The 60948-nt window shown below is 54.2% G+C and overlaps 3 protein-coding genes across 3 annotated transcripts; 2 read left to right on the forward strand and 1 right to left on the reverse strand.

Annotated features, from left to right (window-relative positions):
- The first annotated feature begins 10991 nt into the window (after positions 1-10991).
- LOC134154565 (adenylate cyclase type 10-like) lies at positions 10992-33120 on the forward strand. The gene is made up of 32 exons (XM_062601239.1): positions 10992-11145; positions 11665-11769; positions 12167-12205; positions 12733-12876; positions 13381-13586; positions 14037-14133; positions 14466-14554; positions 15069-15260; positions 15504-15625; positions 15873-15949; positions 16269-16458; positions 17261-17313; positions 17772-17925; positions 18703-18895; positions 19225-19311; positions 19744-20027; positions 20613-20749; positions 22471-22596; positions 23556-23810; positions 24528-24872; positions 25357-25408; positions 26378-26600; positions 26995-27102; positions 27472-27650; positions 28194-28350; positions 28832-29036; positions 29115-29211; positions 29441-29556; positions 30464-30581; positions 31524-31719; positions 32228-32416; positions 32956-33120. Exons 1-32 carry the CDS (start codon positions 10992-10994, stop codon positions 33118-33120), a joined length of 4854 nt encoding a protein of 1617 aa, XP_062457223.1.
- A 9239-nt stretch (positions 33121-42359) lies between these two features.
- LOC134154566 (olfactory receptor 14C36-like) lies at positions 42360-43310 on the reverse strand. Its single transcript, XM_062601241.1, has one exon. The coding sequence runs from the start codon at positions 43293-43295 to the stop codon at positions 42360-42362; it is 936 nt and encodes a 311-aa protein (XP_062457225.1). The 5' UTR covers positions 43296-43310.
- Positions 43311-53946: 10636 nt separating this feature from the next.
- LOC134154612 (olfactory receptor 14A16-like) lies at positions 53947-54906 on the forward strand. The gene has a single exon (XM_062601286.1). The coding sequence runs from the start codon at positions 53947-53949 to the stop codon at positions 54904-54906; it is 960 nt and encodes a 319-aa protein (XP_062457270.1).
- Positions 54907-60948: the final 6042 nt, after the last annotated feature.

The raw sequence follows: 60948 nt of genomic DNA on the forward strand, positions 1-60948 counted from the left end.
GCCTTTGATTCCCCCCAGTGAGTCCTTGTGCTCTTCAAATGAACCTTCTTTCACCTAGGCTACCAAATCCCACCCCTCCAGTCCCCCAAAGCCCTTGGTTTGGCTTCCCCCAATCCTCTGTGCTCAGCTCACCCCCGTCACCCTTCCTGCCCTCTCCAAGTCCCTCTGTTTGAATCCCACTGCCCTCCCTACAATGTCCCACAATCCTGTCCCTTCAGCATCCCCAATACCATGCTCTGGGGGCCTCAATCCCTTCCCCTTAGGCCCCCACCACTCCAGACCCTGCATTTAGGTCCCTCCAGATCACATCTCCTTGACACCATCCACTTGATAGCCACCTTCCTTGTTTTCCAGGTGCCAGATCCCCTCCCGTTGGGTCCAGAAATCTCACCCCCATCCCTATTCCTGTTTTTGGCCTGGGTAGGGCACAGGTGTGCAAGGGGCAGAGGGACAAGGAAGCCCATCCCTGCCCCCAATTGACCAGGGGGAGCCTTGGGGCAGGGAGTAATGGGGAAGCCACCGCAGCCCAGTCCAGACTGACACATGCTTCTTCTTGCCTAGGAGGTGGGAGATGCTGGTCAGCTTGTAGATGGAGATGTTGCTGTGCCAGTAAGTAACAGGGTGCACTTGCGGTGCAGCTAGCCTGGGGAGCTGGAGGGGGTCTGGTCCCCCCTGTCTACAGCTGGGACCTGGGGACATGCTGGTGTCCTGCACAGACTAATTGTCTCTTTCCTGCTCAGGTTGACCTTGTGCGAGAGGAGAGGGCTCTGGTAGGTACCACAGCTCCTGCAGGCCCAAGATCCTTCCCCTCCCCTCCTCTGCTAGGCTACTCCCGTGCACCCAGTGTGCCTCAGTGGACCACACTGCAGCCCAGTGTGGCCATTGGAGCCCTGTGCACATGCACGTAGTACAGTGTTTTCCCCGGAGACCCCATTCCCCAGGGCTCCCAGGGCCTTCCCTGCCTCCCAGGACAACCCAGTTCACCCCAATGTGTCCCTAACACTCCCTTTCTCCACAGCATCTGAAGCTGCCCTTGCACCAGAGACACCAAGCTGCAGCCCACTTGGCCTAGGTGAGCAGCACTGGGGCATCCCCAGCCCTCCAAGGGATCCATGACCTGGGGGAATCCCAGAGCCCTCTGGGGTGGGGAGAACCTGGCCCAGGGTGGGAGGACAGATCTGTCCCAGGGGAGAGCTGCACAGAGCCACCCCCCACACACACACGCCCCTTCCCCTTTGCTCAGTGGGGCCACACAGGCCAGCAGGGCAACAGTATGGCCTGGGTGCTGTTCATCCTCTGGGTGCTGTACGGACCCCCAGGGTCACTGTATGGATGGGGCAGGGCTCTGTGGTCTATACAGACCTCCAGGACTGCCACGTGGACCAGCAGCAGCTCTAGGTTTTCAATAGACCAAGGATATCCCAGCCCTGCCCTGGGGCCACTGGGGGCTCCAACCCCCTTCTCCTTCTCCCAAGCATTTCAGAGGGACCTGGTGGGGAGATGACCTCTCCCTTCTCCCAGCAGAATTTGGATTAACAATCTGTGCCCTGTCCTTGAAGTCTGGCATTGTGGATGACCCTCTGCCCTGTCCCCCTCCAGCGGCATGAGGAGATGGTCATCCCTGGATGCCTCACGTGATCCTCAGGAGACCGGGACCATTTTCCCCCAATGATCAATAAATGCAGTCAACAAAACTAGCCTCTGTGTGTGTGGGGGGGTGGGGAAGGGTATTTATGAGGGCAGGTGCCTCCAGGTCCCTTCTCCTCAGACAGTGACTGCACAACTGGGCTCTGCCTGGCAGCATCTCCTAGACTTGCAGCTCCCTACCAGGGCTTTGGAGAGGCAGAAGGCAGTAGGCTATTGTGGGGCCTTGGTGAGTGCCCTGTCCCAAAGGGCTCAGTCTGGGGCTGGGGCAGTAGGTTGAGGAGGCCAGGCAGCTCGGGCACTGGGGTGCTGTGCCCAGCTCAGGGAGTGAGGGTGGTTTCCTGCCCCAGAGACTCAGGACCCCTGGGTTCATGGGTGCTTTTGGAGCCCCACACTGGGGCCAGGCAGCTGCTCTCCCTGAGCCCCTGCCCTGACGGGTGTGCACACACTGGGGTGCCCGTGCACAACCACAGAATCCCAAAATGGTCAATGTTGCATTGGACCTCTGGAGATCATCCAGTCCAAGCCCCCTCCTCAAACAGGGTCACCTAGACCATGATAGACAGCATAACATACAGGCAGGTTGTGAATATCTCCAGAGAGGGGGACTCCCCAACCTCTCTGGGCGACCTCTTCTGTCACTCTTCCAGGAAAGAAATTCCTCCCCACATTCACAAGGAATTTCCAGTGTTTCAGTTTGTGCGCTTTGCCTCTTCTCCTGTCACTTGGAATCATTGAAAAGAGTTCTGCCCCGTCCCCTTGACACCCTCCCTTCATGTACTTGTACACATTGGTAAGGTCCCCCCTCAGTCTTCTCTTCCCCAGGTTGAAGAGGCCCAGCTCTGGCAGCCGTTCCTCAGAGGGCAGATGCTCCAGTCCTCTGATCATCTATCTAACCCTGCGCTGGACTCTCTCCAGTAGCTCCACGTCTCTCTTGTACTGAGGAGTCCAGAACTGGACACAGTACTTGAGATGAGGCCTCAGCAGGGCTGAATAAAGGGGCAGGATCACCTCCCTCGACCTGCTGGCAACACTCTTCCTAATTTACCCCAGGAGACCATTGGCCTTCCTGGCCACAAGGGCACATTGCTGGCTCATGGTCAACTTGTCATCCACCAGCACTCTCAGGTCCTTCTCTGCACAGCTGCTCTCCAGAAGGTCAGCCCCCCACCTTGTACTGGTCATGGGATTATTTCCCCCTAGGTGCAGGAATCTGCACTTGCCCTTGTTGAACCTCAGGACGTTCCCCTCCGCACAACTCTCCAGCCTGTCCAGGTCTCTCTGAATGGCAGCACAGTCCTCAGGTGTCTCAGCCACTCCTCCCAGCTTGGTATCATCAGCAAACTTGCTGAGGAGGCACTCTGTCCCCTCATCCAGGTGACTGATGAATGAGTTGAACAACACTTGCCGCAGTACTGAACCTGGGAAACTCATGAATTCATGCTCACTACTCCTAACCTCCTTCTCCTCTTCCACATGCTCGGAGATGATATCCCAAATGAGCTATTCCATCACCTTTACAGAAATAGAGCTGAGGCCGACTGGCCTATAGTTGACTGGGTCCTCCTTCTTGTCCTTTTTGATGACTGGAGTGACATTGGCTTTCTTCCAGTCCTCAGGCACCTCTCCAGTTCTCCACGGCCTTTCAAAGGTGATGGAGAGCGGCCACGCAATAATATCCATCAGCCCCCTCAGTACTTGTCATTGTATCCCATCAGGCTCCATGGATCTGTGGATGTTAAGTCCGCCTAAATGATCTCTAATCCAATCCTCCTGAACCAAGGGAAAGTCTCATCTCCAGGCTCCCAGATTCTTGAGGGCTTCCTTGCACATCCCTGCACACTCTGAGAACATGCCTATATTCCTGCCAAATGGCCTGTCTCCTTTTCCATTTTTTCTGTAATTTCTTCTTCTGTCGGACTTCTGCCAGGAGCTCCTTGCCCATCCATGCAGGTCTCCTACCCCCTTTGCTGGACCTCTTTCTCCTTGGGATGCACCACTCTTGAGCTTGGAGGAAGTGATGCTTGAATACCAGCCAGTTCTTCTGGAAACCCCTTCCTCCTAGGGCCTTAACCCATGGGATTCCTCCAAGTAGGTCTCTGAAGAGCCCAAAGTCCACTCTCCTGAAGACCAGGGGTGCAATCCTGCTTATTGCCTTCCTTCCTCCATGTAGAATCCTGAACTCCACCATCTCGTGGTCACTGCAGACAAGGCTGACCCCAACCTTCACATCTCCAACCAGTCCTTCTTTGTTGGTTAGCACAAGGTCCAGCAGGACACCCCTCCTCGGTGGCTCCTCCACCACCTGTGTCAAGACGTTATCATCAGTGCTCTGCAGGGGCCTCCTGCACTGTCTGTGCCTAGCTGTCCTGTCTTTCCAGCAGGTTTCCAGTTATCTTTGCTCTCCTCAGCCACAACATTGTGGTTGTGTATCCTGCCAACTGCGTCAATTGTAAGAGCAAGATGGAGGCAATGCCTGGACCCCCAGCAGGGACACAAACACAAACACGAGGCACACTGTGGTCAATACTGAGCATTTATTACCTCTGTGTCTAAATGCGGATTTCCCAGCAGCTTCCTGATCGAGTCAATAAAGGTGTGGGGGAATCCAAAGGAACTCTCAGCATCGGTCCATGCTGAGGAACGCTGCGGGGGGCACTAGAAGGGGTTTTTATGTCCTATACACATGCACTGTACACGTACAGAGCTCACAGTGAATTCTGATTCAAAGTCCAGGTGTAGTGCCACACTGGCACAGGCCCAGCTGGATGATCACGACTAGGGGTCAACCTGCCTTGTTGATGCTCCTTTCCCACAGAACCAGCTAGATACCTTCCATCACCTGTCTTCTTGACATTCTTCTGCATTTTCCCATACACCATGCCTCGGAAAGACTGCTGAGGCAGTTCCTCTTCTGCCTGGGATGCCTCCAGAGACACAGACAACAGAGACAAGTGACAGCAATGGCAGTGCTTTCACTCTCTGAGAAGCAGTGGACAGTAAGCATCTTCCAACTCCAGATCTCCTCTAAGCTCCATCAGATGAGCTGTCCCAAAGAGGCCAAGGCAAGCAGGCTTGCAGGGTTTGTTGCCGTACGCACGCTGCACTGCTGGGCACCACTGCCCTGTGCATGCCTCGTGTGGGAAAGGACAGGGACACCGCCCACCACTCTCAGCAGCCATTCCTCTGGCAGTGGAGACTGTGCCCAGGCATTTCCTGTTGGGAAGGCAACAGGCTGAATTTCACACCTGATGCAGCCCTTGTGCAGCCACAGGATGGTGGAGGAATTTGTGTTGGAAGAGTTCTCTGGAGGTCGTCTGACCCAATTCCTGCTCCGAGCAGGCTCAGATTCAAAGCTGGCTGTAACCTTGGTCCTTCACACACTGCAGTCATTCCTCTGGCAGGAGGAGAAGGCTGTTGAAGTCTTTTCCAAAAGCTCCCCATACACAGCTTGTTCAGTGCCAGATGCAGCACCCAGTCAACACAGGAAATGGCATATGAAGATATGCTGTCAGCATGGTTGTACAACGTAAGTGTCATCACTCTCACTCAATCCATTGAGCACTCAGTGGTCCCCTGCTGGGCCCAGGAAAGATTTATTTCCCCCCAGCTCTAACATGTCTATTGGATTTTTGTTGTTGTTTTATCCCATTCTCTGAAGACCTTCATGTTCCTGCAGGTTGCAAGAGGAAAGGGGTCAGGCAGCGCTGGTGTTCCCTGGTGGGCTTGAGCCCCCTTCCAGAGCTAGCTGGGAGTTACAGTTTGTTCACATGCACAGAGGACAGCTGTCTGCCAGCTGGGCAGGGGCAGAGATGAAAGGAATTTTCCCCCAGAACAGACTGACAGCAGTCTCTGGGAGGCAGGAGTCTTCTTCCTCTGTAGCACTGAGCACGGCCCATTCCCAAGGCTCCTCTGGGCCATCTCAGTCTAGGGACTGCTGCTCTTGCAGCACCAAGACACCAGCTGTGCTCTGCAGCTCAGTGTCTCTCCGTCCTGGGGCACCTTGGTAGCAGGAGCTCAGGCACTTCCATCTCTTCCACGTTCTTGGCATGTGCTGGCTTTCACAAAAAAAATGTAGTGTGAGAGGTTGAAGGCTTGAGGCTCCATCAGGAGCTGCCATTTGTCAGCTGTCCCTGCACTCATGCAATAGAAGTGCAGGGTTGTTCCCTTCTCCTAGCTGTGCTTTTTGTGTCATGCGGGTGCTGGCTGTGGCCCAAGTGCTTGGCCCTGCAGCTGTGCTGTCAGGAACTGCCGATACCCTCCTGGCTGTGGGGCTTATCATGCTCACAGAGGGTGGCCAACAAGGGTGGCCACCCTCTGCAGCAGGGTCACACAAGGGACAGGACTAGACATGGCAGCAGGCAGGAAGCACACCAGGAGTCCCAAAACACACAGAGTCCAACTCTCCTGCCCCTCCATTCCCTTCCAACCCTCCAAGGCCTTGCAGCAGGCGATGCCCCTGAACAGCCAGGCACAGCCCTGCGCCTGCCCACTTCCCACCTCCAGGAAGCAGAGGGCAAGTGCTCTCCCAGGGGCTCACCACGCCAGCTCTCATCTCCTTCTTTTACCTCACATGCCCTCACAAGCGCAGACCCCCAGCAGGTCCCTGCTGCTGGCCTCAGGGCTTCTGAGTCATCAGTTTCCTCAAGATAACTTCCCCAGCCATTTGGCACTGTTGCCACATTAGGTACTTGGATAAAAGAGACCGCCCAGTCAACATCCATGACTGTCTGCCTGCTGCTGGGCTCTCAGGGACCCAGAAGGAGATGACCTCCCAGTTACCACCACAGACATGTCTCTATCACTGGTCAATAACCCTCTGAGACGGCAGGAACCTCACGATAACTTCCCCCTCCATGAGACAAATGCTGACCTCTCAGCTGCTCTGGCACAAGTGAGCTCCAAAGCACATGGCCCAGCCATGGACCTGCTGGTGCCCCATCAGCCACTCAGCTGCAAGTCACCTCACAGTCCCCTCTCCAGGCACAACTCTGCTGTGATCCAATCAGTTCAGCAGTCACAAGTGACCTCACCATCACCAGCCAAGCCTTGTTCCTTCAGCTGGCCTATCAGGTACTCAAGCAGAAGTGACCTCATCATCAAGAGTGGAGCCACGTGCCCCCAGCTGGCCTGGCAGCTACTGCCAAAGAACTGATTTGATACTAGTTATTTTCTGTCATAGCTCTGGCAGAGAGCTGTGACCTCCCTGCTCACACCCTGGTTACACAGGTATTGCTGCCTGCAGCTCCCCCTGCCTCCTCTGTAGCTCAATCAGCTCCTTAACAGCCTCCCTGACTCCCCTCCTGGCCTCACAATGCTCACAGCACAGCAAAACACCCTTTGGATACGAGTTACTACCCCAAGAGAGGACTACCTTCGGCCTATGCTTTGAGAGCTGCACAGGGGCTGCAGGACACGCCACCGCCACCACACTGGCCAGAGCCAGATCCCAAAGGCAGACCCACTCCCAGGGAAACCTGGCCATGGATTGCTCCCCACCCTCCACAAGAGGAGGGAGCTGGCCCCACAGGAGCCCTGGGGCTCAGGGCATCTCCAGCCACAGGACCCAGGAATCCTGGCTGCCGCCTTGTCCCCTAAGACAGATCAGACCCTCAGGCAAGGCTCTTGTGGCATCCACACCCTGTCCAGCTACTCCCACAACTCAGGAGCAAGAGCCATTTTTGCAGTTAACCATCTCTGAGCAAAACCTGGGCCAGCAGTTCCTGATGCCCTTATCCTTTGTGGAGAATCACAGGAGCATTGGGAAGAAGGAAAAATGGTCTCGGCTGATGGGCTGGGTCCTCCACCTTGCTTGCCCCCTTGCCCTTGGCTCATCTGCCCAGCTGGAGAAAAAGGTCGCCCTTCCTGTCTCATCACCCCAAAATCCTCTCCAATACATCCTTGCTCCTCTGACTGTCAACAAGAGGCCCAATGTACATCTTCTTCCCCCTCCTTAACCCTGGATCAGCTCCAACGGACAGCAGTGGGGAGCACATGAGCAGTGCTCATGTGGGAAGTAAGGACACGGCTGTGTCACTGGGGAGACCTCCCTGTGATTTGGCATATCCTGCTGTGACCCCTGCTTGTGTCATTTGGGGGGGCTCAATAGGTCACTGCCATGTAGATGGCATAGCCAGGGAGAGAGCTGAGACATTTCCCCTCATGTCCTCTGGATCAGTCCCTGCTCCTCATGCCAGTCATGTTCCAAAAATTTCCAATACATCCATCAGAACGTCTCCAAATGATGCCAAAGGCTCTGAAATCTCTCAGATGGGGCACTGGAGAGGTCACTTCTGTGGCCCTGCACTGACAGGTGTCTGCACTGGGGAGACCTGTGCAGTTCCCTGGGCCTTGGGGATTGGTTTGGGGTCTGGCCTTTTTCAAGGACAAGATCAAAGGCATGTGTTTCTGCTGTGGGTCGCTCTTTTTGTAGAAGTAGAATGCGGGATAATATGGGGTAGGATATCGTCTTCCTCCATTAGGCACCAAAGCAGGCTCTTTGGTTTTAGAAGTCCTCAGCAAGGTTTCCGGGTCTGAGGCACTTAAGAGAGAGATGATAGGCCAGACAAGAGCAAACATGTCCTTAACACACGTCCTCTGAAGGGCTTTCTTCAGAACCCTGGGCAGCAAACCAGGGGACATTTTCCCATTTCCCATGAATGTTGGCCAGGTTTCCTTCTGACTGAGCCTGTGGAAAGGTATTTCTCATGTTGGACCTCAGTAGGTCCGTGGGCTTTTCAGTATCACCTGAAGGCCGTGCTTCTCCCCTGCATGCAGTCCCTGGCACCCCGGATCCCCCCCAGCATCCTGGCTCTTTCAGGGGGGCTGTACAGTCGCAGCTCCCTGCATCTCCCACTTTTTTGACCCTGGGCTTCTCAGGACATGCCCCCACGCTGCAGTGCTGCTGCCCAGGCTCCATGCAGAGCCCGTAAGGCTGTGCAATGCCTCAGGACCTGTATTTTGGCATTGTGTCTCTATCTACCATTCTCATCTATCCAAAATGTTTCTAGTAGGGCTCTGTCCCTTGTGTAACTTTTACCTCTTCAGAGGCAGCTTGGACTTAGCATACTGTTGATTATTTTTTAATGAAATTGTATTGTGCTTTATTTTATTATATTTTTGCAATTAAATGAAAAAAACAATCTGTGTCTATATGTGGCTAGTTGTCTAAGGAAAGCAGGTGGGAATTGAGGCATATGAGTTGTATTCAGCTGCTGCTTTCCATGGAAGAAGGTTAGCTTTTAAGACAAGTGATGTAAGACTCAGATAGCTGATGAGAGCAATGGCAGGTTTGGGGAGATGGAGAGGAAGCTTGCCCATTCAGTGCCTGACCTCTGGCATACTGCTTTTCCTACATGCCCTGACTTCAGTAGGAGACACTCTAGATCAAACACAGAATTGGGAAGCTGAAGAATGATAATCATAAAAAAAAAACTTTAAAAGCATAAAGATCTTGTATATTATTGAAATCTCCATCTTTCAGCTACGCTCCTGAAACTTACTCGGTTAACCATGCAAGACTTGAAGAAAATTATAGGGAGAGATGAGGATCATCAGGATTTTTGCATTTTATTGAGCCCCAGGGTATATTTGGTACTCAGTCCTACCTGCTGTTGAGCGCTGTTTCTCTCCTCCATCTTGACTGTTCAGCACTCATTGGTGCCTCAAAACATGACCCCCCTCACTTATAGCATGAGGAACAGGGAGCTCCAGAAGGCACTGAGGAAACTTATTCGGCTGGTACTAGTTCAGCAGCAATGAGCTGCCCATCTCTCCTCACAAATGATTTCCTGTTTTTCTCAAGCAGCTCTTGTGCTTTGGGAGTTCTGTCTGTGATAGTCATGTTTGTGCACAAATATTTGAATTGATGACGCTTCTCCAGAAGCACAAATCCCCTCTGTGTGACCCAGAGGCCTTCTGTAAATCTGCCTATCACCATGTCAGAGCTGGCCTCCCAGGTAGCGTCTCTGTAATAAAAGGGGATCTCCTTACTACTGTGCCTGAAGGCTGGGCTCTTCTTCCCAACTGGAGCCAAGAATGTGCTCAGGGAATTTCACATGAAAAGGTCCTGTTGCCATACCTGGGATTCCAACGAACTAAGGGGCATCAGCTTGTCAAGTGATGTGTGTGGGAAGAGGGCTGGAAGCAGAAGCCCTGTTGTCCCAAAATCTGGGTTCTGGTACCCGGTGTGCAAGCAACCAATAGACACACAGGGTTGAGATATTTGTTTATTTCATTTCTGCACAGAGATGGGGGCTAGGTGGTAAATCCACAAAGCTAGCACACCTTCTCCCCCTCTCATTCTTCATTTATACACACTTTTCAGGGAGTGAAAAAAGATTTTTATACAAATCTTTCTATTGGTTACAGTTTCATTACCTCAGGTTATCGCTCTGCGCTTGCGCTTTCACAATCTTGTTAATTAGCATAGGAAGCGAAGAAGAGGCAGTAACATCATTCTCATGTCATTTCCATCTCATTCTTTATTTAGTGATGTGAAATTTAATAGGTTAATAAGCCTTAATGAACCTACGGTCACTTCTGGGGTATTCTGCTGTTTTTGTCTTACCTACCCTTAAGTTTATTTACAAAAGAGAAACCAGGAAAAACAGAGCAGAAAACAAGCAAGTCGGAGCCGCCAGCTGTAATTTGCCTGGCTAGAGGCCAGCACCCAGCTGTGCATGCCGTGTTCAGCCTCTGCGGGACTGTGCCCTGTGGGCAAGGGCACCGCCTGCGAGGGTGTCAGCCTCAGCCCCGGCTCACCTTCCCGTAGGGAGCAGTGAGCCTTGGGCTGCCTGTGAGCTGGGGTGCCCAGCGTGAGGGGGTGTCCCTGCGCCGTGGAAGCTTTACACAGCTCTCTCCCGCAGAGCAGGGGGCTGGAGCTGCCTCCTGCCGCGTCCTTCAGCTTTTTCTCCCCCTCTCTGATGTGCCCGTCCACTGTGCTGCTGGTGCAGCCCTGTCCATCTCCTCCTGGCCTCCGCCAGGAGCCCTGTGCCTGGAGGTTTGCTCTGTCCCCCACCCCCTGGAAAAGACCCACTTGCTCTTTACAACAGAACAACCTAGGACGTGCCCCGCTGCGTGCTGCAGTTGCTAGGGCAGCGATGACGTGCAGAAGCTGTCCCTGTTAGCTGGCTCGCTTGTCTGATGACAGCACAGAGGCAATCGGTGACGTGTGGCCGATGTCACTGCCGGCTGATTGTGACCTGCCCCTTGGTGGCAGGGGGCCAGCAGCCCCTCCCAAGGCCCCGGGTTATTGCGCAACCCTGCGTGGTGCTGTGCTAGCCTGCTCCCTGTTGGGCACGGTCGTCTTCTCCTGAGGTACCCTGTGTACCCCAAGGGCGCTGACGATGTCTTGTGCCTGGGTGAGAAGGTCCAAGCACTGCTCAGAACTCGGGGAAGTAGCTGCTTACGTCCCCGACCTCATTTTATCTGAGGACTTGAGGCACGAAGCCCGTTGCGTTCAGAATTTTCATGGAGTACTGCTCTTTGCGGACGTCTCAGGTGGGTCCAAGGCTTGTGAAGGGTGGGGGTTGAGAAGAAGTCAGAGACACGAGGCATTGGGGCTTTCTGGGCCTTTGGGAGCCCCGGTGCCACCTCTGGTGTAGAATGCATCAGAGGAGGCCTCTTTGCTGCTGCCATCTTCCACTTTGGGGGAAGTAGAGCTCAGAGGTGGCTGACGTCAGGAGGAACAAGGGGCTCCAAAAGAGGGGAGGCCTGGAAGAGGCCGGGATTTGGCTAGTTGGGCTCAGCAGAGGTACCCAGTGCTAGGCACTCCTCCACGGGCTGCAAGAGCGCATGGGCCAGGGGCCCCTGCTCCAGGCTGTGTGGTGTGGGAGAAGGCACGCTGCCGGGAGCAGTGGCCAATGCGAGAGTGGTGGTTTCTCTTGGGTGGTGCAGGCTTGTTGTCACAAGCCAGGTCAGGGCACGATGTAATGCGCACGCTCTCTGAGGTGGGAGCGTGAAGCTGGTGGCCAGGTAGGCACCTGCTGATTCCTCTGTGCCTGTTTGTGCCTCTTTGAGGTTTCACTGCTCTGACAGAGAAGTTTAGCCAGAGCGTCAGCCTCGAGCGGGGTGCGGACGAGCTAACGCAAACGCTCAATGACTACATGGGCGACATTGTGGAGGGTAAGTGCCGTTCTGCAGGACTGTCTGGGACGGTGCCATGAGGCTGCTCTTTGGGAGAGCAGAGAGGTGCGCTAGGCAGCCTCCTTGCGCGTGCTGGGGGTTTCTGTGGGCGCCGAGGGCCACCGAGAGCAGGTGGGCTCTTGTGATGGGGGACACTGGTGCTGAGAAATGGGTGTGTTATCTTCACTAGCTCCTTTGGGCAGTGCCCAGTACCGTAGGCACCAGTGCTGTGGTGCCTGTGAGCAGTGTAGAGGCGGGGCTGGAGCTGTGCTTTCCTGAATGGTACCCCACCAGGCACCACTGCCCTTGTGCTGCTCGGGCAGCAGAGTGGCTGCTTCCGTGGCTTGCTTGAAGAAGGTGCAGAGGCAACTCTTCTCTTGCTTTCTTTCGCCTGCAGAGCTGCTGGGCTTTGGAGGAGACATCTTGAAGTTTGCAGGTATGTCTTTCTAAATGAAACTTCTCTCTGTCTGCTGCCACTGCAGAGGCGTGCTAGGGGAGAGGACAGAGTGAGCTGTGAGCTGGCAAAGCCCAGAGGGGAGGCTCTGTTGGCACGCAGGTGCTCCTGGGGAGCTGCCACCGCGGTGCCCAAGTGGGAAGCTGCAGTGGGACAGGGCTGGTGTGGAGGTGTTGGGGAGGCAGCCTGGGAGCTTGGGGGTTGAGGCAGCATGGTAGGAAGGAGGGGATGAGAGAGGCCTCTCACCTCTGCCCTGAGTGGGATCGGCTGCGGGGTGCCAGTGTTCCTGTAGCCACACTGTGCACCTTCATCCTCTGTGGCTGCTGTTGTAGCTGGCCTGGGGGAGGGGAAGGCATCCCTGTGCCAGAGAGCTGTAGTTGAGGAGGAGGCCTTCCGACGAGTGCATCTTCCTCAGCACGCCTGCCGGTTCCTGCTGTCCGTACAGGGGGTGCAGCTCAGGGAGCGTCAGGTCTCACGAGAGCCTTCCCCCGTTCCCCTGCTTTCTGCAGGGGATGCTGTACTGGTGCTGTGGAGAGTGAGGGAAACACAGCTGAGAGACACCATCAGCCTGGTGCTGCAGTGCTGCCGGCAAATCCAGGAGAAGTACAGCGTCCGTGACACAGACGTGGGTCTGAAGCTCCGACTGAAGATAGGTACGGGGTGTGCTGGATTAGCTCTGCCGTGTGTGGCTCCATGGCCCTGTGCAGCGCCACAGGGTGCTTTTCCGCCTGGGGGAGAGGTGGTGATCCCTCGTGGGGCCAGTGGAAACCTTCTGCCTGGAAGGCTGTTGTGTGCTCTCAGGCAGCCGCTTATAAGCTGCCTGCACGCACCCTGAGCAGACGGCCAGCAAAGGTGCTGGTGTGCTGGGCCTCTGGGGTGCTGTGGCTGTGAAGACTTTGTCAGTGTCAGCTTCACGTGCCTCTTTCTAGGCACCCGTTTCAGGCCCCTCTGTTGGCAGGCCCCACTTTGTACCCCCTCCCCCATCGACACTCCAGCTGGACTCCGTAATGAAGGATGGGTGCCTCCAGCTGAAGCAGCTGAGAAGAGGAGCCTGTCTCCAGGGTTGAGCTTGAAACGGAGCCTGTGGAGAGTTGCCGCTGCGGGCGGCTGCGGAGGTGCAAGTGCTCTGCGCCTCAGTCGTGCTTGTCTCTCCCCAGGGATCTCTGCAGGGCACATGTCGCTGCTGACTGTGGGAGACCGCAAGGAGCAGCACTTCCTCATCCTTGGCAAGGCCGTGGGTGAAGTCTGGCAGGCGCAAAACCTTGCAAGTGCAAGTGATATTATCCTGTCAGCCAGCTGCTGGGAGCTCTGTAACCAGAGCCAGGTGAAGAGCAAGAGAGTGAAAGGCAAAGGAGCTGTGAAGGTGGGTGAGATGGCCTCTAGAGCTGTTTGGAGCACCTGGAGCTGGGGGTGAGGGAGGAAGGTGTGCGAAGGCTGAGGAGATGGGCGTTGTGGGGGTCGTAGCTGTAAAGCGGAGGTGGAGAGCTGTAGCTGTTGCCCTTCCAGCTGAGGGTTAGCTGTGGATTGTGCTTGCTGGGTTTGCGGTGGGGTCAGGAGGGAGTGTCAGGGTTTGGCCCTGCTGGGGTTGTGGCGGTGTTCTGCAGACGTCGGGGGTGCGTGGCTGATGGCTGTGCGGCTTGTGTGCTGCTGATGCCAGCGTTTGTCCCAGTGCAAATCCAGCAAGGTGGCTTTGCTACACGGGGATCTCCTCCTCTTCTCTGGGAAGCGAGGGCGGGATGGAGGGAGGATAGGACGCGTGCCCTGGGACTCCTGGGGAGGCCGATGGCAGTGCTTCTGCTGCGTGTGCCTCCAGGTTACAGGCATGCAGCGGATGTCTGTGTCGGAGCGCGAAGACCTTTTCTCCAAGTTCACGCGAGCCCAGCTGAACTGCCGTTCTCCGGAAATGCCAGGTGAGTGCCCTGGCTTTGCCTTGTTCTGTGCCTGCCCAGAAAGATGGGGACTGGCTTGCGGAGGGGCTGCTGGGGCCTGGCCTCTGCCCTCTCCCCCTTGCAGTTAGTTAGTGGTTGTGCTTGGGGCGCAGCTGCGCTGCAGCAGAGGCACTGGCTGCTTCCTGCTGCTTCCAGGGGACTGCTGTGGCTGAGCACCTGCAAGAGGAACACACGGGCAAAGGGTGGAGGATCTTGCTCCCCGAGTTGCAGTGCCAGCCCCTGCTTTGTGAGGCCCCCGTAGCCAGGCTCGTAGCGCCCTGCTGCCAGTGACCGCGTGTGTTTTCCTTGCGTAGGTGTCCTGAGGCCTGCGGTTACCTTGGCCCCTCATCGTGCTCAGGGGAAGGTGCTGAGGAAGTACATCCCAGCCAGTGTCCTGCGCAAGGTATGGCCACGAGTGCTGGGAGGTGCCTTTTGGGGGAGAGGGAGGGGAGAAGGAGATGTGTGTTGCAGAGCGGCAGTTCTCCAGGCAGCAGGTAAGGCAAAGAAAATGCCCCCGTATGCAAAAACCTGGGAAAGGAGTGCTGCAGGGGCCAGAAACCTGCCAACTGTGTGCTCCTGCAGAGAGCGCCGGGGGTGAGGGTGGGGTGGATTGCCCTCTGCATTTTCCACTGGTGTTGTTCTGGCCATGGCCCGGGGGTAAGAGAGAGATTCCTCCAGAGCGGTGACAGCGTTGCTGAGGGTGGCCCCTTGTGTCCATCCATGCCCAGTGCCGCATTGCACCGTTGCGTATCTGCCTTGCGCAGGCTGACACCTGCTTTGCACTGCGAGGAGGCTTTCTGCATTCCTCTGAGAGCGCCCGCTGCTGCCGCTCTGTGCGCTCTGCCTTGGTATCTGCTGCAGGCAGGAAGCGCCCAGGGCGAGCTGGCTGGTGGAGGTGGCCCACTGCTGTCTTCCAGATTGACGACAGACAGCCCCTGGCGAGCCTATCCGAGCTGCGGCCGGTCACCTGCCTCTTTGTGAAGCTGCAGTTTGCTGCCAAGGTCAACCTAACGCAAATCTGCAAGGCTATCCAGGACAGCAGCGTGCTGATTTCGGAGATCCTCCGTCCTCACAAGGGCGAAATCAACAAAATCTCCATGTTTGATAAGGTGAGCGTGGAGGAGCAGTGCCCCCGCGCACGAGGGCGAGGGTGGTGGTGGAGAGGAGGGAAGCGGCTCTGTCTCTCGCGCGGTGGGGAGAGGAGAAGCAGCTCTGCCTCGGCGTTGGGAGCGGTACCCTGTGTCCTGGGGCTGCCCTGAAGCTCTGCTGCGGTCGGCGGAGGCTGGAGTCTCAGGGCGGGAAGGGTTTGGTGCAGGCGTTGCGGCAAGGTGTGCTGTCTCTGTCCTCGGCAGGGCTGCACGCTGCTGTGTGTGTTTGGCCTCCCTGGAGGAAAGCTGCCCTGCGAGAGCGTTTGCGCCTTGGAAAGCGCGATTAAAATCTCCACCGCCTGCTCCGGGAGGCTGGGGAAAATCGAGTGAGTGGGGAGGCATGCTGCCTGGGACGGCCTGGGGCGGGGGGTGCGGAGGGGTGCCAGAGCGCCTGGCTGCTCTGCACACGCAGCCCGCTCAAGCTGGCATGTCCGCTGCCGGGCTCTGCCAGTCCCCGAGGCCTGTGCTGCCGGGGCAGACGGCAGAGCGCGGGGACGTGGGGAAGGGGCGGCGGTGGGCAGGCAGGACTGCGCACGGGCGCTGCTGATCCCTGCTGCTCTGCCTGCGCCTCAGGGCAGTGTCCGTGGGGGTCACCAGCGGGACGGCGTTCTGCGGAGTCGTCGGCCACCGCGTCAGGCACGAGTACACAGGTACGAGGTGTCCGTCTGCGGAGCGGGTGCCCGGGCCGCGTCTCTGATGGGAAGAGGCAGAGTGTCGGGGAAGAAGCTGTGGGCCCTGGGCGCCGGGCCAGGACGAGGGCTTGGCCTGCGGCAGCACGTCGGGACTGGCGGAGGCGGGGCGGGTCCTGCCGTACGACGGGGGACGGGCTGTGAGCCTCCTTGTTGCTCTCGCTCGTGCTCAGCAGGGTTTTGTGCTGGCCTGTGCTGCAGGGGATGCAGCCGGCAGCCTGGAAGGGTGGTGCGGGTTGCTCTCCTGAGGACGTCAACGCGTGCTCTCTCTCTGTGGCAGTCATGGGCCAGAAGGTGAACCTGGCTGCCCGGCTGATGGAGCACTACCCGGGGCTGGTGTCCTGCGATGCGGCGACCTACGCAGCATCCCGGCTGCCCCGGTCCTACTTCAAGGAGCTGCCGAAGGCCCAGATGAAGGGGGTTGGCGATCCTGGCACTGTCTATCAGTACCTGGGGATGTCGCAGAAGCTGTGAGTGTGCTCTTTGAGCAGGCTGCCTGGGGGCGTGGAGGCACACAGGGTGCAGCCTTGGGGAAAAAGAGGAGCTGTGCAGAAAGAGGCCAAGCTGCTGCCCTCCCCAGGCCTCCCACCACTGTGGCTGAGAAGAGGGAAAGCCATAGCACGGCCGTGCTTTTTGCCTGTTCACCTTGGTGCCTGTTGCTGTTGGGAGAGTGGGAGTGATGGCGTAGGGGTGGAGAGGGCTCTCGGGAGTCTGTAGGCCCAGAGGGGCCTGTCAGCCCCTGCCCAGAGGGCCTGCAACTCTGCTTTCTGCCCTGTGCTTGCTTGCTGGCATGCAAGTGCAATGCAGTGGCAATTGTGACCCACCCAGGGGGTATTATCTCGGCTGCTTCTGAGCAGGAAGCTCTTGGAAAGCACTTTGGTCCATGTTGGTCCCCTGGGCAAGTGTGGGTGGCCGGGCCTGTCTTCTTGCTCGCTTGCTGGTGAAACTGGAGCTGTTCCTCTGGGCCAGGCTTGTAGGTTCTCTTTGGATGATGTTTTGGCCTCTGTTGCTTGCACGTTGATAGCGTGTGCTGTGCCAGTGTGGTCAGAAGCCCTTGGGCTTCCATGTGCTGGAAGTTTTCCCTGTGCTTGTTTGGTGTTTGCACTCTCTGCTGAATGAGCGTGAACTTTGGTGGTGGGAGCGTGGCCAGGCTGCCATTATGCTCAAAAGAGGAGCGGGTAGGCAAGAGTGTGTCCTCAGCTGCACGCATGACTCTCTGTCCTCCAGCTTCTGCCTCCTTCACTGACTTTTGTTTTTCTCTCCCCCTGCTAGCATATTTGGCCTGGATCTTATGGAGGAGAGGTCAGAGTACGGCCCCTTGCTCGGTAGGTGAATGCCTTGCTCTTGTGTATGCCCATTTCTTGCCCTTGGGTACCTGCTAGTACCAGCCTGGGAATGGAGATGCTTTTGCAAGGGATGGTGTTGCCTGCAGTGGCCATCAGGTTTAGGCTCATAGCTCGTTCGTAAGGTTGGAGTTGCGCCAGAAGTGGAGGTGGGAATCAGAGTGAGACGCCTAGTGCTTCCTGCCTTCCTGCACCATTAGCGTGTCAGGAGCTTTCAAGAAAGCAGTTGCTCCCAGGCTCCAGCAGGAAGGTGGGGCTGTGAGTGCCCTAAGGCAGGCCTAGCTGCAGAATTGTAGCTCTTAGGGTGGGAAGGAGCCCTGGGTGCGGGCAGGTCGCAGGTGTGGTGGAGGGAAGGTGCAGTGGCAGCAAGAGGGGAGGCTGCCCAAGGTTGTTGGCTTTTGAGCTCGCTGCAGCAGCTTGCTTTTTGTCTGCCTTCACAGGTCGCGAGGAGGAGATTGCCCTCTTTGAAAGTGCCTTGAAAGCCTACAGGACTTGTCACGAAAGCAGCATCCTAGCATTTGAGGGTGTGCTTGGCTCTGGAAAGAGCCATTTACTCACTGAGCTGGCATTTTTAGGCCAGGCTGCTGGCCACAGGTGAGTGTTTTGGAGCGCTACGTGTGGGACACTTCCCTTGCCCATCCACTGATGTTCGTGGCATCCTTGAGCCCCTCTGCTAGTGCTGCTGGCCGTTGGCCTGCAGCATCCCTGAAAAGCCTCCTGGAGCCGCTGGTATGGAGCAGCTGTACGCTCTCCTACTACGTCTCGCGGGAGCTGGAAGTGGCTTGTGGAGCCAGGGCTGTTGCTCTTGCAAACTTAGGCCAGGCAGCAAGGTCTGGCAAGAGCCCAAGCTGCGTGCTTTTCATGCAGCTGGAGAGTAAGGAGAAGAAAGATGATGGGGAGGCGGGAGTGGTGTGGTGGAGCTGCCAGAGAAAGGCTGCTTGCCCTTGGGCTTTATCCCCAAAGGCCCCTGGGGTGGCCAAGGCTTTCCGTAGTATAGGAGGCAGATGGCAAAGCTGTGGCATTCAAACACAAAGGCCCAACTTGCTCAGTCCTTGCTTCTTCAGCTGGCAAGTTGCTGTGCAGGGGGAGGTGCTGAGAGCTGTGGAGACACAGGGTGTGGTGGTGGCTCTGCCAGGGGCTTGGCAGCAATTGCCCCTCTGTGGCTTTTCCTTGTAAGACGCGGGAAAAGCTTGGCCCTCTGTGAAGCACTTGGAGGTGTGCGGAAGAAGAATCCGTCTGGGGCTGTGTGTCCAGAGCTCCCTTGCAGACAGCCCTGGATGACGTGCCTCTTCTCTGACAGTTTTGCCTTGGAAGTCTGCAGCTCTTTGCGTTGCTCTCTGAATCTCGGTCCCTTTTGCTTTTGCGTGGCAGGGTGGTGGCCGTGGAACTGACAGAGCTAAACCTGAAGCAGGTCTACTCTGCCCTCCGTATGGTGCTGGCCATGGCCCTGGGCCTGCAGGCATGTCAATCATGCAGTGCCAGACAACTTGTGCTGCAGGCAAAGCTCCAAGGGCTGATGGCAGAGAGCAGCTACTGCCTCCTCAACGACATCTTCCTCGTTAAGGTGAGAGCGAAGCCCTCTCTGGCCCTGGCAAAGGGCTGCTTGTGAGCTTTTGTAGTTTGGAGGCTCTGGTGGGGAGTCGCTTGGCTGCCTGGAGGGAAGAGCAGGGGCATATAGCGCAGGCTTCTGTTCCTGAGCGCGGTGGGCAAAAGGCACTGAAGAGCAGCTTGGAGATGGGGCTGATGACCTGTGTTGTCTCCTTGCAGCTGTGTTGGGGAGAGGGCTGATGGTGAGGCCAGGAGAGGCATTTTGCTGGGTTGGTGTTGTGTGGTGGGTAGGTGTGCTGCAAGCCCTGGAAGGCTGTTTCTCTATGACTGTGCTTTTCTGGGCAGTTTCCCCTCTCGACGGCAGTTTCCCAGATGAGTGGCACTCAAAGGCAAATGGAGCTGGAGTTGGTTTTGAAGAAAGTGCTCCAGAAGGTGAGCTCTTCTCTCCCTTGGGGGTCAGAGAAAGACACCAATGCCACAGGCGGAGGCTTCAGGAGGAGAGTGGTGGGAGCTGGCGGGAGGACGACGTACCTGAGTCCTTACCCTTCATAGCCCAAGCACCCCTGCCCATATCCCCGATACCTTTCCTCCCATAAAGTTGGTGGGAACGTGCTTGGGAGGAGCAACAAGGTTCTTTCTTCTGTCCTACTTTGCAACAGAGGCCTTAAAGTCTCAGAGAAAGTGCAAGCCAGTAAGATTCTGAATGCCTAAGTAGCTGGGGAGAGGAAAGAGGCTTCAGAGCATTCTCTCCATCTCTCTCTGTCCCTCTCTGTCTGGAGAGGGAGAGAAAGAGGCCAAAGTTGCTGCTATGGAGGCTACTTGGGAACCCATCAGAATCCCCCCAGAGCAAGCTGTTTGTTTCAGACTGTTGAAGAAGATGGCGTTGTATTTGTCATCGACAACGCCCACTGCATCGACTCTCCCTCCTGGAGTCTTATGTGGAGCGTGCTCAGGGATGTCTCAATCTTCATGGTGATGAGCTTCACTGCCAGTCACTGCAGAAGACAGAGGCTTTGCCAAGCTGCCGTAGACATCCTGAAGCTGCCAAAAACCAGTTGTGTTCGTCTGGGAGAGCTGAAGCCTTCCGCTGTAGTGCAGAAAGCCTGCCAGGCGCTTGGAGTTGTCAGCCTGCCCCAAGATCTAGAGACGTAAGTCACAGGCAGGGCCTGTGAGCTCTTGCTGAGGGCTTGAAGCTGTGCAGAGAGGCAAAGGGAATGAAGCCCTAGAAAAGGCAGTGCAGAGCTTCTAGAAGGGCCAGTGCCTCTAGCCAGTGGGACATACTGACAGTCGTGAGCTGCGAGTGGGCAGCTGCCTAGGCACAGAGCACAGGAGGTGTCCAGCCTCCTGTGTTGCACCGGAAGGCAGGAAGGAAGTGGTCCTGCACGCTGGCATGGCTCAGGGGTGGCAAAGGCATTAGTCTGCGTGGTGAGGCTTTGAGGGGTGATTCACTGGGGCAAAGGTTCTCACTGATGCCGGAGAGCATCTAGGCTGTTGGGGACACAAAGGACAAGGCTTGCTTGGGGCTCTATCTGCACTGCTTTTCCCGAGGATTCCAGCAAAGGCTGTATCTTCCGGGTGACTCAGGCCCCAAAGCCCGTGGGAGTCGTGGCCCTTTCAGAAGTGAGGTGGATCTGTGGTGAAGACGTTGGTTTCTGTGCTCTGCCCAAGTGGCTCAGCACCCACCTGACCTGCCTTTGCCTGTGTCAGTGAGTGCTGGATGTGCTCCTTTGCAGGTTGCTGACGCAAAGAAGCTACGGCATCCCCTATTACTGTGAGGAACTGTTGCGCTACCTTCTTGGCCATGACATGCTCTTGTTCCACCCACTGGGGAAGGATGAGAAACGAGAGGACAAGTGGGAGAGCCTCTTCAGTAAGCACCTTTGCGGTCGATTGCCTAGTTGCTGTGGTGCATTTTCCCCAGCGCATTCTTGCCCGAGGCTTCCCCTGTGAACTTGGCACTGTCAGCTCTTGCAGCCATAGAGATCGTGGTGTGGATCAGGTGTGGGTTTGTACAGGCCTTGCTGCTGGGACAGCCAAAGCCGAGGCAGGGGAGTTCTGGTGTCTTTGAGAGGACAAGTAAGGGTGCCATGGCAGCCAATTTCAAAGGAGGAGCAGAGCTGCTGCCTGGCACTCAGATGAGTGCTGGTCTTGTCGTGAACTCATAGGAACACAGGTGCTTCTTCTGGGCCAGTGTGGTGAGTCCTGTGGCTGGAATGTTCCTTGTGCACAGCCACAGGGCTGGATTGAGTCCGTCAGTGACACATGGTGCCAGGTGCTGTAAGGCCTGCTAGGGGTGAATGCTGAAGGGTTGAGGTTGGAGGGAGCTGAGGGATGTTGGGTGGGAGGCATTTAGAGGACCAGACAGAGGGCCTGAAGAGTTGAGTGTGTTAGCGAAAACACTTGAGGGCAAGGGAAGGCAAATGGATGCCTGGAGTCCACAATGCCTGGTCTGCTGCTTCAAGGAGAGCTCCTGCTGGGGTCAGGCTCTTCTCTATATGGGTATACGGCATTGGTGCACTTTATGTTCCTGCCGCACACCGTGTTTGTTGGTTAGAAGAAACTTCTTCATCAGCAGGTGGTCTGAGGACTCTGGCTTTTGTGAGCCCCTGCTGTCCTTCTCCTCTGCCTGATAGGCCAAAGCGTAGTTTGAAGCCTGCCTGAAGGGGTGGGAAAGAGCAATTTCTGTCCCTGAGCACAGCTGCTTACGAAGCTCCGTGTGCGGGGCGAGGGCAGGCAGGCGCAGAGCAGCCTGACCGCAGGCTGGCTTTGGGCACGCTCTGGCTAAAGAGAGAGAGAGATTAAACACAAGACCCCGGCTAGGCACAAAGCGGGGCATGCTGCTTCTGCCTCTAGCATGCCCCACGCGGGTGGATTTTCATGGGGACGTTGGAGGTGCTGCTGTGTGACCTGTGGAAAATCCCTTCTCTGGCCCTTTGAGTCGCCGCCCAAATTCTTGGGATGCCCTGGACCGCTCTACTCTCTAGCCGATGTAGGCGTGTTATTTAAGAGGCATTGGAATGTGCATGTATTTCCCTGGGCAAAAGGCAAAGAAGGTCACTTGCAAAGAAGTCTGACATCAAACCCAGCAGAGGCGAGGCACAGGCCTTGGGAACTTGAATGCCAAAGTGTGAAAGCCCCCAAAGGTGCTACTAAGTGAAGGCGGCAGTGGTAACACGACCTAGGGATGAATGCCAACCAGCTTGCCACGGCTCTGGCAGCAGCCCTGAGTGACCCCCGATTTTGCATTTGCACTGGCAAGGTGCCTGCCTCTGGGATGACAGCAACACTGCTGCCTTCTGTCTTGAGGCGTTGCCTCCCCAGTCAGGAGGTCTGGAGCCTTTGACTTGGGAGTGTTTGGGGAAACTGCCTGGCAACAGCTAATGTTAGGGAAGGGCTATGAAACAAAGGTATGCAAGGGAAGTGCTTTGCTCGTCTTAGCGAGCATGTTTGGTGCAGGCCAAGTGCATCAGGCCACCTGAGGCAGGCCTTGTTCCAGCTGAGGTGGATTTTGTAGTGTTTGCAAGCAGGAAGTCATGACATGAATTGTCTCCCTTTGCTAATCGCTTTCCCCTGCTCCCTTGTGCCGCTCAGCTTCTGTGACGGAGGCTTCAACCACCGCAGCAGCACGGAGCTCCAGCGCGGGGAAGGACCGCAGGGTGTGCACCATGAGGCCGGATGTGACCCTGCAGAACACTGTACTTCCCCCTACGTTGAAAGGTGAGGGGCTGAGCCGCGCTGCGGCAGCTGGCAGCAGTGCTGGGTGCCTATGCCAGGGCATGAGCTGGAGAGTGTGGGCCTCGGTGTGCTGCAGAGTTGAGCCTCTCCCCTCTGGGACTAAGCTGGGCAGGTTGCTTTGGTGCCATGGGATTGTCCGCAGAGAAACATGCATGTTGTCTGCTCTGAGTGGGATGGGGTGGGCAGGGGGCGGAGAAAGGAAGGTATTGGGAGCAGACTGTTCTCAGCAAGAGAAAATGCATTTCCAGGGGATATTTGTCATGGCTCCGATTGAGCTTTGAACTCGGCTTCGCACCTCATTGTTCTGTTTGTAATTTCTTCTGCTTGTGGGGGCCTCAAGGCACTGAAGCCCAACAAATCCGTCTTGCGAATCTCTCTGCCTGTTGTTTTCTGGGCTGGCCCAGAAATCGCCCCATTTCTAGGGGGTGCTGGATGGGAAGCTGTGAATGAGCATGGCTGCCCTCGAGCCGAGCCCTGGCCAAATGCGGGTGGCAGAAATGTCCCCCATGCCCAAGTGTTCTTCTTGAAGGAGCTGCTTTGTCCAAGAAGGGGAAAGTCTTGTGTGACCAAGGGAAATGCGGGGTTGTGGGGAGCTCTGAGCTGGCCTCAGCGGTGCAGGAAAAGCTCTCTGTCTGTGTGCCCTGTGGACATAAATAGAGCGCAGAGCTGGCAAGCTGCATCCCCGGACATATGCATGTGCTGGATGCTGCCCTGCCCATCCATGGTGGGGGAGCGTTCGTCTGAGCATCTCTGCTTTCCCGCATCCTTGCTTCCTGGGGGTCAAGCAGGAGCAGAGGCATCTTGAAGACACGTGCCCTGGGTTGCAGTTGTCCAAGGGGCTGGGTCCCTAGGGAAGAATCTACCCTCTCGAGTGTTGCAGCTAATGCAGGCTGTGATGGTGGGGAGGGGCAAGGGAGAGACGTGTGGCTTGCTTTTGGCAGGGATTGCGCTGGCTGAGCTGGACAGCATGAAGCCCTCGGAGCAGATGGTTCTGAAGTGTGCAGCCATCCTAGGGCCGCTGTTCAGCACAGAGCTGCTGTTCCACATCCTTCCCGGGTGGAGCAGGGCCAAGCTGAACAAGGCGCTGAATGCCCTGGTGAGATGCAACATCCTCAAGTGGCTGAATGCTGCCAAGGGGGCAGAAGAGAGCAGTGTTCCCACCGAGGGGTCAGGCACCTCTCTGGAGGAGGAGAGCGGTAAGAGGTGGTAAGGGGAGCCTGGGAGCACTGCAGGCTGCTGCTGCCACTGTCTGTGTCCCCGGTGGGGCTCCCCAGAGAATGCCCCCTGCCCGGAGGAGGTGTGTAATGCTCATGGCACCCCGGGGAGTTAGGGATGGGTTGTTAAAAGCTCTGACGAGTCCATTTCCGAGGAGCCTGTGCTTTGTGCTTTGTGCTGGAGGGCAATATTGCAGTGAGGTGTTGCGAGTCCCTCTGCTGCCCTGCCTACAAGCGTGGCTCATAGCCCATGTAGGAGAGGGAGTACGAAAGCCCGGACCTGCTGACCCAGCCTCCCGCTGTGTGCAGATGAGGGATTTAGTGTGCGTTGATCTTTATTGTCCCCTAGCGCCGGGGGAGCGTAGGAGGCTGGGAGTGTCTTGCAGAGTGGGCAGAAAGAGCTGGCTGTGTCTTGCTTCTGTGGCTGGCAGCATCCCCAGCTGCCGCCTGGGGCGCAGCTGCACAGCCTGTTGGCAGGGAGAGCAGGCCAGCAGCCCGTTGCGCTGGCCGTGCTAGTGTGAGGAAGGCAAGGTGGGCCCTTTTGCTGTCTGGCCCGGAGGCTCTGAGTGCAGGAGCGCTGGTTTCCTGCCAAGGGCCCACGCCAAGGCCTGTCTTTCATGGTGCAGCTATGGCTTGCCTGAGCTGTGGCTCCAGCTCCGGCCCCAGCTCTGGCTGATGGGAAGCCCCATTGCCTTTCAGATGCCCAGAAGTCATCCATGGAGGAGAGCAAGAGGAGGGCGAGGCTGGAGTCTGGCGTGCTGGCCTTTTGCGCCCCACTGCTGCAGGAGGCTGCGTACGAGCTGTGGCCAAAGGGACAGAGGGTGGCCCTGCACCACAAGTGTGCGGCCTTCCTGGAGAGGCGCGCGCACAAGTGCCAGTGCTGCGGGGGAGGCGATTTTGTTGCCTTCCACCGCTTGGCCCTCGGCAGCACGCAGGAGGCCGAGAGCGGAGAAGAGCATGGCAGCGACTGCTCCTGGCGCAACTGGGAGGCCTCCCTGGCGACCAGCGAGGAGATGAAGTTGGACGAGCTCCCCGCCTCTACGGGTATGCCGTGTGCCCTGCTCTGGAGCCTGGGTCCTGCCCACTCCTACCGCACACTTGTTTCACACAAGCGTGGGGATGCTTCCAGTGCAAGGCGGATAATGTTGTAGGACTAGTTCATTTCTCCACTGAGCACAGCTCCACAATGAGAGCGATGATGTGTCCACAGCGTAGCGCCTTTCTCCCCTTGCGTGTCCACCTGCATTTTCCCAGAATTACGGGAGGGCAGCCCATCCCCCGGCAGAGGTGCACGCGTGGCTCAGCAGGCTGAGGTGTATTAGCTAGTGTGTCTAGTACACTTGGTGAAGCTAGGTTAAATCTGGAGTTGAGCCCCACAGTGAAGGCAGATGTCAGGGAAGGAGCTGGAGAGGGAGCTGCCGCCAGGGCCTTTGGCTCTGCTCTTCCTCCCTTGGTGCTACAGAATGGCAAGAAGCAGCTCTATGGCATGTGCAGTGAGGAGGTGTTTAATGGCATGCTTTCTTTGCAGATGCTTCAAGTGGTGTACTGAAAGAGAAGAGCTGCTTGGAGGAGATTTTTCGGTGAGGAGCCAAGGTTTTGAAGATGATTTTGGGGGGCAGTGGGGTGAGGGTGTGCAGAGGAGATAAGCGGAGTTCCCCGCTTGGGCTGCCCGTTGTGAGTCTAGCATTGGCGAGATCAGGCCTGTGAGAGGCAGCTGGGTTGAGATGGCCATGGGGATGCGTATCTTTGGGGAAGCCGGTGGGATCCCAGTGCTGATGGTGGTTTGGAGTGGAGCAGCCCTGGCTTTCTAGCTGTTAGAGAGCAGTGTTGCAAGCGGTGCAGGGGCAAAGCAGCCCCTGGAGGCAGGGTGGCTTGTGGAAGGGGACAGAAATGCCAGCTGGTCTCTCTGCCTGCCTAAAAGAGCAGTGCTCCTCCAGAGCCGGGGCAGCAAAGGCGCCAACAGGACCAGTGCTCCTGCTGCTTTGTTACAACTGTGGCCAACGGAATGGCTTGCCATTGCTGAAAAGGGGAGCTGTTGCTTCTCATGCCGGTTCTGCCCTGCCTGAGGCCCCAGGGCTCCTCAGAGTGCCCAGCATTTACTGGTCAATGTGCCCACAGTGTCAGGGAACAAATCTTGCCAAAGCGTGCTGTGTGAGTGAGTTGTCCTGGCTTTGCTTGCCATGCAGGGAGAGCCAAAGGTCTTGAGGGAGGAGAGAAGGCGAGAGCGGAAGGGAGGAAAGAGCACAGGGGGAAGTCATAGCAATGATGGGGGGCTGCAGCCCACTCTGGAGTCAGTGGCGTCAGTTGTAAGCTGTGAGGGCCCAGGGAACTCTGGGTGCAGGTAACTGTTGTGTGGGGTAGAAAGAAGGACTGAGCGAGCTCCCTCAGCACGCCTGGGAAGGCTGTGCAACCCACGGCTCCCGTGCGGTGCCTTCGTGTGTGTGGCCTCGTGCTGTGCTAGAACCTGTCTTTAACGTACGCTGAAGGAGCGGTGTTGGTGACGCTGGTGTGTGCTTTGGTGTCTTCTTTCTCCGTGATCTTGTCTCCAGAGCGGCAAAGCGGTTTCTGGCTAAGACCGAATGGATGCCCAAGGTGCCCAGCAAGACCCACTGGACGCAGGGTGTGAAGTGTTCCTGCAGCTGCAAGGCCATTGTGGACTTGGTGCTTGTGCCCTTGGCTCAGCACTACATGGCAGTGGGCAATGAAGCCAGAGCCTTTTATTATCTGCTGGAGGGTGCGGCTGCCTACTTGCACGTCTCCGACAACTACCTGGTGAGTTGCCGTGCTTGCCAGAGCCCACTGCCCGTGGAGTCCTCTCAAGTGCCTTGCCCTGGGCAAGCCCATTTCCCCACTGCAATAGGGCCTGCCTGGGGGCCTGCCTTTGTGGGGACTCGGGGATGAATTGGTGGGAGGGAGACCCAGCATTTGCCTCCTGTTTGCCTCTCCTGTGGCAAGGGAGACAGGGCCGTGAAGCAGCCCCTTGGTGCAAGGTGCACCTCCCAGGAGGTGGTGCAAAGGAGTGCTTGTGTGCGTGGTGTGAGAGGCAGCGTGACTGTGCTTGGGTGGGCATCACCAGGGGCAGATGCAGGTGAGGCACCTGGGAGTGCTGGGGCTGGGGACAGGCTTGGCAGCGATGCTCAGCTGCTCTCTGTGTGCTTGTTCAAAGGCCTTCCGGAACCTGCAGAAAGCAGAAGTGCTGAGGACCTTGGTGGCTAAGAAGGGAAACGCGCTTGCTTGCTTTGAAGAAGCCACTTTGCTGAGCCTCAAAGGAGAGGTAAGGTGACAGGGTGGTTTTGGTGGGCTCCCCCGGTGGGTGGAGTTGAATGCTTTCCTGTGGGGTAGGGTGGGGTGGGGCAGGCTCTCCCTGGCCCACCTAACTGTGGCTGCTCTCAGCCTGCTTTCCTGGGGCCCCTTTGCCTCCTGGCCAAAACCAGCTGAGGTCCTGGCCTTGATTCCGACAGAGACATGCTATTGGTTATGTGCTGAATCGGAGCCCTCTGGGAGCCTTCCCAGTATCCCTGTTCTTAGCGTTCCCAGTAGCTGGGAGGCTCAGGACTCCCAGCTGTGCCTGGGGCTGCTTGATGCACTGGGGATGAGCTTTTGTGCCAAACGGGACAGCCTTGAAAGCCCTTTTGCTGTGCAGGTCTGCTACCGTATGGGACAAACGGAGCTGGCGAAGACAACGATCAGGAAGGCATTGAGCCTGCTGAAGAGGAAATTCCCCATGACCTCCACTGGTGCTGCCTTGCAGCTTGTGCTGGAAAAGTCAGAGCATGCCTCTCACAAGAAGAACAGAGACTCCTCCGTTCCTCAGGAGGCAGGGTAGGAAGCAGAAGGGAAAGCAAAGGCTCTTCTAGGCAGAGGGAAAGCTGCTGAGGGAGCTGGAGGCTAATGGGTGGAGCAGCTGTGGGTTGTATTGGGCAGCTACTGGGGTGTTGGCATGGGAGATGGTGTTGGTGAGAGCAGGGAGGTGTTAGTGGGGAGCAGAGTGTGGGGAGGGGAAGGGAGTGTGCTGGCAGGAGCAGGAGGTGGGCCTGTCGGCGTAAGCGCAGGTGAGCTGTGAGAGGGAGGAAGCTCAGAGGCTGTAGCCAGGCGCAGGCCTCCCGTGCAAGGCCCCTTTTCCTCCCGGTGGCCAGCTTTGCTTGGCCTGCCTACACTGTAGTGCCAAGCACCATCTTTAGCAGTCATATTTCCTGGGTGGTGCTCCTTGGTTCTGCCGCTTGTATCGCTGCGGCCGTGCCTGTGTCAGCTGCCCTTCTGCAAGGAGGTGCAGCCGTCTCCTCCATCCCCCTGCTTCCCCCGCCCCGTGGGACTGGGCACAGTGCGCCTAGTGGCTGTGGCCCAGCAGTTTCCCTTGTGTGGCAGGAGGCAGAGGCTCCCCTGGCTGTTCCGGCAAAGCCACTGCCTGTCCTTACTGCGGCAGCTCTTCAGCCTGGAGAGCGCCGCCGGCAGTCGGAGGCTCTCCCGCCTGGCAGCACTCATGAAGGTGAACACGGCCGAGGAGTCTGAGGATGCGAGTCACGTGAGTGCCTTCTCTCTGCAGCAGCAGACCCGTCCCTGACGCGGCTCCTTTTCCCTGGCCTGGCAAGAGTACCAGCAGGGCCTGCCCCCGGCAAGAAGAGCCCAAAGATGTGCGTGTGCCTGCCCTTTTCCGGATGAACTTCCAGAGGGTGTGGGTTGCTGCTGCTTTGGGTAGTCCCTCGCGTTGGATTTGTGTCCTAATTGTGAGCATGGAGGTGGTTCTGGCTGTAAGGCAGCACCACTGTGTGTATTCTGTAGTTTCCTCGTAGCTCTTGATAATGCTGGTGTGCAAGGCCGGGGGCCCCTGTCTTGGCACGGCTGCAGTTAGCAGTTGCAGGAGGAAGAAGAGTTGGTCGTATGGGTGCGCGCTGTGAGAGTGGAAGAGAGAAGGTGGCAGCTGGGTTGTGGCCTGTCCCCTCCAGGCCAGGGAATTTCCCTGGAGAGACAGAGTCGTGTGCATTGTCGTGTTTGGACCCTTCTAGGTCCTCTTGTCCTACCTGGAATATGCGCTGTGCTGCCAGAACCTGGGCTGCCGGGAAGAGTGGCTGCAATACGGGCGGGTGGCCGTGCAGCTTAGCGCTGATGTGCAGCTCTTTGGAGGAGGGGTATTAAACACAGCCAGCTTTGCCCAGGCCCTGTCCCATCTGACCCTCAGCCTGGGAAATCTGCCTCTGTCCGTCGACGTAGGTAGGTACTGCCCCCGCCGCCTGCAAGAAGGCATCTCTGCCGAGAGAGCCGGTGCAAGTCTGCTTGTCCTCTTCCCAGGCTATCGTGCTGAGAGGCTCTGCATGGAGCTGCAGAAGCCTGACCTGGGCTACATGGTTCTCAGGACCCTCTTCACGGCACTCTTTCTGCAGATGAGGTAATCCCGGTGCTGGAGAGAGTCGGGGTTGCGCAGTGTCAGGGGTCAGGGACCTTTGGGTGAGAACAGGCCTGCTGGAGAAAGTGGGACAGAGTTGGGAGGAAGAGCAAAGAAGGGAAAACGAGGGAGAGAGAGGTGCTGGGAAGGGGAGTGGGAAGTGTCTGGAGGTGCTGCCTGGGCTCCCAGCCCGTGGAGAGGCTCCCTGGAGGCTCGTTGTGTTCCTCCCCAGGTACCCGGAATGTGAGGCAGTGCTGCGCAGGCTAGAGGAGCAGGTGTCTGGAGCAGATGAGATCGTTGGGCAGGCATGCTTCTGCTGCTGCTGCTTAGACCTCTTGCTTGATGCTGGTAAGTGCTCAGTGAGGAGGGCCCCTGAGAGCCTGTTTGCTGGGCAGGCAAGGCTGCACCCCTGGAGCTGTGGGCCAGAGCTGGGGACTTTGTGCAAGGTGTAAACAGGCAGAGCCCTCCCAGCACAAGCAGAAGTGCACCGTCAGTACAAGACTTCCAGAGACTAGAGTAGACAATACAAGAGTTCTGCCAGGTTTCCCTGTCCTCTGGAAACACGGAAACAGTTGTGCTGGCCAAAGCAGTTTTTCTCCTGGTAGAACAATGACCCCAGAGCCCCCAGCAATCCTTATATTTCCTCCACAGAGCTTTCCGCTGTGCGCATTTCTCTCTTTGCCTGCATCCTCGTCATTTTTTTCCCCTTTTGCGTTTCTAACATGGGAGCCAAGAGTAATTTGACAGTGCTTTTAGTTATGCTCTTTCCTAGCTGTGTTTTGAGATTGCCCCTTCTGAAAGCTCTTCTCCGCCTCACTGTGCTCTGGCTCCCCAGGAAGCAGGGCTAGCAGCGCTGGCATGTGCCTGAGCAGGAGGCACCTAAGAGCCTGTGCTCTGGGGTCGCTGTCCTTGCTGCTCAGTGGCAGCGTGCCTTTGTGCAGTGCTAGAAAGCTGCAGATTTTTCAAGGGCAAGGCATGGTGTCAGGGGAGCTGGGAGTTCTCTTGTTTCCTTCCTGATGTTCTCTGCCCTTGCGTTCAAGGGCAGTTCTGTGCACTTGAACAGCCCTGAGCAGCTAGGGTAGAAGTGCAGCCCTTGCCTGCTTCCTGTGAGGTTTGTTGCTCTGTGAGTGCTTTGCCTGCCAAGAACTTTGCCAGCTGTGCTGGAGCTTTCTGCTGCTCTGAATGCCTGAGGCACGGTGAGGCCAGGGAGGGAGGTGCTGCTTCGCTGCTTCTCTGAGAGACATTTGTATTGCAGGGTGGCAGTATAAGTCCTTTGAAGAGTGCAGGAGATTCGTGGAGCAGAACGAAGCCAACTGCCTTCTCCAGGCGCAGAGCAGCATCCTGCTTGGACTGTATTCGTCCCTGGCTCTTTGGTAAGTTGGAGACTTGCTTTGAGTGGGGAGAGGCCCAGGCAGTGGCTGTGGCCGGGAAAGGGGGAGCTCTGCGTTTATCACATGCCCCCATCCCATGTCCACCAAGGCGGCTGCTTCTGGAGCACGGTGGTGAAAGGGGCCGGGGGGCCACGCAGGATGAACAAGCTGGCAAGGAGGCCCAGGTTGTGCTGCTGTGGAGGCCTGCCAGGGAAGGATGCCTTGGCAGCATTCAGCCACAGCCTTCCTTTTCCCCTTGAATGTTGGGGGGGGGGACTGGTGTGGCTCTCTCTCAGCGCAGGAAAGCGATGCAGGCTGAATGGTGCCTAAGTGCAAGAGCTTGGCTCGGAGAGGGCACGAGGGCCTGGAGCAATGCTGTGTTTGTGGGAGAAGGCAGCCATTGTCCCAGTCTCCTGCCTAGCATGGCTTGTTTCTCCTGGGTGCCTGCAAGGGACTGGGTTCCAGTCCTTGCAGTTTCCCTGTGATCTCGCTCATCACTGTGGGGGAGTGCTGAGTGCCGCTGGCTCACAAACAGACACGCGTGCGTACACGTTTATAAGCAGGTCAAGCAAACTGGAGGGAAGGGGAGCGGAGAGGACCCTGTTGGGAGGGACAGCAGTAGATTCCTGCTCAGCTGTGATGTAGCAGGGAGACGAGAACACCAAGTTCACGCGGAGAGAAGGAATTGAGCTACTGCTGCCTGATTACAATACAGTGCTCTCAGGGATGCTTATCAGGAGCAGCTACAACATGCTGCGGTTCAGCCCCCCAGCCCCCCAGTACGCCCCCAGTAGCTTCCTTGTCCTAGAGGATGCATTGCCTCTGGAAGCCAGGTTGGGGCTGGAGCCTATGGCCTAGGAGACCTCTTGGTTACTTGCTCATCTCTACAAAATGTGCCTGAGTGTGTGTTTGTCTCTGTTTCCTTTTTTCCTCTGGACAATGTAGGTTTGCAAGGCTTGGGCAGTGGGACAACTTCCAGAAGCCCTTTGAAAAGGCCAAGAGGCTGCTGAAGAGCACTGGCGCCTGCCTTGTGGCCAGCCAAGCGTGCAGCCGGCTCCTGGAGTGCCATAGCCTGGTGCTGAAAAAGGACATGGAGCACGGCTCGTGGAGGGCCCGTGAGAGCTGCCGCAGGGCTCTAAGGGTAAGGGATGTGGAGGAAGGGGAGGGGCATGCTGCAAGGGCCCTCTGGGGAAAGCTGTGTTGCTAGCAGCAGTGGGTTGACCTGTGCAGGTAGAAGCAGCCACGACAGGATGGAGTCAGGGTAGTGCCAGAGGGTAGTGGCTTAGGGATCAACATGGCTAAAGACTCCTGTAACAGAGGTGTCAGCAGGAGGGGGACGAGAAGGCAGTCAGGTGAAGGCAGTCTTCCTGGGCGTGTGAGAATTCCCTTGTGGGACTGCTTGGCCCAAACAGGAGAGGAGAAGAGCCTTGCTCAGCCATGAGCTAGTGAGCCCTGCTGAAATGCCTGCTCCATAGGAGGTGTTAGGGCTCAGGAGAGATCTGTGTGGTACCTCAGCCTTGCTAGCTGTGCACTCCTCCTTTCTTTGTGGCTGGTTTTCCTCTTTGGGGATTTGGTGCCCTTCTCTGTGCCAAGCCATCGCTGGGCTCTCTGACTTGTCCTGATGTACCTCTCTGCTGTTTTCTCGGCAGCTCGCCGAAGAGGTTTTCTCTCGGTGCTCCACAAGCCCCGTCTTCTACCCCAGAGTCTACCACCTGAAAGCCTACATTTTCCTGATGCTGGGGAATGAAGAGCAGAGCCTGCTGTGCCTCAACCAGGGCCTCCAAGCCTGTGAAGACCATGGCAACCTGCTGGAGAAGACTTGGCTGGAGATGAGCACTGTAAGTTGCTCACCTGTGCCTTTGAGTTGCTTCCCGGGCAGAAGTTGAGCCTGCTGTAGCAGAAGGTGGGCCGCACTGTACTGTGGCAGGTAGCCCCGGACAGAGCCCCCCGAGAGCTTCAGGGGCATGTGCTCAAAGTCCTGTGTGAGCTGGTAGGTGCTCTTAGCCCTGCTCAAGAGGAAGGTAGAGACAGCTGTGATCTCTCTCTGCCAAGTGGGGCTGGACTGGTACGTGAGGAAGCAGTATGCCCTGCAGCTGCTCCTTTGCAGCATCTCTGCTTGGCAGAGTGGTGGTGAAGTGGAATCTTTCCATGCTCCTTAAGGCAGCTCTGGGAGGCCAGGGTCAACGTGTGCTGTGTCTGAATTGGCCTTGCCTCTCCTTCTGCTCGCTGAGGGGTTTTGGCAGCATGGCTCATTGGCTGATGGATGGAACAAGCTGCTGAGAGAGGCCTTAGTTGCCTTCCCAGGCAGAAGTCATGGCTCTGGAGGTCACGTGCTCTTCTCAGCTCTCACTGTGCCTTTTTTCCCCCCTTCCTTTAGGAGTGCTGGTTCACTGGAAAAGGCCCCCTGGGAGATTTGTGGCTGAAGACAGCCCCACATTTTCCGCACCTGAACCAAGCAAAGCCAGAGGTCTGTAGCTCCAGGTACCTGCTGAAGCTGCCAGCACTGCAAAGGGAGGATTCTTCTCCAGGAATTAAATTCTGACACTGCTAGTCCAAGCACTTCTTCTTTTCCTCCTTCCTTTAATATACTCAGCATCATTCTTCGGCCCCCTGCTTGTATTCTGCCTCGTTCTCTCCTTTCCCACAACAATGTTTGCACAACCTGAGTCAAACTGAACCAACACCTACACAATTACTAAGGTCAATACTCAAAAACCAAAAAACAAAACAGTCTGAGCATTCTGAAGAGCTTAGCATTTAGGCTTCCATCAAGTGAGGAATATGATAAATAAGGCACAAAGCGCTCCAGAGAAGGTAAAGCTCTGGGGGGTTGGTTAATTCCTGTAGTTCTATAGTAGTTCCCAAGTAGTATTCATTCTCCTGGGTAGAGGTAATGCATCGGGCCATTTCAGGCCCGTCTCTGCCCAGCTCTTTGCCAGTTTGGTTCTCCTGTTGGAGTTGCTCCTTGCTGCAGCCCCACGGGATTGGGGCTGTAGGCACAATGCAACTTCTGTTCTCTCTGCAGGCTTTATGCACAAGGGGATGTCTAGGGTTGTACCTTTGTGATGAGTTAGTAGAGCAAAATGCATGTCCTTGGTGAAACTCATGTCCTGCAGCAGGTGTTTCTTAAGAAGACACAGATGTTAGGTCCTTGGCAGAGAGAACATTTTAAAATAAAGACATAGTTTACAGCCACCAAAGTAGGGAAGTTGGTAAGAGTATTATGTACTTGTGTCCCTGACTAATTAAATAGTAGGTGTTGTTATTTTTTTAAAAAAGTAACATTCTCTGGATAAAGGCATCCTGTATAAACTCCCTGTAAGCTGCTACAGGGCCCTCCCTTAATTGGGGAGTACCTTGCTGCCGCAGTCGTCCATGATTAATAAAGAAATATAAGTGAAGCATCCACATACATGATTGCAGACCCATTAGAAGCCAAAGGACAAATTTCCTGTTCCCAGCTGGCTGAATTAAGATGCCCCATCGGTCACGGGGGAATCACAGTGTGGGCATCCACTTCTCACTGGGTGGAATCTTGGGGGAAGTCCCACTGCCCACAGCAGGGTCTACACCTTGGGGGGTGGCATTAATCTTTCATAGTTCGCACTGTTGTTCTCCCCAGAAGTCACAGCTTAAACCAATTGCAAGCCCAATCATCTGTTGATCCAGTCAGGATTCAGTCTTGCCTACAACTGCCTTGGCTTCCTTTCGATCACTCAGTTCCCGACTGTTCTACCAGCAGTGAGAGTTTCTGCAGTGCCATCTCATCTCTCATCACTCCATTCCGTCACAGCCCTGCAGTGTGGTGCCTCAAGCCGTAGGCACCCCAGAGGTTGCCCACTGGTGGGAGGCACCAGCACATGCTGCTGGGATCGGGGCTGTGCTATCCAGGAGGCCCACTCTTGCCTGCAAGCTGTGACACCTGCTGACTCATCAGCTCCCAGACTGTTACTGTTTTCACAGGTCTTGAGTAGCAGAAGAAATCCTCAGTGTCCACTGCAGAGAGAATCAGGAAATGCTGTGAAGACAGGCAAAATCAACCAGTTGTGAGAGGGGGCAGGGGGGCTCCAGCAGAGAAGGGGCCAAAGTCCTTTGTGTCTGTGCTGTTGCCCTTGGAGTGAATTTGCAGGAGCAGCAGGTGGGGACCCTGGGGGTGGCACCTGCTGAAATTGTCTGTCTGCAGCCACGTTGTGTCGTCCTATTCCTGCACGCTGCAGAGCTCCACAGCAACTCAGGAGGTGCAAGCCTTCAGGAGAGACCTGAAGTCAGGTTCCTGCTGTTTGTGCCTAAGAAACCGCAGGAGGTTTCTTAGGAAGGCAGGGATGAAGCGCACACTTGTGGCCACAGTCACTTCGCGTGGGACGTGCTCCAGGACGTAAATCCTGGCGTTAGGCACGTCTTTGGTGAACTGCCTTGGTCTCATGTCCCTGTGAAAGAGATGCCAGAGTCCTGCTGCCTTCCCTAGAGGCAAAGAGGATGGTTTTGGGGCCTCAGTCCTACCACCAGCTGCGAGTGGCCTTGGGACCCCATGCATGTGTGCGTGTGACAGTCCTCCGGGCTACAGGATCTTTTGCAAGCCCAGCCTTGGTGAGGGTCTGCCCCAGGTTAGTCCCTCTCTCACTACGGATATGGAGACACTAACTCTACACCGGGAAGAAGAGAACAAACTCTGAACTGTAACTGCCCTAAGACTACTGTAACCACCTACACACCGAGGCTACTGTAACCAACAATAAACTCTGGATCCTAATAACTAATAGCAACACTAATAATGCTAATAACATTCATACTATCTGTAACTAACACCTGTCCTCAGGAAGACAAATAGCTATGCCCTATTTGTCCCTTCTACCGAACTGTGACTAAGAGAAACTACACGCTAAGAATTCAATAACCAACGCCACGCTATCTTAATACTATAATCCGACTAATGCTTATCCTAAATAACCCGTCCTATCCAATTACGTACCCTACAGTCCAAGGAGAGCTGTGGCGGAGTGGTGGGAGGTGATCGCGGGCACTGTGTCCGTGCTGCAGGGGAGGTGGAAGGGAGTCTGGGAGGAGGGGCCGCACAGGAACTCTCTCCACCTCCAAGCCCGGTGCCTTGGGCTCGTCTTCCCCTGGCTAGGTGCCAGCACCAGCCTGGTCTTGCTGGGGGGAGGCCGTGCCCTGGCTGGTGGGCAGCGGGGGCCTCCTGCTGAGCTAGCACCTCCTCCTTCTTAGGCTCCAGAGCACGGCCTTGGGGCGTGAGACAGGCTGCCCCCTCACAGCATCCACCTCCACAGTCTCCCCTCCTCCTCCTTCATGGGGTCCACCTGCATGGGCTCTGGGTGCCCATGGTGGCTGCGGTGCTCTGCAGGAGGGCAGCGCGGTTGTCCCAGATGGTTGTGTCCACCTTCATCTTGGTGCACAGTGCTGCCTTCCTCTCCAACCACAGCCACTGTGACTGGCTCACGGTGGCAAGAACTGAGAGCTCAACACGGTACAGCCCCCGGAGTGGGCGGCTCCAGAGGGGGTTGCCTTTGCTTGCAGCAGCAGGTTGTGTGCTGGTGCTGATCTGAGTTACAGGTAGGAGTGGAAAGCTTCTCCCCAAATCCAGGTGTTTTCTGGCAGTGCTGTGCACAGCTGCAGGCCGGTGCTGCGGCAGGAACTGTAGAAAGGAGCTGTGAAAGGAGCATCAGCAAGATGCTGCTGGAGCTCCCTGCTGCCCTGGCACCGAGGGAGCTGCTCTCTCCAGACTGAGTCACTCAGAAGTTACAAAATCGATGAATTCTACCTGGGAAATGGAACTCTCTTACATTGAAGTGGACTGCTCTCAGGGGTTATTGGTGTTATTTCACGTTCTGATACCATTATTATTTATAATAATAGGACTGATTTATAGGAATACTGATTTGTTTAATCCTTTTCAGGGAGCTAATCAGATGGAAAATGAGGACAGTGTTAATTTTTGTTATGCATGCCCTTTGCTACAACTAACCTGACTGTGCAGCTTATACAGGCCTTTGGAAAGTCCATAGCATGTCTCAGATTATTGCTTGCTTGCCTATTCCCAAATCTGCGAGATCACCCATGCCGTGGGAGACACTTAGACCTAACTTAACATCCATACGGGAACTACTGAAGTTGTTTAATGAGACTTGCTAGGTAAGTGATATTATCAAGTCTCAAAGGGCAGAATTGCTGGAACGATGTTGTGGAAACCCTGCAAATAGCTGCCAGGACTCAAGGACAAGGGAGAGAGGGTATCGTAAATCAGTATTGCAAAGGACCACCAGCTCCAGACGAATAACCTCGAGGAAAGCACAACACTGTGAAGAATGTGAGGGGCAGAGAAGACCAGAATAGCAGAATTAGCCGGAGCTGCCTGTAAGTTCATTAAGGCTCTATCTCGACCTTGCTCTATGCCTACTGGTTGCTTGCATACCGGGAAACAGAACCCAGTTTGGGGAAAGCAATCTGGCCCAAACTGCTGAGGGGAAGGGCGTCTCTTAGACGATGATGCGTCTCCAGCAGAGCTGAGAAAACACAGCCACCTTGCAAGGTGATTTTTCACTCCTCCTGAACCCCATCAAGAGAATGCAAAATACTTTTCAGTAGCACTTGGTAGGCCTGCACTTGGCCAAACTAACAGAAAAATGGCATTTCTATCCCTTGAAATCCCATAGGTCTCCCTTGGCCCTGCGCCTGCCTGGGTGGCCTTTGCCCACCTTGCCCGCTCCTGGGGCTGCACACGTCTCTCCTTCCTCCCAGCCCCTCAGCCCAGACTGCTGCCTGCTGCTCAGGGCTGGCTCTGCCCAGCCTCATTTCTCAGCCTCTCTAGGTATCTCCCACAGCCGCTGAAAGGCTCTGTGGATGCTTCTCTTTCCTGATCAGCTATTTGGAGTGGAGCGGAATGCAGGAAGGCTGCTGAATGGCCAACATGCCAGGAGACACTGCCCAAAGATGAGATCAGGAAATGCTTTCCTTCCAAGCTGGTTCAGGAGGCATTTGGAAAGGAGACTTCTCCCCCAACTACAGCAAGCAGCCATTCCTTCTCAGGTATGTTTTGCTTCTGCTCAGAATTGCAAGTCTTTCCTTTCCCAAAAGACACTTTCAAGCAACAGCTCCCAGGTTTGGAAACCTCCTTGCTTTGTAGGCTTGCTAGTGCCCCCCCTCCCCCCCCCCGCCAGGCCTTGTCCTTTTAGCCTTGCAGGGAAATGCACACCGATTTCAAACAAACAAGGAAAACCTGCCAGGGCAGCAGCTGGGCCTCGAGCTGGTGGGCGCTGATGTAAGCAAGATCCCAAGGCAAAAGCCCATCTCTTAACAGCTAAGGACCCTGAAGGGCACACAAGGTCCACCCCAAACTAGTCTTTAGTTGCCAGTCAGTGGGACCCCTGCAGAGCAGATGAGGCCTCGATGACCAGTGTCCTGTATCCTCTCTGTGGCACATGAGGGTCCCTGGGCAGAGATGTCCTGGTGCTTGGGAGCACATGGGTGAGAGCGGCTAAACCCTGTAGAGCCTGGGGGGAGCAGGCCGGAGCTCCTCATCTGGGGAGTCTGTAAATCACTATCGCTTCCCCTTCCCTAAGGCCTTGCACTGCTGAGCTTTCTGATCTTAATTTCCCAGTGTTTCTTCTGGCCAGCTGTCACGCAGGACCTCAGCTGCTGCCTGCCGTGTTGAAGGGTTCCCATTGCTCGGCAGTCCCCAGAGATCTGCAGTGACTCAGAGGAGGGCGGAGGTGACACCAGTCCCAGGACAGGGAGCCCAGGCCCAGGCTCGCTGCGGGGCCTGGCAGGGGAAGGAACTCTGATTGTGGGGCAGCGTGGGGCAGCAGGAGGCGGACAGCTTCCCCAGGCCAGCGGGGGCTGTGGCAGTCCCTTCTCCTCCATACGTGAATTTGCTCTAGGCCGGGTCACCTTGCACAAGGACTTTGACAGGCTGCTGCTTGGCCTCTCAAGTCCTCCCTAACCTCTGGAGCTCTGTTCAGGCCCGTTGTAACCTACCTGCAAACAGCAGAGCCATCGCCTGCTGCCTCAGCCACTCGGCATCTGCATTTTCAACAGTGACTCCTAAGCATGCAGTACAGATGGCAAACATCAGTACACGGCCCTTGGAAACTCCCATTTCCAGGCCAATGTATGACACTGAGGATCTCCTCTGGGACGTGGACGGAAGGGTTATGAACATCAATACTTTCAGAGCTGTCCAGGCATTTTAGAGAACTCTAAAAAAGGCCTCCGGAAAAAGCCCATTTGCTGTCTGCCCAGTCTCTCACCGCTGGGACACACTTTTCTGTTGTCCTGGCCTAGTCATGGAGGCAGCATGTGGGGAGGCATGAGCAAGCCAGCTCTGACTCCTGCACTCCAGCCACACCAAGTTCCCGAGGGATCCAAAATGCTTCCTCAGCTTGGAGGCTGTTTTAGGGAAGAGGGCACAAGAAACCTCCCTGGCACTCTGAGGACAGAGACCAAGCCGAGCTCCCAAGCGGTTCTTTTTCACTTGCACAGGCCTGGGAGAACTGTCCCTGGAAGGGGCTGCAGGGGAGGAAACCTCGTGGAGAAGGCTTTCAGATGGACCCAGACACAATTAAGATCAGGACAGTAAGAGGCCACTCTGGCCTAGCAAGCTTCCTCCGACTTGCACCTTCCTCGGAAGAGGCACTAAGCAGAGCTGAGCAACTCCCTGTGCTGGGGCCCAGCCTCCCCTGGAGCACTGACAACACAACACTTTTCTGCAGGCACTTCCAGCACTTTAAGGCCTCCACCAATGCCTTCTGCTGCCTCCCTCTGCACTGTTTTTTTTCCTACGCTTTACAAGCTGGAAGGTCAGCAGATAGCAAAGAAACTTCCTTGTTTCTTTAGGAAGCAAAAGGAAAGGAAATGACCTGGACAAAGGGACACAGTGCCTCCTCAGCAGGTTTGCTGGCGATACCAAGCTGGGAGGAGTGGCTGATACACCTGAGGGCTGTGCTGCCACTCAGAGAGCGCTCACGAGGTTCAAGAAGGGCAAGTGCAGAGTCCTGCACCTAGGGAGAAATAACCCTAGGCACCAGTACAAGCTGGGGGCTGACCTGCTGGAAAGCAGCTCTACAGAGTAGGACCTGGGAGTGCTGGTGGATGACAAATTGACTCTGAGCCAGCAATGTGCCCTTGTGGCCAGGAAGGCCAACGGTATCCTTGGGTGCATTAGGAAGAGTGCTGCCAGCAGGTCAATGGAGGTGATCCTGCCCCCCTACTCAGCTCTGGTGAGGCCACATCTCAAGTCCTGCATCCAGTTTTGGGCTCCCCAGTACAACAGAGACATGGAGCTACTGCAGAGAGTCCAGCATAGGGCTACGAGGATGATCAGGGGGCTGCAGCACCTGCCCTACGAGGACCAACTGCGAGAGCTGGGCCTGTTTAGCCTGGAGAAGGGAAGACTGAGGGGGGATCTTATCAATGTGTGTAAGTATCTGAAGGGAGGGTGTCAAGGGGATAGGGACAAAGGCTTTTCAGCTGTCCCATGCGAAAGCACTAGAGGCAAAGGGCAAAAACTGAACCACAGGAAGTTGCGCCTGAACGTGAGGAGGAATTTCTGCACTGTGAGAGTGACAGAGCACTGGAAGAGGTTGCCCAGAGAGGTCATGGAGTCTCCTTCTCTGGAGATATTCAAAGGCCACCTGGATGCAACCCTGTCTAACGTGTTCTAGGTGAGCCTGCTTGAGCAGGGGCGTTGGACTAGATGATCTGCAGAGGTCCCTTCCAAGCTAACCGATTCTGTGCTTCTGTGAAAGGGACGGAAAGGAAAGGAAAAGGGGGAGGGGAAGGGGAAGGGGAAGGGAAAGGGAAAGGGGAAGGGGAAGGGAAGGCATAGGGAACAGCTCCAAATGACTGCAGGATGCCCAGAATTTTGTGATGCAGTTTAACTGAATGATACTGGTTAAATGTTGATAACCTCAAGGAAATCTCTAACAATGAGCTTGGTCTGACTTGTGTAATATGCCCTTTTTTGGCTTATGCTGAAGTACGAGCATTCCAAACTAGAAGGGGCTAAAAGTGGAAGCTCTCAGGCTTTTCTAACCATGAAAAGGTGTGGGCTTACTATGTTTTCTTGAAAAAGGAACGTGACAGGGTTTGCATGTTGTAACTCGACTCTCCTGCGGAGGCTTCCAGTTCCTTAAAGAGTACTTTTGTGTATTCAGATTCCCTTGTACTTTGCTCTGCCTTTGTTTTCTTCCCGGTTTTCTTCTTCTTTTTCTAGAGGATTTATGGGCTGCCTTCATTGTGGAAACAGTGTGCAAGTACAGTCTTTTTCTGGAGGAAATCCGACTTCCTCTATTTTTTCACAGACAGTTCTTGCTGAAATATGTTTCTCCAGAATATTAGCAGAAAGGCTAATATTATCTTGTTCCAACACAACGACCTTCACCCTGTGGGTCCTCCTGTCCACAAGTGGTCCAGAAGCAGCTGCCCGCAGCAGTGCAGTACAGCCAGAGCCCAGCTTGCTCCCAGCGAAGGCGCAGGCTGCCTTGACTGCCTGATGTACAAGGCTCCTGGGCACACATCCTCACAAAGGTGCACAGCTGAGCCATGACGCTGGCCTTGAAAGCCTCTGCCTGACTGCCTGGAGCTGCTGAGAAGCCAGTGAGAAGTGCTGGCAAAGTCCAGTAGGTTTCTGCCTGCCAGCAGGCTGACTGCATGCTCAGCATGGCAGCCTGCAAGGATATGCCTGGGGGTGTCCAAGGCAGCTGCCTTTTCCGTGGGTCTGCACAGTAACTGCACACTGGCCTTGCTGGTCATACCAGAGCCAGCTGGACCAGTATCATTGCTCCTGACAACTCCTCCCCCCTCCCTCAATCTGTTATGGTGGGATGGACAGAGAAGTGACAGGGCATTTCACAGAATCACACAGAAGCACAGAATGGCTGCAGTTGGAAGGGACCTCTGGAGATATCTAGTCCAACCTCCCTGCTAAAGCAGAGTCAACTGTTGCATGTTAGACAGGATCATGTTAAGGCAGATATTGAATATCTCCAGAGACAGAGACTCCACGACCTCTCTGGGCAACCTGTTCCAGAGCTCTGCCAATCCTGCAGTAGAGAAGTTCTTCTTTATCTGTGGGGGCAGAATTTCACACTGCCCAGGGCATGTTTGGGGGTGTCATTAGACCCAGCCCACTCCTTCTCCTGAGAATGAAGAGCCCTGATTTGATGCTTTCCTTTGGTTGACTTCACTTGTTTGTGAGAGTCTCTACTTACTGTACATCCCAGGCACACACTGTCCCTGGAGATGTCCTGTGCTCTCTGGGTGGCTCCAAACCCCCTTCAGAAAAATGGGCATCTTTTATCAGCCCTCCAATATGTGGCACAGTCCCCAGAAGAGACCTCTTTGACCACTCATCCTCTCGAGGGACACTGGGCACCCACAAGTGACAGATGAATACAGCCCTCTTTCCCTCACGTGTCACTCAAAAGAGTTCATGCCCCTTTATCCACAGAAAACCCAAGCACAACAACAGGATCCTTTTGGGTGCATTTCCCTGAGCACATTCTTGGCTCCAACTTGGGAGGAAGAGCCCAGCCTTCAGGCACAGAGATCCCCTTTTATTACAGAATTGCTACTTGGGAGATCAAGTCTGACACAGAGATAGGCAGATATGCAGAAGGCTTCTGGGTCAGAGAGATGGGATTTGTGCTCCAGCAGAAATGGAATGAATTCAGATATTTGTGCACAAATAGGACTATCACAGACAGAACTCCCAGAGCACAAAGTTTCTTGAGATAAACTGTAAATTGCTTGTGAGGAGACATGGGCAGCTCATTGCTGCTGAGCTTGCACCAGCTGGAATAGTTTCCTCACTGCCTCCTGGAGCTCCTTGTTCCTCATGCTGTAGAGGAGCGAGTTGAGTGTTGGAGGCACCACTGAGTACAGAACAGTCACCACCAGATCCAGAGATGGGGAGGAGATGGTGGGGGGCTTCAGGTAGGCAAATGCTGTAGTGCTGACAAACAGGGAGACAACAGCCAGGTGAGGGAGGCACATGGAAAAGGTTTTGTGTCGGCCCTGCTCGGAGGGGATCCTCAGCACAACAGTGAAGATCTGCACATAGGACAGCACAATGAAAATGAAACACCCAAAGACTAAAAAGACACTAACCACAATAAGCCCAACTTCCCTGAGGTAAGAATCTGCGCAGGAGAGCTTGAGGATCTGGGGGATTTCACAGAAGAACTGGTCCACAGCATTGCCTTGGCAGAGGGGTAGTGAAAATGTATTTCCAGTGTGCAGGAGAGAATAGATAAAGCCACTGGCCCAGACAGCTGCTGCCATTCTGGCACAAGCTCTGCTGCCCATGATTGTGCCATAGTGCAGGGGTTTGCAGATGGCAACAAAACGGTCATAGGCCATGACAGTGAGGAGAAAATGTTCTGCTGAAAGCAAGAAGACAACCAGAAAGACCTGGGCAACACATCCAGAGTAGGAAATGGCCCTGGTGTTCCTCAGGGAAATGGCCATGGATTTGGGGACAGTGGTGGAGATGGAGCCAAGGTCGAGGATGGAGAGGTTGAGGAGGAAGAAATACATGGGAGTGTGGAGATGGTGGTCACATGCTACAGCTGTGATGATGAGGCCATTGCCCAGGAAGGCAGCCAGGTAGATGCCCAGGAAGAGAGAGAAGTGCAAGAGCTGCAGCTCCTGTGTGTCCGCAAATGCCAGGAGGAGGAACTCATCGAAGGAGCTGCTGTTGGACATTTGCTGGTTTGGGGCATGGGGCAACTGTCAGAGGCTAAAAGACAGTGACCACTGATTGTCCCTGAGAAACAAAACTTTCATTTTTTTTCATAGGAATACTACACCCTCACCCATCCTGCCAACAGTATAGACAAATTTCTTTTGTCCTTCTCAGGAAGATCTTTGTTCAGCTCCTCAGCTCCAGCTCCAGCTGAGTGTGCTGGGAGGACCACAGGCCTGTCCTGCTTTATACCAGGTGGTAGATGGGGCTGGTTTGTGATATCTCTGATTTTCAGAATTGGTGTTTGAGTGCCCACCTGTAATGAAAAAGATCTGTTAATATCCTCACACACAGTTCTAAAGAGTTCATGTTGCAGCAGAGAGGTTTAGTGTGTTTTTTTTTTTTTCTTATTTGTTTGCAGATTTTTAGATTCTTCCATTACATCTGGTGAGTGGTCTTTGTAGGGATAGATGTTTTTCTTGCTGCAAGGATGAACATTAGAAGACGAGAGAGGAAAACGGGCTGTCTGCTGCTTAGTGCAGGGTCAGGAGTGCTGTTGAGTCCACCTGCCTTGCTCTCAGCTGCCCTGTTCTCCACTTGTGCTACCCAAAGGATGATTTCACCCACAAGTTACTCTATAAAAAGACATTGCACTCCGATGAGATCAGGGGAGGCTGGTTTCAAAGCACAGATCTAACTCTGCTCTCTTTCGCAGCCCAAGGTGGAGATGTGATGGAGAGAACAGAACGTTGCTCCTGACATACCTGATTCGACCAACGACTCTGTGAGCTGACTGCCGAGAGTGGAGGAAACTCTCAACACTTCCATTCTAGCCGAGGAAACGCTGGGTTCACTTCAGCTGCACACATACGAAGGTGCTCAGGAGCATTTTCTGGTGTTAGTACCTCCTGAACTACTTGAAAGGGATCTCCAGCATTGCTAAGATCCAATGGGAGAGCTGTGTCCTTCTGGAGGGCAGCTTTCAAACCCAGCAGGACACCATAAGGACTCACTCACATGTCCTGAAAAGGAGATCTCCAAAAGGGAGAGTCCATTCATTCCCCAGACCCTCAAATCACATTTCCCAGCACCCTGGGATGAGAACAGGCCGTGGGCACCTCAGCCCTCTGCAGACACCTCCATGGGAGGACCTCAGGGTGAGTGTCTGAATTTGTAGCTGAACCTCCAGCTGACAGCAAGTACAAGAGCAGAAAGGGAGAGGGAGGACCACGGGAGAGTTGCCTGAGTCCAGCCTGCCACAGTGTTTCTGTGGGCACTTTCCTCACATTCCCTGAGCATCTCTCAGCCGCCTGGAGCTGTCCCCACTTGGTGCTCTTTCTCTGTCCCCACGTCTGTCCCCTGTCAGTGCTCCCTGACCCCATGCCACCCACGGGGCATTTGACTCTGCCCTACAGAATCCTTCTGGCAAAAGAGCCCTGCCCAGGGGCATCTCTGTGTGTGCAAGACCTAAGGAGCAGGCGAGACTAAGCATGATGAGACTGGTGAGGGCTGCAAAGGAGATATTGCTGCTGCTGGCAGGTGAAGAGGTGGCTGAAGGAGCTTTCTGGGGTCCTTGTAGACCTATTGGTCCCTCACAGGAACACTGCAGAACTCTCCTCCAGTCACCTAAGCCCAAACCATCCTTTCCAGTTTGTGCCCTGCCAAAGGTATAAAACAAAATCAGAGCCTCAGGAGAGTGCCTTCCCTTTCAGGTAAGCCTGCCATGCATGTTAGAAACCAGGAGAGTGATCCATAAAAAGCCTTCCAGGCACAGGATGGGCTGCGTTCAGAAAACCCCTCCAGGAATCTCAGTGGTGTTGTCCTGCAGCCAGAGACTTACCGTGTCAAAGGCTGTGAAGATTTCTCCCACAGTGAGCTCTCCTCTGGCCTCCCACTCCACACTGCCTTTCACTTCTCATCTCATGTCCACAGTCAGTGCCTAGAGCGTAGAGCCCTGCTGCTCTTGGCAGAGGAGCTGCTCCTGGACACCGCTGTCTCTCAGTAATGCTTCCAGGTTGCCATGGGCTCCCTCTGTCCCAGGAGCCCGGCCCTGCTCAGGAGCAGGGGGCAGTTGAAGACATGAATTTCTCTGTGCCTTGTGCTCCATTCTCTTGGGAAATCATCCCTGAAGTAGACTGAAATAATCACCGACGGTCCCTCTCTAAGCCCTAAAGGAAGAATGATTCCAGCATAACAATTTATTTCATCAGAGAATGGTTATCTGCAAGAGATGGAAATCTCCCACTCGGGAAGCCCCTGTTCCATCTCTTAACTAGGCAGGACACCTAGAAAGGGGCAGGAAGGGAGCTCGTTTAGCCATGGTTCAGGTATTGGTTCTGATGAGTCTTTCAGGGCATCGCATGTCTGTTTAGAAGCCCCTGAGCTGCAGTGGGACTCAGATCCCTCCCATGACCTCCACAGGCACAGAGAAGGTGGGATTCCCCTTGCCCGAGCAGAAGTGTGCACAACAGAGATGTTTGCCTATGAACTCCTTGTCTGAACTGCCATTGCAATCACTGGAGATGGCAGTTGGGGGTCAGTCCCTCACACACAAACCTCTGGTGTTAATTAAAGAGACAGAGTTAAAGAGACAGCTAAGAGTTAAGGAGACAGTTGAAGTATCTGTTTGCTCTGATGGAGCAACTACAAGAATCACATCCTTCTGGAGCATGAGGTGGGGGCCAGGTGGGGAATTTCCTTGGCCATAACACTAATTGTCTAACACTGCTGGAGCCCCACTCACTGCGAAGCTGAGACACAAACTGATCCCTGCAGTGCAAAATACTGATGTGATTTAGTGCAGACTCTTGATTTAATGACGTAAAATAGGCTGGAAGGTCCATACCGGATGCCTGGGTTGTCCAGCACCACTGTGTATTTCTCGCAGATACAGCGTGGCACCTACAGGAAAACCATGCCCCTTGGGCACGTGTGCTGGGCAAGTGCCCAGGGCATCTTGGGTTTCCAAATTGTGCCCAAACAAATGAATCCTACCTCTGCCCTTAGGCAAAGTCAGTATCGTCCACGTCCAAGTGTGCTGTGTAACTGGGAGGCACATCACACTGGGGTCTCCACTCCAGTCTCGGCACTCTCACACCCTTCTAGCTCTCCTGTCCCTGAGCCTCTTCTCACCTGCCCAGATGATATGAACAGGGACTGGACTAATGGTCTCTCCAAAGTGGCTGGATCACCGGCTTTCCAGGGCCTGGGAATTGCTCAGTAGCACCTTGTGCTTCCTGGAGATCAGTTCACCTCTGACACAGGCCCCACGATGCTGCAGAGTCAGCTCAGGCAGCAAACCCATTCCTGCAGAGCCCAGCTGTGTTTCTCCCTGGCCTCGGGCACTGCAGGGTTTGCTCTCTTAGTGGGAACATCCTTTCACCATAACATTGCCACCTGCTTTGTATGCCAGCATGTCCCTGCTCTGAAGTGGGACCACCACACACACTGTGTTCTTGGTCCTTGATAACAGGTTTCACCATCACCAATCTGACTGAAACATTGCTAGAATAACTAAGATGTGGTGAGATTACTCACATGACTGAAAGGAACCAATTGTAGGGTAGAAGGTCTTCAGGAGAGAACAAGGGAGAAGATGAGGAAGGGGGATGTCCTTTGTGTGAAGGGGCAGCTCAGATGTGTGGAGCTCTTCCATGGGAGAGGCAAGTGTTTGGGTAAGCACCAGGGTAAGGGTAACATTGTGATGGGAACTAGACCACCTAATCAGGGTGACAAAGTCAATGTAATGTGAGCAATTCTGTGGGTCACAGGCCCAAGTGATCTTGTGGGGCAGGGAGGGGGATGGACTTCGATCTCACAGACATTCCCTGGAAAGGTGAACAGCAGAGTGGAAACAGGCCAGGAGGTTTCTGGAGGGCACCAGGGACAGCTTCTTTGCACAGTTGCACAGAGGGGCAGTACTCATACTTCCCTCTGTCTGCAATTTCAAACAGGGAGGAACTGATCAAGGATGGGACAGTCAGTACCATGCTTTCCTAGAGTGACCATGAAAAAGCAGAGTTCTAGATCCTGAGCAGAGTGGGGAAGGATAGTTGTGGAGCTCAGACCCCGGACTTCAGAGAAGTAGACTTGGGCCTGCTCAGGGGACTTGTGGGGGCCCAGGAGCTCAGGAAAGCCAGCAGGTCTGTAAGGACAGCACCTACCAAGCACAAGAATGGGCCATAGCGATACTCAGTAAAACTGGTAGAAATCTTGGGAGACTGGCTTCGCTATGCTGGGAAATCAGGATTGACCTCTCAACAAAAAGTCTGCATGTAAGAATTGGAAGGAGGGAGAGGCTAAAAAAAAGTAGAAATCAGAAAAGTTGTCCAGCAAAGCAGGGATGGTCTTAGGGAAGCCAAAGCTCTGCTAGGATTGGATTTGCAAGGTGCATCAATGGCATCAAGAAGAGCTGCTACCTCTTCAGTTACAGCAAAAGAGGGAAAAGGAAAATGTGGGCTCACTGCTGGTTTGGGCAGGGAATCTAGTAACAGAAGATGCAGGTAATTCTGAGGAGCTCTGTGCCTTCTTGGCCCCACTCTCCACCAACAAGGTCTCCTGGGCTGTTTTGCCTGGAGTCAGGACTTCAGAGGAAAAAACAGTCACAGGTGGAAGAGGGTTCAGTGAGGTGTTATTGGCAAGAACTCAACCCCTACAAGTCTCTGGAACTGGATGGGCTGCATCAGCGGATACTAAGAGGGCTGCCCAATATCATAACAAGGCCAGTCTCTATCATCCCTGAAAGGCTGTGGAGATCAAGGGAGGTCCCAACAACTAGAGAGAGGAATCTGTGCCCATCTTCCAAAAAGGCCACGAGGACCACTTGGGGAGCTGCAGGCCCTTCAGTCTAATTTTGGTGAGGAGCGTTTCATGGAGTGAGTCCTCTTGTTGTCCAAAATCTGGGTTCTGTTACCTGGTGTGCAAGTAACCAACAGACACACAGGGTCGAGATATTTGTTTATTTCATTTCTGCACAGAGATGGGTGCTAGGTGTTAGATCCACAAAGCTAGCACACCTTCTCCCCCTCTCATTATACACACTTTTCAGGGAGTATTTTATACAAATCTTTCTGTTGGTTACAATTTCATTACATCAGGTAATCGCTCTGCGCTTGCGCTTTCACATTCCTGCTAATTAGCACAGGAAGCGAAGAAGAGGCAGTAACATCATTATCATGTCATTTCCATCTCATTCTTCTTTTAGGGGTGTGTAGTTTAATATGTTAATAAGCCTTAATGAACCTAAGGTCACTTCTGGGTTATTCTGCTGTTTTTGTCTCATCTACCTCTCACATTCTTCAAAGTGCTTCATCAAGGTTATTTAGCCGGAGCTGGTTATCCTTTGCAGTACTGTTTGTCTCTCCCCCTTGTCCTTGAGTCTTGTTAACTATTTGCAAGGTTTTTCTCACAGCATTGCTCCAGCACTGTTACAACTGTTCATACCCCTGTGTAAGAAAGAGGTGTTCTCACCACAGCTATGCAGTATGGAAGGTATCGATGGAGTCGAGGGATGGGTAATGTAGAGGGATGCTTCCAGCTTCCCCCAGAATCTGGGGCCAGTTACATGCAGTCTGCATTCCTGTGCCTCATATTCTGAAAGAGAGGACATCAAGAGTTTGACATAAGGCCTGATTGGATGTCAGGACTTGGAAACAGGAAGCCTGCTCTCACCGCTGGGGCAGTGTTAATTCCTGCAGACAGGAATTAACTGCTCCTTACTCCAGTGATGGGATCTGTCCTTGGGACCACCACTGCAGGAGTAAAGCAGTCATTTGCAGTCACTGAAACTCCTTTCTTCAGTGTTCAAGGCAGATAGCCTGCTGTTGGGGGTATTTGGCCATCCCTTCACCCCATGACTGACTATCATAACAACAGAGCAGAGCTGAACCCTGCTGCAGCTAAAAGTTAAGGACTGAGAGTATGTGAGGAGAATGGTAACTGGCCTAGTGACCCCACCTCCATGTTTGCCTGAAGGATATAAATAAATTGGTTGTTGTTTTATTAATCTCTTACTTTGCTGTAAAGGTCGTGGGGAAAGATGATTGGATCCATCCTTTCCATGTCAGGAAATTACCACCTTCCCAGAACAGTGAGACCTTTACCCAGGAAGATAAAGCCATGCTAGATCATGAAAAATGAAGGAATTTCTGGTACCTGTTGCACTTGTTTCCTTTCCAAGGCCTTGTGGACATGTGAGTCTCTGGTTGCTTGGCTGAGCCAACCATCTCAGAGCATAAACCGAGGACATTTTCCTCACTGGTGTCTTCATCATCCTTACAGGAGTGCCCTCCTCCTGAATGCTGCTCCAAGGGGGGAAGGATTAAGATACCACCGACACGGGTGGCTCTGGGTGACATGTAATAATTGTGGTTCTTGTGACCCTCGTTGGTGTGACCCATGTTACTGAGGCCAGGGGGTGAATAACTCTCAAGGCTGGAGTTGGGGAAAGGTAAGTAGGCCAGGGGCAGCAGAACAAATTAACTGGTGTTGTTCCTGCCCATCGCATCAGCCCCAGGCTATAGAGGCTGGAATAGGTGCAATAACATTATTAACTAACTAATGACTCTACTCAAATTATCAAAATGATTAGGCTGCTAATAAGTTTACTTAGTGTTTGGATGGCCCATTCCAAATTATCCATAATGCAGCCTGAGATTATGTCCAAATAATGTCTCCTGTGCAGCCTTACTGCCCTGGAACCCACATGCACGTTCCCCGTTTAGTCAAGCTGGGTCCCAGAGATGTCCACTAATTTTATAATTGTTTGTATGGAACATTCTTGTGCTTGACAGGTGCAGTCCTTACTGAGCTACTGGCTTTCCTGAGCTCCTCAGTCCTTCAGAGCTGCCTCCCATTATCCATCCCATGGAAGAGCCTTTGATTGCAAGTGGTGACATACTAGCATGGATAACAGGTGGCAGTGTAATGACGAAATGAGGTTCCCACTAACAGAACAAATCCTACAGTGCCCAAGGCCAAGAAACAGAGCTGGGTTGTGCAGGAATGTCAGGCGAGGGGTTGACTGCATGAGCTGACTCAGTGGCACCATTGCACTTGTGACAGATTTCTTGAACTAATCTCCAGGAAGGACATGTTGCCATTGAAGATGTCCCAGGGCCTTGACAGCCTATGATCCAGCCACCCTGATGTCATCATTAGTCCAGTCCTAATTCATATCATCTGGTGGGGTCAGAAGAGGTTCAGGTGAGGAGAGCAAGAAGGATTTGAGAGTGCAGAGATCAGCGCAGAGACCTTGCTGTGATGTGCCTCCCATTTGTGCAGTACACATGGATGTAGACAAGATGGGCTTTGCCTAAAGACAGTGGTGGGATTCATTTGTCCAGGCAAATGTAGGAAGCCAAACATGCTCTGGGGCACTTGCCCAGCACGGACTCCAAAGGGACATGGTTTTCCCTAAGGTCTCATGCGGTATCTGCTACAGACATACGGTTGTCCTGGACACTTGAGCATCTGACATGGCCCTGCCACCCTATTTTATGTCAATAAATCAAGTGTCTCCCCTGAATGACATTGGCTTTTTGTAACACTGGAATCTGCCTGTGTCTTGGCTTCATAGTGAGAGGAGCTCTAGTCATAGTAGGCATCTAGTGTCATTTCAGATGGTCAAGGAAATTCACCACCTGGCCCTATGCTGATGGTCCAGAAGGATGCGGGTGTCCTGGTTGCTCCATCAGAGCAAGCAGACACAGGCACATGCCTAAGACCAACTCTGTCTCTTCAAATGTCACCAGCTGTTTGCATATGAGCAACTGACTTCCACCGTCCATCTCCAGGGATTGTAATGGGAGCTTAGACAAGGAGCTTGCTTGCAGACCTCTTATGCTCACTTCAGCTTAGGCAAGGGGCATCCCACCTCCTATGTGCTTGTGGCATTCACAGGAAGGAGCTGAATCCCACTGCTTCCCAGTGGCTTCTGAACAGGCATGAGATGCCCAGATTGATTCATCTGAAGGAAAAGCTGAACCATGGAAAAATGAGTTCCCTTCCTGTCCCTTTCTCGGTGTCCTGCCTAGTTAAGACCTGGGAGTATGGATTTCCAAGGTAGGACATTTCTGTGTCTCCTAGATGACCATCCTCTGGTGAAGCAAGTGACAACACTGTAACTGATCTCTCTGAACTGTTTAGAGAGAGACCAAAGGTGATTATTCTGTTTTACTTTTGTGAACAATTCCCAGGAGGAGAGAGCACAAGGGACAGAGAAAATCATGCCTTCAGCTGGGCCACTGTTGACTAGAAAGAGCAGGCTGCTGGGGTGGAGGGCGCTCATGGCAACCAGACAGCAGTGCTGAGAGACAGCTGTGTGCAGGAGCAGCAGCTCCTCTGCTAAGAGCAGCAGAGCTCCAAGCACTGCCTGCAACTGCTGACCTGAGAGGAGACAAGGCTGACAGTGAGATGTGAAAGGCAGTGTGGAGCAGGAGGCCAGGGGAGAGCTCCTTGCAGGAGAAATGCCGTCTTGACACAGTAAGTTTGGCCGAGGGGCAGTGCTACTGAGGTTCCTGGAGGGGTCTTCTAAACCCATTCCATCCCAAGACTGAAAGCTTCTTCTAAGGATTATTCTCCCGGCTTCTCTAGTGCTGGGGAGGAGGAGATGCTTTAGAGCAGGGATTCCTTGCCACACTGTCAGAGGGACAGGGCAGGCTGCTACTTTCTCCCAGGAATGGTGCAGGACTGTGAAGCTGGGACATGCACCACAATCTGCCCTGGGCTGTGATTCAGAGCAGTGTCTGCACCACAGAGGGAGGTGAAAAAAAGGCTCCATGAAAGGGAAGGAGTTTCCTTCCAAGGCTTTCAATTTCCTCCTTTTGGCAGGGAGAAAAAGGAAAGAGTTTTCTGGCTTGGCAACGGACTGGGACTCACTGATCTTCACTCTTGGAGATCAGAAGGTGTGTGAGAAAGGTCAGCAAAGCTCTTCAGCCCCACCTCCCACCACAGCTGCACCAGCAGCAACTTAATGGACTTACCAGGGTTTATGTGACTTGCTCCTTGGGACCTGCATGCAGAGATGCCCCTGGACAGTGCCCTAATCTGGAAGGTTTCTGTAGGGCAGAAATACGCATGCAGAGGGTGGGAGAGGGTCTGTGAGCACCGACAGGAAAAAGGCGTTAGGACGGAGAAAGCTCCCAACAGGGCCAGCTCCAGGAAGCAGAGATGAGGAGGGAATGAGAGGGAACTGCAAACAGAATCATCATGGGGAGACGGATTTGAGCAAGTCTTGATCAGTCCCTGCAATGCAGACACCCTCCTCTGGGCCAGCCCCTGTGTCTCCCCTTCCCACAGGCAGAGCCTCTGCCCTGACAGCCATGGAGTCCAGGGCATGAGCTGCCTCTCCTGCAGCCAGACCTGCAGGAGAGGAGAGGGGCATCTCTACTGCCACAGGCCTGTTTTGTGGCACTTGATAAAGGGCTGAGTGACTGCTCTGTGATATCATTGTCTATGATGCAGCATGCCCAGCTGGGTAAGGTGAGAGCTTTTTCAAGTGCGTCCCCCCCCCCCGCCCTTGCCTGCCTTGGAATCAGGATCATGATGTTGCTCCTTGTTTCCCCTCCTGTCCATGATGCTCCTCTTCTTCCCTCAGGCTCTTAGGGTTCAACATTTTCAGCTGCAGTTCAGACACTGATTCTGCAAGTTGTGCAACAGAGGGGTCTGCATGGGAATGAGGTTTCCCCAGCCCCTTCTAAACTGTGTGGCTAAAGGAACTGCAGCCTGAGGGGCTGGGAAATGAGCTGACTTCCTAAAGTAGAGCCCATCTTCAGTCTTAAAAGTCCTTTGACTGCCTCCCTGTGGTGTCCTGTCAGGCAGTGAGCTGCCTTCCTGAAAGGCAGAGCTGTCTCATGGCACCTCTGTGATATCTGAGAGACTAATGAAGAAGGTGTAGAGATTCGGAGAGTATGGAGATGGTGGTAGGAGGCTGCCTAGGGGCACCTGAAAAGAGCTCTGTGTGTCCCTGGCTAGATGGGGAATGTGGAGATCTCCCCCTGGTGCCCTTAGAAAGGCTGAGAATTTTGGAGACCTGTACTTTGAAACTGGACTCCTCTGCACTCAAGAGGGGCTGGTTTCTTTTTAGAATAACATCATCCTCCAGCTCAAGGAGATGTGAACACAGGACAGCTGGGAATAAGACTAACAGACAGATGAGGTGTCCCCACTCTGCAACACAGGACAGTGGATGGCTTCCTCTCAGGACTCACAGTAGAAATGCCAAGGATTTCTACCTTTGAGGAACTTTTCCCAAAGGTGACATCTAAAAGAAAATAAAATCCCTGTGAAATCTCTAAAATTCTGTTCCTCAAAGCTCATTCTCCAGAACTGGAACTGAAGATGCTGAAAAGTTCTTCTACATGATGAGTGGATTTCACCTGACAGAAACTGTGAATGTCAGGATGAGTCCCCCACCCCACCTCGTTTCCCAGTTCCCACTGCTGTACTGACTCTTCGGAAGCCCATAGGCATAGGCCGAAGCTCCTCATGGCAAACTCAGCCAGTGCAAAAGTGGAGGTCAAGCAAGGAAGCTGCACAAAGACCCTCTCAATAAATAGAAAGGCAATGTAGGGACCTGTATGAGAAATGCATTTTTTTTTTCTTGAAAAATATATCTTAACTTCTTCATGTCTTTTCTTCTTTGGACAGTCCCCCATGCCTGGAGAGAGCAAAATGTCCAACAGCAGCTCCCTCAACGAGTTCCTCCTCCTGCCATTTGCGGACACACCAGAGCTGCAGCTCTTGCACTTCTGGCTCTTCCTGGGCATCTACCTGGCTACCCTCCTGGGCAACAGCCTCATCATCACAGCCGTAGCCTGCGACCACCATCTCCACACCCCCATGTACTTCTTCCTCCTCAACCTGGCCCTCCTCGACCTTGGCTCCATCTCCACCACTGTCCCCAAATCCATGGCCAATTCCCTCTGGAACACCAGGGCCATTTCCTATTCAGGATGTGCTGCTCAAGTGTTTATGTTTGTCTTTTTGCTTGGAGGAGAATTTTCTCTTCTCACTGTTATGGCCTATGACCGCTACATTGCCATTTGCAGACCCCTGCACTATGGGAAACTCATGGGCACCAGAGCTTGTGTCAAAATGGCAGCAGCTGCCTGGTGCTGCAGTTTTCTCAATGCTCTCCTGCACACAGCTAACACATTTTCACTACCTCTCTGCCAAGGCAACACAGTGGACCAGTTCTTCTGTGAAATCCCCCAGATCCTCAAGCTCTCCTGTGCAGACTCCTACCTCAGGGAAGTTGAGGCTCTTGTGGTTAGTCTTTGTTTAGTCTTTGGATGCTTTGTTTTCATTGTGCTATCGTATGTGCAGATCTTCACTGCTGTGCTGAGGATCCCCTCCGAGCAGGGCCAACACAAAGCCTTCTCCATGTGCCTCCCTCACCTGGCCGTGGTCTCCCTCTTTGTCAGCACTACAGCATTTGTCTACCTGAAGCCCTCCTCCATCTCCTCCCCGTCTCTGGATCTGGTGGTGGCTGTTCTGTACTCAGTGGTACCTCCAACACTGAACCCGCTCATCTACAGCATGAGGAACAAGGAGCTCCAGGATGCCCTGAGGAATGTGATCTCATGGACATTTTTCAGCAGTAGTAAAATTCCCTTTGCTCTCCACAAATGACTCCCTTTGTGTCCCATACTAGAATGGAGCTGTGTTTGTTCAATTATTATTATTATTATTATTGTTTTTGTTACTATTTGTTATCATATTGCTACACAATCCAAATACTTGGATTCATTCCACTTTTCCTGAGACTGCTCTGCCACACCTGGTGCCCACATAAAATTGCATCTAACACTGGGTCAAAGCTGTCTCCATCACCATATCTCTGTAATAAAGTAAGTTCTTCCTGGTGAAGTGCCTGAAGGCTGGGCTTCCTCCAAAACTCCTGTCCCTCACACCCTGTCCCCAGTACATGTTCTTGAGACACTCTCCCCTGCCCTGCATCCTCTTTCTTACCCCAAAAGTCACCTCCAGAAAAGACTCCGTGCCCAGCTGGAAAACTAGGTGTCCAGCTGTGGGCCCTGGGAGGATGAGCCCTCTCCTGGGTCCTCTGCAGGGCTGGCAGGGAGCATGCAGAGGAGGTCCTGAGGCCACCTACTAGACCTGCTCCCATGGGAGCCCTCAAGCAGGATCCTTCAATGCAAAGATCCTGCCCAACTTGTTGTTGCATGAACAGAGAGGAGAAACTGCCCCAGGAAACTCCTCCCAGCCCCAGCCCCTCATACAGCCATTCCCAGCACTGGTCATTCCCCACAGTCCTGGCGAAGGCTGATCTTCGAATGTAGCCAACTCCACCTGCCTGCTGGGCTCAGCATATGTATGGGGGGAATGGCCAGTCCTGTCTGGCCTCTCCCTGGGACTAGACCCCAGCAGACCCCGGAGCATGGCCTTCTGCCAACCCTGATGGGGACAGGATTGGGGTTGGGAAAGGGCTAGGGACTAGTGGGATGCTACAGGGCAGGAGGGTCATAGGGACCAGAGCACTGAGGGCTATCATGGGGACCATGCAGGAAGCACATATCCCCACCCTGAAGCGATCCAGCTATCTTGAGATCCTCATTAGTCCAGTCTCTGTATATATCATCTAGTGGGGTGAGAAGAGGTTCAGTGGGAGGAGAGCAAGAAGTATTTGAGAGTGCTGACACTAGAGCAGAGACCTGGGTGTGATGTGCCTCCCTCTTCTGCAGCACACTTGGATGTAGATGGTACAGACTGTGCCTGAAAGCAGAGGTAGGATTCATTTGTTTGGGCAAATGTAGGAAACCCAAGATGCCCTGGGGTATGGCATCTACCTACCACGTACGGGGGTGTACGTACCCCCGTACACCCTTCCTGGGAAACCTGCATGCATGACTACCTCTCTGAAATGCCTGTACACCAATGCACGCAGTATGGGGAACAAACAGGAGGAGCTGGAGATCTGTGTGCGATCGCAGGGCCATGATCTCATTGAAGTCACAGAGATATGGTGGCATAGCTCACATGACTGGAACGCTGTCATGGATGGCTACGTGCTTTTTAGGAGAGACAGGCCAGGAAGGCGAGGTGGTGGAGTTGCTCTTTATGTGAGAGAGCAACTGGAATGAATCGAGTTATGCCTAGGGGTGGAGGAGGAGGCAGCTGAGAGATTATGGGTAAAGATCAAAGGTCAGGCTAGCATGGGGGACACTGTTGTGGGTGTCTACTACAGGCCACCTGACCAGGAAGAGAAAGTTGATGAGGCCTTCTATAGACAGCTGGAAGTAGCCTCACAATCGCAGGCCCTGGTTCTCATGGGAGACTTAAGCCACCCTGACATCTGCTAGAGGGACTACACAGCAAGGCACAAGCAGTCCAGGAGGCTCCTGCAACACATTGATGACAACTTCTTGTCACAAATGGTGGAGGAGCCTACAAGGAAGGGTGTCCTGCTGGACCTTGTCCTTACCAACAGAGAGGGACTGGTAGAGATGTGAAGATTGGGGGCAGCTTTGGCTGCAGTGACCACGAGATGGTGGAGTTCAGGATCCTGCAGGAAAGAAGTAAGGCAACAAGCAGGATTGCAACCCTGGACTTCAGGAGAGCAGACTTTGGGCTCTTCAGAGACCTAATTGGTGGAGTCTCATGGGTTAAGGGTGGGGGGGGGTCCAGGAGAGCTGGCTAATATTCAAACATCACTTCCTCCAGGTTCAAGAGCGGTGCATCCCCATGAGTAAGAAGTGCAGCAAAAGGGACAGGAGACCTGCATGGGTGAGCAAGGAGCTCTTGGTCAAAGTCAGAAGAAGAAAGTACACAGAATGTGGAAGAGGGGACAGGCTACTTGGGAGGATTATAGGAATGCAGTCAGAGTATGTAGAGATGCAACTAGGAAGGCTAAGGCCCATTTGGAATTGACTCTGGCAAGGAATGTTAAGGACAACAGGAAGGGCTTCTTCAAATACATCAGCAGCAAGAGAAGGTCTAGGGAAAATGTGGGCCTGCTACTGAATGGGGCAGGGGCCCTGGTGACAAGGGACACAGAGAAGGCAGAATTACTGAATGCTGCCTTTGCTTCAGTCTTCACTGCTAAGGGCAGCCCCCAGGAATCCCAGAGCCTGGAGACAAGGGAGAAAGTCTGGAGAAGGGAAGACTTTCCTTTGGTTGAGGAGGAAAGGATTAGAGACCTTCTGGGCGGGCTAGACATCCACAAATCCATGGGCCCGGATGGGATGCACCCACGGGTAATGAGGGAGCTGGTGGATGTTGTTGCCAAGGCACTCTCCCTCATCTTTTAAAACTTCTGGAGAACTGGAGAGGCACCTGAGGACTGGAACAAAGCCAATGTCACTCCAGTCTTCAAGAAGGGCAAGGAGGAGGACCCAGGCAACTATAGGCCAGTCAGCCGCACCTCCATCACTGGAAAGGTGATGGAACAGCTCATTCTGGGTGTCATCTCCAGATATGTGGAGGAAAAGGTGATCAGGAGTAGCCAGCATGGATTCACTAAGGGGAAATCCTGCTTGACCAATCTGATAGCTTTCTGTGATGGAATGACTGGCTGGGTAGATGAAGGGAGAGCAGTGGACATTGTGTACCTTGACTTCAGAAAGGCTTTTGACACTGTCTTCCATAATATCCTCCTAGATAAGCTCAGAAAGTGTGGGTTAGACAAGCAGACAGTGAGGTGGATTGAGAACTGGCTGAAAGGCAGAGCTCAGAGGGTTGTCATCAATGGTGTAGAGTCTAGCTGGAGGCCTGTAGCTAGTGGAGTTCCCCAGAGCTCAGTACTGGGTCCCATCCTGTTCAACTTCTTCATCAACGACCTGGATGAGGAGATGGAGTGCCTCCTCAGCAAGTTTGCTGATGATATCAAGCTGGGAGAAGTGCTTATTCAGCTGAGGGCTGTGCTGCCATTCAGAGAGACCTGGACAGGCTGGAGAGTTGGGCAGAGAGGAACCTCCTGAGGTTCAACAAGGGTAAGTGCAGGGTCCTGCACTAGGGAAAAATAACTGTGTGCACCAGTACAGGCTGAGGGTGGACCTGCTGGAGAGCAGCTCTGCAGAGAAGGACCTGGGAGCGCTGTTCGATGACAAATTGATCATGAACCCGCAATGTGCCCTTGTGGCCAAGAAAGCCAGTGGTCTCCTGAGGTGCAGTAGGAAGAGTATTGCCAGCAGGTCGAAGGATGTAATTCTGCCCCTCTGCTCAGCCTTGGTGAGGCCCCATCTTGAGTACTGTGTCCAGTTCTGGACTCCCCGGTACAAGAGAGACATGGAGCTACTGGAGAGAGTCCTGTGTACGGCTACGGAGATGATCAGGGGGCTGGAGCACCTGCCCTATGAGGAATGGCTGTGAGAGCTGGGCTTGTTTAGCCTGCGGAAGAGAAGACTGAGGGGGGATCTTATCAATGTGTATAAGTATCTGAAGGGAGGGTGTCAAGGGGGACAGGGAGAAACTCTTTTCAGTTGTCCCGTGTGACAGGACAAGAGGCAATGGGCAGAAATTGAAGCACAGGAAGTTCCACCTGAATGTGAGGGGGAATTTCTTCACTGTGAGAGTGACGGAGCAATGGAACAGGTTGTCCAGAGAGTTTGTGGAGTTTCCTTCTCTGGAGATCTTCAAGGCCCGCCTGGATGCAACCCTGTCTAACATGCTGTAGGTGACTCTGCTGAGCGGGGAGGTTGGACTAGATGATCTCCAGAGGTCCCTTCCAACCTTACTGATTCTATGATTCTATGAAGCTGCCTCCCTTGGTCTATTCCTTTGAAGGGTCCATATGCCTTCACACATAGGGCATTCCCCTCCTCATCTTTCCTCATGATCTCTCCTGAAGAACATGTATCTTCCATTGAAGGGCTCCAGTCATGTGACTGATCCCACCATACCTCTGTTATTCCAACCATGTAGCTGTACTGTGACAACTTGTACATCCGCACTTGTTCCTGGCTGCACACATTTGCATATGTGTTGGCTCCCACACCTCAGCTGTAGTGCTGATGGAAGATTTGTCACAGAGAAACACGTTATCAAGGACCTTATGTATGCAAAGGCTTTGATTGCAAGTAGTGACACGCTAGCATGGATAGCAAGTCACAATGTAATGGTGAAAGGAGGTTCCCACTAACAGAACAAACCCTGCAGGGCCCGGGGCCAAGAAACAGAGCTGGGCTGTGCAGGAATGTCAGGCGAGGGGCTGACTGCATGAGCTGACTCAGTGGCACCATTGCACTTGTGACAGATTTCTTGAAATAATCTCCAGGAAGGACAAGGTGCCACTGAAGAAGTCTCAGGGCCTGGGCAGCCTGTGATCCAGCCACTTTGAGGTCATCATTAGTGCAGTCCCAGTGCATATCATTTGGTGTGGTCCTAAGAGGCTCAGGGGTGAAGAGTAAGAAGGCTCTCCAGAGCAGAGACCTTGGAGTGATGTGCCTCTCATTTATGCAGCACACTTGAATGTATACGAGATGGGCTTTGCCTAAAGACAGTAGTGGGATTCATTTGTTTGGGCAAATGTAGGAAACTTGAGATGCCCTGGGGCACTTGCCCAGCACACACTCCAGAGGGACATGGTTTTCCTTTAGGTCTCATGGAGTATCTGCCTGGACACCTCGAGCATCTGACATGGAGCTGCCAACCTCTTTTGTGTCATTAAATCAAGTGTCTGCACTGAACGACATTAGCTCTTTGTAACATTGGAATCTTCATCTGTCTCAGCTTCATAGTCAGTGGAGCTATATTTATTGTAGCCATCTAGTGTCACTTCAGATGGCCAAGGTCCACCTGGACCTATGCTGATGCTCTAGAAGGAAGAACATATGCTGGTTGTTCCATCAGAGCAAGCAGATGCTGGCACATACCTAAGACCGACTGTCTCTTCCAATGATACCATGTGTTTGCATGTGAGCAGCTGACTTCCACCCTCCATCTCCAGGGATTGTAATGGGAGCTTAGACAAGGAGCTTGCATGCAGCCCCTAGGCTGTGCTCACCTGAGTTTTGGCAAAGGATATCTCACCTCCTGCATGTTTGTGGAGTTCACAGGAGAGAGCTGAATCCCACTGCTTCCCAGTGGCTTGTAAACAGGCATAAGATGCCCAGATTGACTCATCTGAAAGAAAAGCTGAACCATGGGAAAATGAGTTCCCTTCCTGTCTCCTTCTCGGTGTCCTGCCTAGTAAAGGTTTAGTATAAAAGAAGCTCTCAGTCTTGGGATGGAAGAGGTTTAGAAGACCCCTCCAGGAACCTCAGTAGCACTGCTCCTCAGCCAGACTTACTGTGTCAAGACCTGTTAAAATTTCTCCTGCAAGGAGCTCTCTTCTGGCCTCCTGCTCCACACTGCCTATCACATCTCACTGTCAGCCTTGTCTCCTCTCAGGTCAGCAGTTGCAGGCAGTGCTAAGGTAAGCCATTTCCAGGTAAGACATTTCCATCTTTCCTAGATAACCATCCTCTGATGAAACAAGTGACAACACTGTTACTGATCTCTCTGAATTGCTTAAAGAGGGACCAAAAGTGATTATTTTGGGTTACTTTCGTGAACAATTCCCAGGAGGAGGGAGCACAGGGGACAGAGAAAATCATGCCTTCAGCTGGGCCCCTGCTCCTGAGCGGGGCCAGGCTCCTGGGGTGGAGGGAGCCCATGGCAACCAGACAGCACTGCTAAGAGACAGCTGTGTGCAGGAACAGCTCCTCTGCAAAGAGC

This window comes from Rhea pennata, unplaced genomic scaffold (genome assembly GCF_028389875.1).
Source record: "Rhea pennata isolate bPtePen1 unplaced genomic scaffold, bPtePen1.pri scaffold_32, whole genome shotgun sequence".
NCBI lineage: Eukaryota > Metazoa > Chordata > Aves > Rheiformes > Rheidae > Rhea > Rhea pennata.

Bases quoted from the DNA above. Each gene is read 5' to 3' on its own strand.
- LOC134154565 (XM_062601239.1), top strand. From the start codon at position 10,992: ATGTCTTGTGCCTGGGTGAGAAGGTCCAAGCACTGCTCAGAACTCGGG. The intron at 12,206-12,732 runs GTATGTCTTTCT...TGCTTTCTGCAG, and splicing joins AGACATCTTGAAGTTTGCAG to GGGATGCTGTACTGGTGCTG. The intron at 20,028-20,612 runs GTAAGTCACAGG...GCTCCTTTGCAG, and splicing joins CTGCCCCAAGATCTAGAGAC to GTTGCTGACGCAAAGAAGCT.
- LOC134154566 (XM_062601241.1), bottom strand. From the start codon at position 43,295: ATGTCCAACAGCAGCTCCTTCGATGAGTTCCTCCTCCTGGCATTTGCG.
- LOC134154612 (XM_062601286.1), top strand. From the start codon at position 53,947: ATGTCCAACAGCAGCTCCCTCAACGAGTTCCTCCTCCTGCCATTTGCG.